Source organism: Myxocyprinus asiaticus, chromosome 29 (genome assembly GCF_019703515.2).
Source record: "Myxocyprinus asiaticus isolate MX2 ecotype Aquarium Trade chromosome 29, UBuf_Myxa_2, whole genome shotgun sequence".
Lineage (NCBI taxonomy): Eukaryota > Metazoa > Chordata > Actinopteri > Cypriniformes > Catostomidae > Myxocyprinus > Myxocyprinus asiaticus.
Window position 1 is genome coordinate 27,914,577 of NC_059372.1, and position 72,089 is coordinate 27,986,665.

Sequence of the window (72,089 nt, forward strand, 5' to 3'; positions counted from 1 at the left end):
ATTCAGCATGTAATTTGCACTCATTGCCTTCATGATTTTGAGATTCAATGGGCTTATATACACAATATAGAACTTTAAACTCTATATTTTGAAATGTTGCTACCTACAATATTAAGATTGGAAATATACTTACATATTGATATTCATTTTGCATATTTACATACCTTCAATATGATTGATAATATAATTTACCATTACCCTTTTTCTTCCTTCTGTGAAAGGTTATTTCTCACCCAAAGACTGAAAATGCATAAAAAATAATAATAATAATTAAAAAAAAAAAATCACCTGGTTTTGCAAAGGTTTTTACAAGGATTCCTTAGCACTTTACTGTCAGTATATGCGCCTAGTATTGGGTGTACTGAAATGTCAAACACAATCAGCAGCTTCTTCACAAAATCCTAGCTCTCTATTTTGGTACATGAACCACTAAAATGACGTCTGAAAACACAGTTGATGGGATTTAATGACATCCACTCAGCTTTTGCATCAAAGTCCAGTTGTGTAACATTGTAATCAAATGGAGATTTCCGCCCACTGTACAACCTTTCTTTTTAAACTGCCAGGACTTCTAATGATTTGGCCTAATAGCCAATATTCAAATACCTTAGACAATTCAATCCAATTCACAGTGTCTTCTACACACAATTTATCTGATCTGTGTACCGGGAAAACACAGCTGTCTGTCCTTCTGGTTTGTGTACGATTCTCTCTCAGTCTAGAGTGTGTACCCCCATAACTAAGCTGCCACTACTATATTCCCACACTCATAGCCCAATGGATGATCCATTTCTCAAATTTGACATTCTGATGTGCAGCATCTTGCCGCCGGTCTTCTGCAGCTGTCCAAAGTGCAGCCAGATGACCATTTGTCCATTCTTCATGCATTGTTCATATGCTTTTTTTCTGTTCCCATTCACGTTTTCCGCATATACTTTGTACTGTAAAATCTGATATAATCCTGTCATGCTAATCTTTGAGAACATTGAGAGACATAAAAGAAACATGTTGAAGAATGGAGGTCTTCCTCAGTATGATTCAGACAGATACAGTATGGCCACTCCATGATTTCATGTGACAGACTAAACTAAATGGACAGCTATAAGTAAAATCCACTGGTCTTGGCACTGTAATGTTGTCTTAGTAACTGAGTGCTTTTTTAGCAGTGTGGTGTCATTGTTGACATATTAGCAACTTCAGACTGTGTAATTGCCATTAATGTACCTGAATGTGGTAAAGAATTTGAATTTGAATTTGTTGTCTTTGAACTGGAGCCTGCACACTAGGACATGTGTGGACATTACCATGTGTGTTGTCCAGCCAACACGTCAGTCGATGAAGCTGCATTGGCCTTTGGCTGTGTCCTGTATGTATGGTGGATTCTGGGAAAAGGTCAATAAATAGAGTCCTTGGCAGTGGTGGATGTGTGAGTGGTGGTGGAATCATCTGGTAGGGAACCTCGGCGTGGTGACCCGGTGTGGCAGCCTAGCAGGGCGACCAGTTCTCTGGACACACTGCTGGAGAAGGCGGTGTAAATCCATGGGTTAGTGCAGGAGTTTAGACTGGCCAATAGCATCAGAATAGTGAAAGCTGCTCCTGCATGAGAGATAAAGGCAAATTTAAACACAGGAATCAACAGAATACCTGTGGCCTTAGCACATACCTATGTATTTATTGCATAAGGTTTGTAGCATCTTTGTTAAATATTATGAGCAAAAGCATGGATAAGGTATATATAGAATTAAGCCTTCAGGAACATTACTGTATATGGCCCTATCATATTACATGTTCATTATATGCTTCAGGGTTAATTAATGCTCATTCGGGGATGGAAACATACATTCACACCAGTGTTAATTTTTTCTAATGAAAGCTATGATGAAAACTATTTGTGAATATTGTGAACTTCTTTCTATTAGAAAAAACTATTTACCTATACAAAATCCACTTTTCATCGCAAATTTAGGATTAAATGTTTCCAATAGCTAAGGAAAATGCTTTAGTAGTAGGTAGGCTACATTGTAATTACATCGCAGCTCTGTAGCTCCATACAATGCAAGTGAATGGATATCAGGCTTTTGAAGCACCAAAAAGGAGATCAAGGAGATTTTCCACTGTGCATCTTGCCATTGCAGTCTCTATGCACGATCATGATTTCAAGCTCAATTACACTTCCTAGTGCTTGACACATAGGCAAAGGGCTAGATGGCGCTGTAGGAAGTGTAATCGAGCTTGAAATCATGATCGCCAAGGAGAATGCTGTCAAGATGTACAGTGAAAAGGAGTTACATTTTGGTAGCATACCAACTGGAACGCTTTAGAAGATATTGATTAAACCATTGGAGAAAAATGGATTACTTTTATGCTGACTTTATTTCCTCAAAGGGTGAGTAAATGATGAGAGAATTTTTATTTTTGGGTGAACAAACCCTTTAAGACTGTTATTACTGAACAACTCACATGTACATTTTAGTCCAATAAAACTACACTAAATGGCCACTTTATTAGGTAGGTCTACACCCACCTAAGATGTTCCTCCAGAAAAGCCTGAATTCTTTCTAACATAGATTCAATACGGTGCTTGAAACATTTGCTAGATATTCTGGTCATAAAGGGTCAGCATGCTCATGGTTAGCAACAATACTCAGGGTGGCAGTGGAATTAAAACAATCCTCAGTTGGTATCAAAGGGCCTAATGTGTGCAAAGAACAACGTGGTCTCATTTGCAAAATTATTTTTACTTGGCTTTTTATATGTATCATTGCAGTTTCCAGGTGAATTTAATACTAGAGGTGTTAAAACAATGACTTTTATTTCCTTTTCACACAAATCACAATTAAAACATCAGATTATCAGTTCATAAACTCTTCACTTCGCCCTGTTCCTTACACGTTCCTTAACAATCTTCTGACACCAAAACATTTATGTATAGCGCATGACATGTAAGGCAATCATGATCCTGTCCAACCCATCTGTTGAACACAACCTCACCATTAATCTTGGTTCAACTACACTAATGCCAACCAGGACAGCTCGGAACCTGGGAGTGGTGGTAGATGACCAACTAAACTTCAATGCCCATATCTCATCAACCTCACGGCCTTGCAGCTCCTGGTCCATGCTCTAGTCATTTCAAGATTGGACTACTGTAATACTCTGTTGGCCGGCCTCCCAGCTAGTATGATTAAGCCATTGCAGATGGTCAGAACGCAGCAGCGTGTCTGGTCTTCAATCAGCCAAAGAGGGCTCATTTCACCCACTCTTGATTTCAGTCCACTGGTTACCTGTAGCTTCCCGCATCAAATTCAAGGCTTTGACTCTGGCCTTCAGGACAGCCTGTGGAACAGCACCCTTTTCCTTCAATTCACACCTCCAGGTCTATGTCCCATCTTGCTCTCTGCAGTCAATGAATGAGCGGCGCCTGGTGGTCCCGCTGCATAGAGGCACAAAGTCTATTTCACGATCATTCACTTTCTCTGTTCCTCTGTGGTGGATTGAGCTTCCAACCTCCACACAATCTGTTGAAACCATCTCAACATTCAAGAACCAGCTGAAAACATCTGTTCTGAGAGCACTTAACCAATCCACACTAAGGGTTTTATTTTCATGAATGTGCAAAGCACAGTGCTACGCGCTATGACCGTGTGCAACGTCTTATCCAATGTTCCTGAGAGCGCTAATTCTAAGTGCAATTTTTGTGCCAGCGCAAAGCGCAAATGGGCATGGGTGGGAGTGTTTGCGCTTCTGTGGGTGTAGGCGCGCAAACTGTGGGTGTTTTGTATGCAAATGAAGTGGCGCAAAGCGCAATTTGCTATTTTCCTAAGAATTTGGTCATTGCGCTAAAGGGTTTCTCAAACTTTTTTGAACCAAGGACCCCTTTCATAACCCCAAATTCTTTGCGGACCCCCGCCCCACCACCACCACCACCATCACAACAAATATTATATTATTTACTAGAAGTATAAAAATGATCTCAGTGAGTTCCAATAAGAACGGCCAGGCACTGCTGTCCTTTTGTGTCAGGCTTCTGTGTGCAAAGTGTTTCAATTACATTTACATCCAGCGATTGTACGGCAATTTACAAGTGAGATATACAACAATACAAAGGATTCAAATCAAAGACAGCAGAAACAAACACCATAAAATGAAGTTAGGGAGACAGTCTGTTGCTCAGCTGAGGTTTTAGTGCCATCTGCAGGATTAAACATCACAGAGAACACCATAAATTATTATAATTTCCCCCTATGGTCAAAGCATGAGTTTAAAGATGAGTAAAGGACCATATTCTTATGAAGAAAAATAAACAGTTGAGGACTGATTATTTTGTTTTTATTTGTTATATCTCATTATTGTTGATAATTAAATAACAGTAACGATACAATAACACAATCTAATCATTATTTAATGTTTCAAATTATGTCAAATTATTGCTTTTCTGCAAATAAAAGGAAGGAAGGAAGAATAAAAAGTTTTCATAAGTAGGCCTATTCCTACATCTCTTCCGTTCGGCAGCGGACGGGACGATTTATATTCACATAAATGACAGTTATACTGAAGTGAAAAAAATATATATTGTATACTGCATAAATACAATGAAATTACTTAATATTGACCACTATTAGACAGATGGTATGGTTAAAATAAGGGACACTGTGTGAGAAAATATATGATCGCTTTTGACGTGAAGCTGGATCGTCAATTGTCATATTATACTAACTTATAATATGACAGTAGTATACTTTATCTAGCAAGATTAACCAAAATAAGTATATATGGTCAGAAATTAGCATTTGCTAAGCCAGTGCTGGTCTATGGCTTGTGAATATTCACCCTCCCTGTGGTTGATAACTTAAAATACATGTTGTTAAATCCCTTCTTCTTTTTAATGGATGGAAAACTCGATATATCGAGTAGTTTTTTTTAAAAATTTGCTTACAACACTGCAACACAATGTTCACAATTCCGGGATTTCCCACAGATCCCCTGGCTATTTGAAAAGGACCCCCGGGGGTCCGTGGACCCCAGTTTGAGAAACGATACGCTAAGATGTTTCAATACCACCTCTTAATTCTGCGCAAAGTCCAAATTCAGTTTCTGCATTTGCATTTTGGAGATTTCACCAGCAGATGGTGATAAAGTTTGTGTCCAAATTCAAAAAATATAGAACATCAAATAACTTCTTAACCATCGCTTTTGAAGCCATTTGTTGAAACAAAAAAAGATTTTTGTTACATTTCCTAGAGGTCATGGTTTATTTTTTTTTAATGATTATTATTATTTTTATTGTTATGTTTATGTCACTGCAAAAGAGTAAAATGTTTGGATTTGGTATGATTTTTTTTTTTTTTTAAACACTTCGTTATTTTGATAATATATTGTCATTTTGTTTGAAGTGTAATTTTAATTTAGAAATATTTTAGTTTTTTCGTGTTTCAATAAATGTATTACATTTTTCAAAATCAATGTCAGACAACCGGTAGAAGTGAAGTGCGTGCCGATACAATCACTGTTAAGACTAGCCATGATTTGTGTGTCAGTAGATGAAAATGATTAATAATATTTACATTCTCTGCAATTTAACAGAGCCTATATCCATATCCTGAACCACATTTTCCATGCATATAAAACAAACGTGTCCCATTTAACAAGGAAATAATATAAATCCATATTTTTAGTTTTCCAATTCAGTGCATACAGTCCATTTACACTGCCAACTTCTTATGAATGTACTGTCTTTGTTTATATCACTGATACTTGACAGGGAATGGAATGTATAATAGGACGGAGACGGTGCCGGAGACCCGATTAGCGCCTTGCGTGCACGATTTCACCAAACCCACTTGCGCAAAGACCTAGTTCACGCTTGCACGAAAATACCAACACTTCATGGCCATGCTCATTGACTTTGCACTTATGAGTTAAGGCATTGTGCTGTGCTTAATGCTTGCACACTTAAAATAGGGCCCTATATGCACTTACTTAATATTAAACAATGTTTAAAAAAGCTTCTAAGCTAACTTCACTACTCCAGCCACTTTGAGAACCTAGCAGTGCGATACTGCAGATATTGTACAACAAATTGCTTGCTATGTTCCTCATTTGTAAGTCGCTTTTGATAAAAGTGTCTGGTAAATGACTAAATATAATGTAAAAATGTAATGATACAATTTAATGGTTTCATTACATAACCAACTACATTTACAAGCTTTTTTGGGCACAATCAAACTGCACAGTAGCTCAAGAGATAGAGCATTGCGTTTGCGATGCAAAGGACCAGGGTACAAGTCCTGAAGTACGTACGTGTCCTGAAGTGCACAAAAGTCGACACGTGCCAAAAGTGTCATAAAAGCACAACAAAATGAAGTGGCTGCTTCAGCTATTGCATTTTTCATCTCACATTTGCTTTTATGACACTATTGGTTAAGTTTAGGTTTAAGGTTTAGGGTAGGGAGGTAGGATTTGTTGTTTCTCGCTTTCACCACACAGTGAACATTCCACCTCAGAACTGATGTGACATGTATAAGGAACCACCTAACATAATTTAGCAAAACTGTCACCACAGTCAATTTTCAGGAGATCAAGCTGGCCAAAAAAAAAAAAAAAGAAAATACCCACAGCATGACACCACCACAACATGCCTGAACCATTGACGAGGCACGATGGATCCATGGTTTCATGTAGTTTATGCCAATTTGTAACCCTACCATCTGTATTGGAAATGTGTGAATCACAGGAGATCAGCAGTTACAGAAAAACTTGAACCACCCCATCTGGCACCAACAATCATTCCACGGTCAAAGTCAATTAGATCACATTTCTTCCCTATTCTCATGTTTGGTTTAAACAATAGCTGAACCTCTTGACCATGTCTGCATGCTTTTATGCATTAGGTTGTTGTCACATGATTGGCTGATTAGATATTTGCATTAATTAGCAGGTGTACAGAAGTACCTAATAAAGTGGCCACTGAGTGTAGACTAAAACCAAGAATTTTCAAAAGACTGAGAGCTGAGCCTATTTCTAAAACTAAATAAAAATATATATTACAATTTTAATGATTCACAGTATTAAAGGATGTACATTTTCATATTTCTCTTAAGTGAAAATTGTGGTGATTTTTCATAGTGCTTTGGTTACCAGGTGAGTCACTAGTCAAACTGTGCAGAAAGTCCAGTCTAACACAGAGGTGTTAATACCAGTGAGATTACACAACCCTTAGGCGGGTGTGCAGGTGTTTGACTGTTTACATGTTAAAAGGAAAGAGAGAGGGTGGAAAATAATAAGGAACACTTTTCAAACATATTTGATAATTCCCGCTCAAGGAGTTCCAACCTTGCTCCAAACACCTCCCTGCAATTTTCGAGCAAACCTGAATAATTTGAACTCATTCATGTGTTTTTGATTAGAGCTAGAACTAACCTCTGTTGGATGTTAGATTTCTGAGAACAGGCACCTCTGTTTTGGGAAACTGGGAATATATTTGGGAATTTATTGCTTGTCTAGTTATCTACCACTACCACAAAGAGAGCATTGATTAAATGCATAAGTGTTGCCTGTTTTTGAAGCACTCAACAGAACTAAAACAAACAGTGGGAATATAAGAAGGCCACTTATTCCATATTATTGCAATAGTGACTGCACACATTTTCAGCTGCATTGGTTTTAGGAGGAAACTTTCCCATTAATTTTCCTAATAAGGATTTAATTAAATTCTTCAATAAAGACATTCTAAGACTTGAACCAAACTAACCAGCTCCGAGATGAATGACAACATTACAAACTTCGATATGAAGTGAAAAAGTATGTGAAATTGAAAAAAGACTGGGTACATGACTTTGTATTTAATGTATTTTGAGGCAATGAACTATGCATCACAATGAAGCATTGTGAATAGCATTATTGAATTAGAAAAGACTGTAAAATACAAAACTATTGACTTATAGTCATTGATTATCAAAACAATTAGTATACACTGATGAACCAAAACATTATGACCACCTGACTAATATGCAGTTGGTCCTCTGCATGCCGCCAAATCAGCGCTGACCCGCCGAGGCATGGACCCTACAAGACCCCTGAAGGTGTCCTGTGGTATCTGGCACCAAGACATTAGCAGCAGATCCTTCAAGTCCAGTAAGTTGCGAGGTGGAGCCGGGGTGGATTGGGCTTGTTGGTCCGGCACATCCCACAGATGCTCAATCGGACTGAGATCTGGGGAATTTGGAGGCCAGGGCAACACCTTGAACTCTTCATCATGTTCCTCAAACCGTTCCCGAACAATGTGTGCAGTGTGGCAGGGTCACTGCCATCAGGGAACACCATTGCCATGAAGGGGTGTACCTGGTCTGCAACAATGTTTAGGTAGGTGGCACATGTCAAGTTGACACCGTCATGAATAGCCGGACCCAGGGTTTCCCAGCAGAACATTACCCAGTGCATCACACTCCCTCCATCGGCTTGTTGTCCCCCACAGAGCATCATAGTGCCATCACTTCCCCAGGTAAATGGTTTACACATACACAGCCGTCCACGTGATGTAAAAGAAAATGGGACTCATCAGACCAGGTGACCTTCTTCCACTGGAGGAAGGGTGGTGGAGGGATGCTGGAAGAATCGTCACAGGAGTGAGGTAAGTTGCTGCTCATATGTGTTTGCTTGATTATTTGACGGGACTAGCTTGACAAGCTCCTCCCAAACTTTTGTTTAGAACTCCATAAACATTTTCTGTGACTTGTGCCACAGTAGACCTGTTGGTTCAGACCAGACAGAATAGCCTTTTGGGTGCCCAACACCCTGTCGCCGGTTTGTGGTTTGTCCCTCCTTGGACCACTGTCAGTAGGTACTCACCACTGCTGACCGGGAGCACACCACAAGCCTTGCCATTTCAGAGATGCTCTGACCCAGTCGTCTGGCCATAACAATTTGGCCCTTGTCAAAGTCGCTCAGGTCTTTACTCCTTCCCATTTCTCGTGCATTCAACGCATTGACTACGAGAACTGACTGTTCACTTACCATCTAATCTACCCAGACCTTGACATATGGCCTTGTTAGGAGATGATCAGCGTTATTCACTTCACCAGTGAGTGGTCATAATGTTTTGGCTCATCGGTGTATATATTGAGTATTATAACTAGATCTCTTTTACTGTGGTTTATACTTCCATGGTAACAGTGTATTCTCTGATTGGTTGATCTCTCTTCAGGATTATGGGTTGTGTAGTTCTTCACCGGGAATTTGCTATTAAACATGATTCTTTAAAAAGAAAGCTGAAATCACATTGACTGATATTGTTAAGCATATATCATCACTTAACAATATTGGAGCTCATGCAAGGTCAGTCTTAAAAGGTTTATAGTATACGTTATCAGTTTCAAAAAATATTAATTTCTCTGTAGAGGAAATTAATGGGATTAAACTGTTGTGCTCTATATGAACCTGTTTACAAACCCAGTATAATTTTGTTAGCACCCAAGAAGCCCTATTGTGTTACTGTGTAATATATGAATATTATCTGTTTGCTTGAACTCTGACCTTGGTCTGGTGGGTTGGGGTCCCAGGCTGCCCATAACTGAACAATAAAGAAAGGAGACCAGCAGATGGTGTAGACTAGCACAATGACAAGAGTCATCCTCACCGTCTTAGACATGGCCTTACTCACACCTGGGAAAGGTGGCGGGTGCGAGTGCTCAGTGGGTAGGGGAAAGTCTGCAGCATCTGGAAGCACATCTGGCCACAGCTCAGAAGCTCCAGAGATGTTTGATTGTCCAGCCAATGAAAAGGTGGCACTAGGTCTTGCACACACGGTATTGTCTGACAGTAATTGAGAGTGGGAGGAGTCAGAGAGATAGCTGGGGGTGTTGACTGGAGTGGTGTTTTGCAAGTGAGGTGTGATGGATGGGGAAAGGCTATCTGAAGATGGGAGTGGTCTAAAGCAGGGCTCGCACATAGAGGTACTGCAAGGCAAAGTCTGAGAGAAGTCATCATATAAGCTTTGGAGGTCTGCAGGAGAGGAAGAGGGATGAGAAGGGCTACAGAGAGCTTGGCTGAGACTGTTGTCATCATGGTGGTTGTGTCTGCTCTGTCTGTCTCTCTCTCTGCCCATTCCCCTACTGCATCCATCCCGTTGAGGAAATTTGAAGAAGACAGAGTTCCTCTTAAATTCTGCTGTCACCACCCGCTCTGACTTCAGGTAGATGTTGTCATGGATCTCTCTGAAGATGCGAATCTGAGCAGAAAATGATATATAGTACATAAAGCAATCTTCAAATAATTATTCCAGCATTGGCATCATGTTGTTCCTTGTGGTAGATCTAATTGTGGTAAATCTAATTCCCATAAAAAATGCAAAATCACTGACTCTCACATAGTAGACAACCGTCTGTTGCTGAGTCACGTTAACTTAAAAGAAAGCCCTGTGGTAAAAAAAAATGGGGGGTTCGGGGGGAGTGAGGAGAAGAATGGGGTGGAGATACCTGACAGACAGTGATGATTAAGGCTGGCAGTATAAACACAGCCACAGTCATCCAGGTGACATATGCTTTAAGGCCCCATGGCTCAGCAAAGTGGCCCCAGCATTCAAACTCCCCAGGGGCAACCTCTGATTGTGAGAAAATAAAAACCTATGTGCAGAGGAGAAGAGAGCATGACATGAAAACCACTTTAAAAAGCTAGAAAACACTGGTTAACTGTTTACATTCCAAACAAAAATGTATTATAGACCATAAAGCAAATATCTATCAATCTGTGTCTGTTCCCCAAACTAACAAACCCCTCCCTAATCATTTAGAAAGAATTTGATTACGGTAAAACTTGAAAATAACAAATAAATTGAAGATAAACATCATATAAAGGTATGGCTACTAAACATTAGATCTCTTTCAACCAAAGCACTAATTGTATGTTGCTGCAATTTACAGTGAAGTTTTTGGTGTAGGACAGGATATACTGTAAGTTTAAGTTTTTGAAACTAATAATAATTAATGTGACACTGTCAGATACAATTAAAAAATCTATGTCGTCTTTTGCGCTTGCTACAGTATCCAGGCCATATTCTGATTTCCTTGGTGAATTAGCAAATTTTCTATCAGATCTAGTAGTTACTGTGGATAGAGCTTTAATTGTTGGTGATTTCAACATTCACATAGCTAATGAAAATGACACATTGGGATTAGCATTTATCGATATTCTAAACTCTCTTTGAGTCAGACAAAATGTGACAAGACCAACTCATCGCCATAATCATAAACTAGATTTAATTCTGTCATATGGAGTTGATATTGATACTATAGAAATTCTGCCGCAGAGCGATGACATCTCAGATCATTACCTTGTTTCTTGTATGCTGCGATCAGCTAATCTCACTCAATATACACCATGCTATTGTTCAGGTAGAACTATTCATTCGACCACTAAAGACAGCTTCACTAATAAGCTTCCAGATTTATTTAATATATTCAGTAAGCCAAAAAGTCTAAAAGAACTTAACATAATATAAGAAAATATAAATACAGACTTCTCTAGCACTCTTGATAGTGTCGCCCCTCTTCGATTAAAGAAAATTCAAGAAAAAAGCCCCACACCATGGTACAATGATCACACTCATGCTCTCAAGAGAGCAGCTTGGAAAATGGAGCACAAGTGGAAGAATACAAAATTAGAGGTATTTTGCGGTGCATGGAAGGATAGTGTCTGTAGCTACAGACAGACACTAAAAGCTGCCAGGTCAGCATATTTTAGCAAACTCATAGAAAATAACCACATCAATCCTAGATGTTATTCAGTACTATGGCTAAATTGGTTAGGAATAAAGCCTCGACTGAACCAGATGTTCCGTCGCAGCACAATAGTAATGACTTCATTAATTTCTTTATTGATAAAATTGAAATAATCAGAAATAAAATTGGAATTATGCAATCATCTGTCACAGTACCACAGAAAACAGTATTTAATAATTTTCCTCATGAGCATCTTCAATCCTTCACTGTCATAGGTCATGAAGAGCTAACCAAACTTATTGAAACATCAAAAGTCACAACATGTACAGTACTGTGCAAAAGTCTTAGGCACATAAGATGTTTCACAAAAGCATTTGTCTTAAGATGGTTATTTATATCTTCAGCTTTAGTGTGTCAATAGGAAATAAAAATGTTAGAGTCCCAAACATTACTTTTGCAAATAGAAAAGATTAGAATAAAAGAACAGGGAGCCCTGCAACAGATGTCATGGCCCCCAAAAAGCCCCCCACTGAACATCGAGTCAGTATGAGATTACATGAAGAGACAGAAGCAACTGAGACAGCCTAAATAGATAGAAGAACTGTGGTGAATTCTCCAAGAAGCTTGGAACATCCTATCTGCCAACAACCAAGAAAAACTGTGTCCAGGTGTACCTAGGAGAATTGGTGCTGTTCCCTATCTGTCACTCACTCGACGTTGTGTCGATGCAGTGACACTAGGGGTCACTCTTGGGAGCCCGAGACACCTCTGGTCTTTGATGAAAGGCCAATGAAAATTGGCGAGTGGTATTTGCATGCCACTCCCCCGGACATACAGGTATAAAAGGAGCTGGTATGCAACCACTCATTCAGATTTTCTCTTCGGAGCCGAACGGTCATGCTCATTGAACTGAATATTACTGTTCCCGGAAGTGCATGAGGAGCTGACGAAGTTGTGGGAGGCACCTTTCACTGCCCGGCCCCGACTCCGCAGTTCCCCCGCTCTCACTACCCTCGATGGCAGGGTGGCCAAGGGCTATACGGCGATTCCCCTGGTGGATAAGGCGCTCCACCTGGTGTGGACGCCCTAAGCTCCCATCCAAGCCCTGTAGGCTCACATCTTCCCTGACGGCTAAAGCCTACAGTGCTGCTGGACAAGCCATGGCTCTCCTGCAGGTCCACCAAGCCAAGGCGCTGAAAGAACTGCACAAGGGTATTTCCACCCCAGATTTGATGCAGGAACTGCGCTCGGCAACCGACCTCACCCTCTGGGCGACGAAGGTCATGGCGCGCTCTCTCGGGCGGATGATGGCCACACTAGTGGTCCAGGAGTGCCACCTTTGGCTCAACCTGGTCGAGATGGGCAAGGCTGACAAGACACGGTTCCTTGCTGCCCCCATTTCCCAGGCGGGCCTATTCAGCGACACGTCAATCCGGCACATCCTGCCCCGGCGCAGCTCAAGCTCCCGCACCCCATCTGCTCGTCACCAAGGGCATCCCCCTGCGGTGACTGCACCGGCTCTGCCACAGCCCGCCCCTTCGGCGCGGTCCTGGCGTGGAGTCCACCGCAGGAAGCCGACGCCACCCGTCTCACAGCCGGCGCCGAAGAACCCACGGAGGTCCTCGAAGCGCCCCTGAGACAGGCAACCCAGGGACGAGGGAACCCACTCACGTGGAGCTGGTAGGAAGACCACTCCATCCCCCGGTGGAGGGCTGGGTGGAAAATCTTTTGTTGCCTTTTTGTTTGATTTTGCTGCACACTCAAGTGGCTGCAGTACCCAACAGTTCAGCAAAAGAGCGGCTCCCTTCCTCCCTGGGTCACATACCCGGTGTGTACGGTCGTCACCACGACTACCATCCACGGGCTTTTTCTTGCAGGATTGGCACTCCAGAGGTGCCCTTTCCGCCCCTGAGCGCCCAGCTGTGGCACACAGCCGCCCCCGATGTGGCAGTCTCCACGGGTTACGAGGACAGGCCTCTTCCTCCCCATCCCAGGCTGTTACGGGAGTGGTCACAAGGAGCCAGGTAAGTGCTTCGATGTCCCTTGACTCAGCACGGCCACGACGTGCTGTGGCACCTCGCGCTCCGCCCCACCTGCCAGTACGTCCGATGACGTTGTCCCCTTGGTCCCCCTCGCGCGGAATTTGGACGCGTGGCTCGCGCTTTCCAATCCGTCGCAGTGGCTGATCCGGACCGTCCGACTCGGCTACGCAATTCAGTTCGCCAGGCGCCCGCCCAGGTTCAGCGGTATTCACTTCACCTTGGTCAAGGGCGAAAACACCAACACCCTGCGCGCGGAGATTGCTACCCTCCTACGGAAGGATGCGATAGAACCTGTCCCTCTAGCCGAGATGAAGAAAGGGTTTAACAGCCCCTACTTCATCATACCAAAAAAAGGCAGTGGGTTGCGGCCAATCTTGGACCTGCGAGTACTGAAACGGGCTTTACAAAGAATCCCGTTCAAGATGCTGACGCAAAGACGCATTCTGGCGAGTGTCCGGCATCAAGATTGGTTAGCAGCAGTAAACCTGAAGGATGCGTACTTCCACGTCTCGATCCTTCCTCGACACAGGCCCTTCCTGTGGTTCGCGTTCGAGGGTCAGGTCCCTGTCCCTGTCTCCTCGCGTCTTTACGAAGATCGCAGAGGCTGCCCTTGCCCCGCTAAGGGAGGTGGGCATTCGCATTCTCAACTATCTTGACGACTGGCTAATTCTAGCTCACTCTCGAGACGTGTTGTGCACACACAGGGACCTGGTGCTCTCACACCTCAGCCGACTAGGGCTTCGGGTCAACTGGGAAAAGAGCAAGCTCCTCCCAGTTCAGAGCATCTCTTTTCTCGGTTTGGAGTTGGACTCAGTCTCCTTGACGGCACGCCTTACGAACGAGCATGGCCTGTTGGTGCTGGCCTGTTTGAAGGCGTTCAACAGGGAACAGCGGTTCCACTGAAACTTTTTCAGAGGCCCCTGGGGCATATGGCGTCCTCGGCGGTGGCCACCCCGCTCGGGTTGATGCATATGAGGCCGCTTGAGCACTGGCTCCAGACTCGAGTCCAGAGACGGGCATGGCACCACGGGACACACCGTGTGGCCATCACGTCGGTCTGTCACCGTCTTTTCAGCCCTTGGACCGACCTCTCATTTCTATGAGCAGGCGTTCCTCTAGAACTGGTCTCCAGGCGTGTCGTGGTCACGACAGACGCCTTCAAAACGGGCTGGGGCACTGTTTGCAATGGGCACGCGACTGCATTGGCACATCAACTGCCTCGAGTTGGCAATTCTGCTCGTTCTGCGGAGGTTCCGGCCGTTGATCCAGGGCAAGCATGTGTTAGTTCGGACAGACAGCACAGCAGCGGTAGCATATGTCAACCACCAAGGCAGTCTGCGCTCTCGTTGTATGTCACAACTCGCCTGCCGTCTCCTCCTCTGGAGTCAGCAGCACTTCAAGTCGCTGCGAGCCACTCACATCCCGGGCAACCTCAACACTACAGCGGACGTGCTGTCACGGCAGGTTTCCCTCAGGGGAGAGTGGAGACTCCACCCTCAGGTGGTCCAGCTGATTTGGAGTTGATTTGGACGGGCACAGGTGGACCTGTTTGCCTCCCAAGAATCCTCCCACTGCCTGCTCTGGTACGCCCTCACTGAGGCTCCCCTCGGCATAGATGCGCTGGCACACAGCTGGCCCCCTGGCTTATGCAAATATGCGTTTCCCCCAGTGTGCCTGCTTGCACAGACCCTGTGCAAGGTCAGGGAGGACGAGGAGCAGATCATCCTGGTAGCACCCTACTGGCCCACCCAGACGTGGTTCTCGGACCTCACGCTCCTCGCAACAGCTCCTCCCTGGCGAATTCCCCTGAGGAAGGACCTTCTTTCTCAGGGACGGGGCACCCTCTGGCACCCGCGCCCAGACCTCTGGAATCTCCATGTCTGGCCCCTGGATGGGATGCAGAAGACCTAAGCGGTCTACCACCCGTGGTGGTAGACACGATCACTCAGGCTAGGGTCCCCTCTACGAGGTGCCTGTATGCCTTTAAGTGTCGTCTATTCGCTAAGTGGTGTTCTTCCCGATGCGAAGACCCCCAGAGATGCGCAGTCGGATCAGTGCTTTCCTTTCTGCAGGAGAGGCTGGAAGGGAGGCTGTCCCCTTCCACCTTGAAGGTGTACGTTGCCGCCATAGCAGCACACCACGACGGAGTCGACAGTAAGTCCTCAGGGAAGCACGACCTGATCATCAGGTTCCTAAGAGGTGCCAGGAGGCTGAATCCCTCCAGACCGTGCCTCGTTCCCTCATGGGATCTCTCCGTAGTTCTTCAGAGTCTACAGAGAGCCCCCTTTAAGCATTTGCAGTCAGCTGAGCTTAAGGCACTCTCCTTGAAGACTGCCCTCCTGACTGCGCTCACTTCCGTCAAGAGGGTAGGTGACCTGCAAGCATTCTCTGTCAGCGAAACGTGCCTGGAGTTCGGTCCAGGTTACTCTAACATGATCCTGAGACCCCGACCAGGCTATGTGCCCAAGGTTCCCACCACCCTTTTTAAAGACCAGGTGGCAAACCTGCAAGTGCTGCCCCAGGAGGAGGCAGACCCAGCCCTGTCGTTGCTGTGTCCGGTGCACGCTTTACGCATCTATTTGGACGGACGCAGAGCTTTAGAATCTCTGAGCAGCTCTTTGTCTGCTATGGTGCATAGCGGAAAGGAAGCGCTGTCTTCAAGCAGAGGATCGCCCACTGGCTCACTGACGCCATAACTATGGCATATCTCGCCCAGAACATGCCGCCCCCGGTAGGGCTACAAGCCCATTCTACCAGAGATGTAGTGGCTTCCTGGGCCCTGGCCAGAGGTGCCTTTCTAACAGACATTTGCAGAGCAGCAGGCTGGGCAACACCTAACACCTTTGCAAGGTTCTACAACCTCTGGGTGGAACCGGTTTCGTCCCAGGTAGTGGCACGCAACACAAGCGGATAAGCCCAGGATAGCCGGGTGTATCGCTTGCACATAGCGCCTTCCACCTCCCTTGGAGCTGAAGACGTGCGCCATTAATTCCCAGTAGTGTTCACAAACTTTGTTCCCTGGTAGACTTCCTCCGAGCTCTGTGGCAGTCGAGTTTTCGGAGAGACTCGCTGCCGGCCCAGTACACGCGCTAAGAGCCCTGTTCTGGGGTAGGTGCTCCGCATGTGGCGGTTCCCTGTAAGGCTAACCCCATGTGATATATATCTTCCGCTAGTTCATTTCCCTTCTGGCAAACTGCGTCTTCCTTGGGCAGAGCCCCTCTGCCCCAGTCTCCATGTTTGTAGTAACTCCTCCCCCATTGGGCAGGATCTACCTTGAAGGCTCTCCACATGGTTGGAAAGACCATGTGACGTATTCTTCCACTTAAATATCCCCCCCTCTCTTTGGGCGAGGTGTGGTCTCCGCGGTGTCTTCCCCTTGGGAGGGACACCCACCGACTAGACCTGGCGGCCCAGTCGGATAATCCCCCTTCTTTTTTAGGGAGTGGAAAAAGAGAAGGGGGAAAGAGGCCATGACTGGGTTAAGCCTGTCTCTATCTTTGGGTAGTCGACTTGTCCCCAAAAAGGGCCGTTCGACACTAATAATGTTGGGGGAGGTTACGTGTCGACCTGGTGTGCTGGCTATGAGGCACACAGCAGTCTGCCCACCACACAACGCCAGTTCACATAACACAGTTCAGCCAGTTGTGGCGTTTCGTATAGGGACCCCTAGTGTCACTACATCGACAGAACGTCGAGTGAGTGACAGATAGGGAACGTCATGCTTACTTGTGTAACCTCCGTTCCCTGATGGAGGGAACGAGACGTTGTGTCCCTCCTGCCACAACACTGAACTACCTGCTGAAATGGCCGGACCTTATATCGGCTCCTCAGCATAAAACCTGAATGAGTGGTTGCATACCAGCTCCTTTTATACCCGTATGTCCAGGGGAGTGGCATGCAAATACCACTCGCCAATTTTCATTGGCCTTTTATCAAAGACCAGAGGCGTCTCGGGCTCCCAAGAGTGACCCCTTGTGTCACTACATCGACACAACGTCTCATTCCCTCCATCAGGGAATGGAGGTTACACAAGTAACCTTGACGTTTTAAAGGCAAAGGTGGTCACACCGAATATTGATTTAGCTTTTTTATGTTTACTGGACTTTGTATGACATTAAGTGATAAATGAAAACTATTTATGTCATTATTTTTGAAGACATCCTCACTATGCAACATTTTTCACAAGTGCCTAAAACATTTGCACAGTACTGTATGTTAGATACAATACCAACTAAACTCTTAAAAGAAATATTCCCTGTAATCTCAGAACCTCTTATTTTTTTCTCTCTCCCTTTTTCTCCCCAATTTGGAATGCTCAATTCCAAATGCACTCTAAGTCCTTGCGGTGGCGTAGTGACTCGCCTCAATCCAGGAGGTGTAGGACAAATCTCAGTTGCCTCTGCGTCTGAGACCGTCAACCCTTGCATCTTATCAATGGCTTGTTGAGTGCATTACCGCAGAGACATAGCATGTGTGGAGGCTTCACACCATCCACCACGGCATCCACGCACAACTCACCACGTACCTCACCGAGAGTGAACCACATTATAGTGACCACGAGGAGGTTACCCCATGTGACTCTACCCTCCCTAGCAACCGGGTCAATTTGGTTGCTTATGAGACCTGGCTGGAGTCACTCAGCACACCTTGGGATTCGAGCTTGCGAACTCCAGGGGTGGTAGTCAGTGTCTTTCCTCACTGAGCTACCCAGGCCCCCTTCAGAACCTCTTCTTAATATTATTAACTCCTCGCACTGCTCGGGATGCAGACACACTCACTCAGTTTAAGTCTAGACTAAAGACTAATTTATCCATCAACTCACAATTAGGCTGCTTTAGTTAGGTCTGCTGGAGCCAGAAACATTTATCATGCTCTATAACTCTGCAAAAAATTGAATGGCATCTATGCTAGTATTATTCTATTTGTTTCCCTGTCCTAACCTCGGGATTCATGTCCCGAGGTTACCAGAGCCGACCGGATTCACCTCTGTTCCTGCTTGGTGTTGGACTCCACTGCTATGTGTCTCTGAGTGATGACGACTAAATGCAGCTGGTGCCAGTCAGACATTCCTTCAGTCTATTATGATGGACTTCAGGGGATGAACTGATGCCAACCCTACCATAAGACATGGGATACTTCATATGCCACTGCCTGAACCTTGGACGTGAGATAGACCTCACCGAAATGACCTGCTGGTTGAACTGCGATGTACCTCACTGATCTCTGCCTGCATCACCTTGGTCTAATGATGGACTACACTCTTAAAGTGGAATACATAGACTATCAGTTAATTGCCATCAAAAGCCTTCACCAGCCAACTAACAAAGGACAATACATCTGTGTGAACTTCTGCAGTTATTCCAGGATGAACTTCAAAGAACTTAGTCATTAATCTTACAGTTCATACAAAATCTTTGTATAAACACTGGCCCTAAACACTTACTTAGTTTACTCATTTAAACCATGGCACATAAATAATTAATATTGGCATTATATTCATGCTGGTTAGTCAGAGAGGAACTGGCCCCCACAGTGAGCCTGGTTTCTCCCAAGGTTATTTTTCTCCATTAACCAACATCTTATGGAGTTTTGTGTTCCTTGCCACAATCGCCTTCGGCTTGCTCACTGGGGTTCTAAATACAATTATGATTTAATTATTAATTTTTACACAAAATTTACGATCATATTTAATCAAACTACACAATGATGACTTTATAGATATTACAGTTTCATTTTCTGTTAAAGCATGATTTTCTGTAAAGCTGCTTTGAAACGATGTGTGTTGTGAAATGCGCTATACAAATAAAAATGACTATCCATCCATCCATCCATCCATTTATCCATCCATCTGGGTGGGTCTGAGATAATTTGTTCCTCACCTGTGGTAAACTGAGCACAAGGGCTAGGCCCCATGCAACCATGATGGGGGTGTTCCAATGAGAGGGCGTGCTCCCTCGATATGCCTGCAAGGGGCAGCAGATGGCATAATGCCGATCCACAGTCATAGCAACGATCATGTAGGAGGACGCAAACATTCCAACAATTTGCAAATATTTGACTGAGCGACAAAGTGCATCAGGGCCCTGAAAGCGCTCTGTAATGTCCCACACCAACTGTGGCAACACCTGGGGGCACAATAAAAAGATCTGGTAATATTTCAACCTCACATTGCATTTTGTTTGTCAATTTCATATCATGTCCTAACCAGACAAAATACGACAAGATTCTAGCGACAAGCAATTTGTCTGATCACACTGAGTGCAAAACTGAGGTGCAACGCGACACAATCACAGACAGTCAGAACATATTTGATGTTTAATATACAGTAATGATGATTGACATTTAGGACCAATGAGAATTCACTGTGGGCGGGGCTACCTGGCAGAATGCCACAGAAATATAAACCAAGCAATCCACAAAATATCTGTTGCTCGTTGCTTGTCACATTTAATTAAGACAAAAACTGTTAACATGGAAGAGATTTATTTTATTGCTTGTTGCTTTATCACGTCACGTCTGTTTAGGACCAGGTTTGGAATATACAACCCCAATTCCAAAAAAAGTTGGGACAGTATGGAAAATCCTAATAAAAACAAAATGTAGTGATTTGTAAATTATATTCACCCTTTGCTAAATTGAAAACCCTACAACTACACATTATATGATGTTTTACCTAGAAAATGTCATTGTTTTTTTATGTACAGTAATTTCAAATCAGATGATTGCAACACGCTCCACAAAGTTGAGACAGGGGCAATTAAAAACTAATAACAAATTGACGAGTTAAAATTACAAGGCAATGTGCAACAGGAGATGTTAAACAGGTGAGGCAATTGTGTCATAGTATATAGGGAGCCTCCAAAAACAACCTAGTCCTTCAACAACAAGGATTCGAGACTTGTCAGTTTGCCAACATATGCTTCAGCAAATAATCCAGCACTTTGAGAACAATTTTCCCCAAAGACAAACTGGAAGGATTTGGGGCATTTCACCCTCTACAGTGCACAATACAGTTAAAAGATTCAAGGAATATGTTCAAATCTCGGTGCGTAAAGGACAAGACGAAAACCACTTCTGAATGTGCGTGATCTCTGATCCCTCAGACGTCACTGTCTTAAAAAACATCATTCATCTGTAATGGATATCATGAACATGGGCTTGGGATTACTTTAGTAAACCTTTGTTAGTCAAAACCATTCACCGCTGCATCCACAGATGCAAGTGAAAACTTTACTATGCAAAGCAGGAGCCATACATCAACACTGTCCAGAAGTGCTGCCGACTTCTCTGGGCTCTGTCTCATCTTAGAAGGGAAGTAGAACAGTGGAACCATGTTTTTTGGCCCAGTTAGTCCACATTTCAAATAGTTTTTGAAAAACACAGCCGTTGTGTTCTCCGGGCCAAAGAGGAAATGGACCATCCAAGATTTTATCAGTGTCAGGTCCAAAAGCCAGTTTCTGTATGGGCCAGGGGTGTGTCAGTGCCAATGACATGGGTAACTCGCACATCTGTGAGGGCACCATTAATACAAACAGATATGTACAAATTTTGGAGCAGCATATACTAACATCCAGCACCATCCCGGAATTGTCTGCAGAACAACTTCAAACCACATACTGGCCAAATAAGCAGAGAGTGCTGGTGCTAGATTGGCCTGCCTGCAGTCCTGACCATCTCCAATAGAGAATGTGTGGTGCATTATGAAGCGCACAATACGGCAACAAAGACCCTGTACAATTGTGCAGCTGAAGACCTGCATAATGGACGAATGGGGGAAAATTCCACTTTTTAAACTTAACTAACTTGTGTCTTCAGTGCCCAAATGCTTAATAAGTGTTATTAGAAGAAATGGTTATGTTTCACAGTGGTAAACACTCGAATGTCCCAACTTTTTTGGAGTATGTTGCAATCATCTGATTTGAAATTACTGTACATTTAAAAAAAAAAAATAAATAAAAAAAACAAACAAAGTTTGTAGTGTAAAGAGTGAATATAATTTACAAATCATTCTGTAACAAGTTCTTAGATCGGGGCAATGGAGGAGTCAGAAGACAGCGAAGCAGATTCAAGGTCAGTCTTTTTAATTGTCAGCTTCACACACACAATCGATGGTAAACGTCGGAACAGACTAAATAATAAACAAAAGCACTCGTGGCTGTCTGTGCTTGTAGGTCACTCTCTCCCCCTCTCTGATGCTCTTGCGTGCCTTTTAAGTCTCCCTCCGCCATCACTATAATGAGAGACAGGTGTTAGAGATAATTATGAGCCAGGTGATGAGCCTTACCGCTCTCCTGCAGACCGACACATGACCATGCCCCCCATGCCACATGCCCCCACCGCTGACTCAGGCCGGGGCAACATCCGGCCTGCCCACTCCCCCCCCATCCCTGGAGAGAAAGTCAGCCACAACCATCTGCGCCCCCAGTCTGTGGATCACCTTGAACTTAAAGGGCTGGAGAGCCAAATACCATCAGGTGATCCGCGCGTTAGTATCCTTCATGCGGTGGAGCCACTGCAGAGAAGCGTGAGCAGAACAGAGGGCAAAGGCCCGCCCCAGCAGGTAGTAGCGGAGGGTCAGAACAGCCCACTTAATCGCAAGACACTCCTTCTCGATGGTACTATATTTTGTCTCCCTGTAGGAGAGCTTGCGACTGATAAACAGCACTGGCCGTCCCCCCCCCCCACCTCCTGCGAGAGCACCGCGCCCAGCCCCCGTCAGATGCATCAGTCTGCAAAATAAAGGGGAGAGAGAAGTCAGGTGCATATAAAAGCGGCCCCCCACACAGTGCGGATTTGACCTTAAGGAAGGCCTGTTGGCATGACTCTGTTCACTGGACCAGATCGGGAGCCCCCATTTTAGTAAGGTCAGTCAGCAGGCTGGTGACATCAGAATAACTAGGCACAAACCTTCGGTAGTAGCCAGCCAGCCCCAAAAACTGCCTTACCCCCTTTTTGGTCTTGGGTGCCGGACAGGCTGCGATCGCTGTAGTTTTATCAACCTGTGGATGCACCTGCCCATGACCCAAGTGGAACCCCAGATACCTAACTTCCACCCACCCAGTTGCACAATTCTTCGGGTTGGCCGTGAATCCCGCCTGTCTCAGCGTTCTCAGGACAGCCCTCAGATGTTGCATATGCCGCTGCCAAACATTACTGTAAATGATGATGTCATCCAGATATGCAGTGGCATATGCCTTATGCGGTCTGAGGATCTTGTCCATAAGGTGCTGAAACGTGGCTGGGGCTCCGAACAAACCGAACGGAAGAGTCACAAATTGGTGTAATCCAAACGGTGTGGAAAAAGCCGTCTTTTCTCGGGACATTGGAGTTAAAGGGATCTGCCAATAACCCTTTGTTAAGTCCAGCGTCGAGTAAAATTGACGAGTAACTCGTCAATTTGCAGCATTGGATAAGCGTCAAAATTGGACACCTCATTAACTTTCCGGTAATCTACACAGAAGCAGACTGAGCCGTCGCACTGCGGTACCAGAACTACCGGGCTGACCCAATCGCTGTGCGACTCTTGTATTACACCCATTTCGAGCATTGCCTCTAATTCTTCCTGAACAATCTTTTTCTTGTGTTCAGGAAGACGACGGGGTGGCTACGAACCACCACCCCCGGGGTGGTCTCGATATGGTGCTCTATGAGGTTTGTGCGACTGAGTAGGAGTGAAAACACATCCGTGAATTCCACTTGCAACCTGGCAATCTCTGTACGCTGCGACAGTGAGAGGTGGTCTCCGCAAGGGACCGGAGTGAATGAACTTGATTTGGGAAATACCTCCGGCCCGAGTTCCGCCCTCTCCGGAACTACCATCGCCAAGGCTACAGGTACCGCCTCCCTCCATGATTTGAGGAGGTTGAGGTGGTAGATTTGATGTGCCCCTCCCCTATCCTTCGCCTAACCTCATAATCAAGATCTCTGACTCGTCGTGTGACCTCAAAGGGTCCTTGCCACTTGGCGAGTAATTTGGAGCTTGAGGTGGGCAGCAATACAAGCACCTTATCTCCCTGTGCGAATTCCCGTAGTCGAGTGCCCCTGTCGTACAGTCGGCGTTGCCGTTCTTGTGCTTGGAGCAAATTCTCCTGTGTTACCCGCTCCAAAGTGTGGAGATTTGCTCTAAGATCAAGAACGTATTGAATTTGTTTTTTGCTATTCGAAGGTTCTTCATCCCAAGCTTCCCGTATGACGTGAAGCATGTTGCGTGGCCGGCGCCCATACAGTAGCTCAAACAGGGAAAACCCAGTGGCGGCTTGCGGGACCTCTCGTACTGCAAACAGCAGGGGTTCAAGCCACTTATCCCAGTTTTTAGCATCTTTGTGTACGAACTTACGAATCATATTTTTTAAGGTCTTACTAAATCGTTCGACCAACCCATCGGTTTGCGGGTGATAAACGCTGGTGTGAATCGAGTTAATACCTAATAATTCATGGAGTTTGCGAAGTATACATGACATGAATGTTGTGCCTTGGTCAGTGAGGATTTCCTTTGGAATCCCCACTTGGGAGATAATTTTGAAGATTGCCTCCGCAACACTACGTGCTGAGATGTTGCTTAGAGGCACTGCTTCCGGATATCGCGTTGCATAGTCCACCAGAACTAATACAAAGCGATGGCCACATGCAGTCCATTCTAATGGCCCGATGAGATCCATGCCAATTCTCTCGAAGGGGATCTTGATCAGTGGCAGCGGGCGCAATGCCGCTTTTGGGTTGGCCGGTGGATTTACCAACTGACATTCACGGCACGCCGCACACCACTTGCGAACGTCCCGTGAATGTCCAGCAAAAAGAAATGGGCCATTATACGGTTCAACGTCTTTTCATGACCTAAGTGGCCAGCCATTGGATTATAGTGAACCGCCTGGAAAAGTGTTTCCCAACGGCTTTTTGGTATCAACATCTGAGTTGTATACTCTTTGGTTTGTGTGTCCTGCGTCGCTCTTTGATAATAGATAAGTACGGGTATGTGAGCGCAACACCAGGCTGGAGCTGTTGACTTTACTGTAAATGTCACCATGCACATACCTCACCCTCACCAGTTTATATTTATCCAATGCCCCGCCTTGCACCAAGCGTTGGTGGATCGAGGTTTGAGAACAACCTGTATCCACCAAAGCTTGATGTGTATCCCCTTTTACTCTTACCGGTATCCGATACACCCCTGTCCAATCGGGGGCAGCCTGTGGAGCGTCGGGGATCCAGACCAGTGTCCCCACCTCCATTACTGGACACTGCTCCTGGCTGTGTCCAGTTTCCCCGCAGCTCCAGCAGACCGGCCCAGGTCTTTCTTCCGCACTCGTGGGGGCGGTCTTACCAACCTGGGGGGGATAATGGAGGGAGACGGGGGGGGGTAGGAGAGACAGACAAGGGGAAGAGTCCTCTGGACCGGGGGCGGAGTCTGGGTGGGCCTCCACACCACCGCGGAGCCGGGACTTGGTGAGAGTGAGGAGAATGGGGGGAGGGGAGGGAACATGAGGCACAGGGGGTGGAGAGAGAAAAGAGAGAGAAGAGAAAGAGCCTGCTTCGCCGCCTCCTGGGAACGCCACCATGTAATCCTCTGCCAACTGCATGGCTCCCTCCAACGACACCGGGCAGTTGCACTGGACCCACTCGGACATGCCTCAGGGAAGTTGGGAGACAAACTGCTCCAGTACCACCAGATCGACCACTTCCCCGACGCCACGGGTTCCCCCCACCAGCAGCCATTTCCAGCAGGCATCACGGAGCTGCTGCGCAAAAGCGAACAGGCGGCCGTCCGTCCTTCCCGAAGCTCAACGAGCGGAAGAGCTGCTGACTCTGCTACGGGGTCCAACTGACCCATTGCTGGATGGCCTTTTTCAGGTGACTGTAGTCCAGGAGGCTGGCGACGGGGAGTTGTTGTGCCGCCAGCTGCGCCTCCCTGGAGAGCAGGGGCAACAGGCGGGCCGCCCACTGATCGGGAGGCCACCTCCAAACCTCCGCGGTTTTTTCAAAGAGGTCGAGGAAGGCCTCCAGATCATCGTTTGGCCCCATTTTCATGAGGGCCACCGGTGGGATGGGCTCCGAGGAGGTCGCAGCGCCAGCCCTCTCCCTGGCGATCAAGCTCAGGAGCACCTACCAGTCCTCCGCTTGTGCCTGGAGCAGGACTTGAAAACATTGTTCCTGCTCCCGGGATACTTCCATGAGGGCATGGTGTTGTGACTGCTGGATACTGGTGAGGGTCTTGAAGACTTCGCCCAGCGGTGAGGACTCCATAACAGCGCTCTCCTCCAAAGCCGGGTTCTCGGCACCACTGTAACATGTTCTTAGTTCGGGGCAATGGAGGAGTCAGGAGACAGCGAAGCAGATTCAAGGTCAGTCTTTTTAATTGTCAGCTTCACACACACAATCGACGGTAACCGTCGGAACAGACTAAATAATAAACAAAAGCACTCGTGGCTGTCTGTGCTTGTAGGTCACTCTCTCCCCCTCTCTGATGCTCTGGCGTGCCTTTTAAGTCTCCATCCGCCATCACTATAATGAGAGACAGGTGTTAGAGATAATTATGAGCCAGGTGACGAGCCTTACCGCTCTCCCTCTCCCTCAGACCGACACATGACCACGCCCCACATGCCACACACTCCTTTTTGTTTTTATAAGCATTTTTCATACTGTCCCAACTTTTTCGGAATTGGGGTTGTATGCACAACCCATTGACACGCTAAAACTGCAACTCCCACATGCAATACTTCAACGTAATTTTTTTATATGTATAGTTGCGCTTTATGATTCTACACAGTTCAGTGATCACTTAACCAGCCCACTCATTTATTTTGCCTCACTTATCATTTTAATTGCCTAAAGAGGCAGTTACCTGAAAGAAGGCCACTACCAGGTCAGCCACACACAGATTGACCATGAAGAGATGCATAGGTGCGTTATGTTTCTTCCTACGCAGCAGTACCCACAGCACGAAGCCATTACCCAGAGCTGTGAGGGCAAGCACCAGTCCCAGCACCCCGATCTCTGCCTGGGCCAAGGCCTGGTCCCGCATTCGCGGAGGGTCTATGGGCTGCATTGTGGACCTTGTGGTGGAGAATGTGACGTTCTCTGATGGAAACAGCCAGAGAAAAGCTCCTGGACCCCCATAACTGCTGCTGAGATTGAAGAGGGAACTGGACAAGTGTGATGCCCCCTCCATACCCAACACAGAATAATTGGGCTGACCCAAATTCTCTTCCCAAGAGGCCATCATCATGCCTATGACCTACAAAGAGAAGGACGGACAGTAAGATGCGAAAAGTAAGCAACACTGATCACTTACTGACTTTGGTATATAAATTGGTATAACAAACAGTCCTAATTAATTTGAAATAAGGATAAATTAATTGAATTTTGTTTATTATTTTTGTAGCTAAAAAGTTCCTCAGTAAATGAATGGTGAAAAAAAAATGCTTAAATCAAATTAGGATATTAGGAGTATGTCTCCAATATCATCTCAAATTAAATTGCAGTCTTAGTTTTTTTGTGTGGAGACATTATGCAGAAAGGCTCTTTAACCAGCCAATAAAACCTTTGTGTTTTTAGCCAAAACAGAAATCAATTAACTACAAATGTACTCAATAGACTGTTGAGGGTAGCTTTGAGGTTTGGGAGGAAGAGGAGAGCAAATGGAAAGAAAGAGAGAGCACAAATATCTTGTTTTTAAGATTGCTTTGAAAAAGTGTCTTTGGATCTTTATATCTCTATCAATTTGTGACCTTTTATGTATTTACATAAAACATAGCTCTATCATAACTTTCTCTGAAGCTATCTCTCACTGACTTCACAATGTAGCCTCTATTCTTTCCTGTCATCTTTGTTTTCCCAACATATCTCACTTTCCCATAATCAAAAAACATCTTTTGCCTCTCTAAGATAACACACTCCATTTCCCAGTAAAGCATTTAGAATCACATTTAACTCTCCAATCTGTATCGGCAGCCATCCTTCCCATTAAGATGGCACATGAATTATTGTCCCCAGCTGCTAAAACAGATTTAAGTGTAATGAAAGCAAATTTATTTAACAAATATCTGATGGGCAAATGTTGTCTCTTCGGGATTGAGTCGTCATTTGTCTCCAGAAACAGGAAAACATACTTGCGTTTAGACTGAGAGATAATGAGTGAGATATGCAAACAATTATGGTTTAAATCCCTCCATAGGGAATACAGCGTATGACAAGGCATGATACAGGAAGTTCTATTTACTACTGTAAATAGAGAAGAATGCAAAGGGAACACTTTTAAGCAGGTGTTTATAATTATTAAGTCCAGATATACATAACTGAAATGGTATAGGCACAAGTTTTGTAAGAGTAAGTCCATGATTTTAAACACATTATTTTATTGAATATGCTCACAAAATTTTTACTTTACCATACATCATCTATGCATACTGGTTTTAAGGAAATGTAAAATCAAATTGAACTAAAAGAGTAAAAGTGCTTTAAGAACACAGAAGAATAATAAACCTAAAACTTTGTTGGTTTTTACAAAACACTCTGCCACTATAAATGTGGAGAAAATGTACTGAGAGTGTCTGTATCACATTCCCTCTCTCAAAGATATATGAAATGTCTGTTCTTTGTTAAATTCTGTAAATGTTTAGGCCACATTATATTATTTTTTAATTTCGAGAACTTAGTGTTTATTTTTATTTATTTATGTTAAAGTACTTTCCCCTATTCCAGCTCAAACTGCAGTCAACTATACAGTAAGTAAGCCATTTGTAGGTTGATTTGCCTGAAAAGTTTAAACACTGTGCCGTTATCAGAACATTGTTCTTTTTGCTTGAGCATCCTGACCATCCTGACCCAGCAACATTGGCTCAACCACTGGGATGTGTTTGTTGCAGGTCTATCTGTTAGACTCAGAGGCGCAAAAACCTTATATAAAATGTATGCAACACATAGGGGTGCCATATAAAGGGGGGCACTGGCAGCACACTAAGGCACAATGGGGGATCCCCCCTCATGGAAGGCAATCCAAGAAAAAACTATATTCACTATAGAAATTCCCATGACTAGAATCCTAAGATCACAATTTTAAAATTCCCTAATATTTCTAGTTTTTCCATGACTGTGGGAACACAGTATTAAAATTAGCTCTTGATGCAAGCCCAACTCTAAGACCTGCAGTATTTTATTCACTTTCATTCATGTCAAGCATGTCCTCTTTGCATGTCCCGACTGATATCCATTACCTAAGAGCCTCCACTTACAGTATATTCTTGTTCTTTAAATGTGACTGATGCACACATGACTGCTGCTGCCTATTCATCAGGAAGCTTAAAGCAGATCTAAGATGTGATGTGTGCCCTTTTTTTTGTGACAGGAAGTGATGAATTTATGGCACACTCAGCCGAGTCTGTCTGTAGGAAAGTAAAATCACAACTGAGATCTCTTTTATAACTCAGTTGTTACCCTGAGCCAGCAATAAGATTAAACTCAAAGCAAATGAGAAATTTTGCTTAAGTATCTACTAAGTAATTTTAGGAAAAACATGGTTCATAATTAAAGGTGAAGTAAATATTTTCTCTGCCATTATTATAAAGTGGAATTGCAAACATAATCAAACAGGTTTCCGAGATTTCCATTGTTTGGAGAAACTCAAGCCATGAGTTGAGCCAGTGTTGCAATGTCAGACCACTCAGACAAACAGAACAAGTTTTTTTTTCAGTGCCAGAAAGTCATAATTTTTACACTTTTCTAGACTTACTTAAAGTTGTCTCTTCACATTAAACTGGGATCGAGAACGTATTGTAAAATAATAATAAAATAAAAATAAACAGCAGTTTTAAATCAGCTTTAAATGGAATAAACATAAAAACTCCTTAAAGTCTCCTGAGCTTTGAAAGAGCAACCTCTGAGCAATAAGATTCCTCTGGGTGTTCTTTATATGAAGTTGAACATGGAGGATCAACTCCCTAATATAGAGCTCTACAGATCTAAAACTCAAAGCTAATAAAGATGTGTTAACTCTCAAACCTCCATCTGCTGATGATCAGACAAACACTAAAAATATTCCTGTTGTGCTCTGCTTGGACGCCAAGGGGGAAGAAAAAAAAGGAGGAGAGTGGAGTGGAGGATGCGAGAAACTACTGTGGAGAGCAGCAGTGCTCTCATCTGCCACTCATCCTCTCTCTCTCTCTCTCTCTCTCATTTGCTCCTCACCTAAACCACCTTCCCCCCTTTCATTAGAATCTGTCCTTGGTTGCTCCTTATCTACTCCAGGTCTTATGCATCAGTACACCCTGCTGAAAAAAGAACAGCTCACACCAGCCAGAATGTCCATGCTCGTCCAGGCTGGTTTATACTAGTCAGTGCTGGTTCTGAACAGGTCTAGCTGGTGGACCGCATAGTAATGAAAGGAAGTCTTTCTGGCTAAGAACACTGGTGGGGACACCACAAAACACAACATATGATGGTGAACAGTTATGCTGGGTGTATTCGTATTTATATTGTGGATATGAATGAATTCTTAAATACTGTAATGCAACAAAGTATACAGTTAATAAAGTTAATGTGTATGTAAGTACTACTTATACTACTTTTTTCAGTGCCCTCTTATTCTGGGCACAGGGTATGTGTGTATATGTATGTGATGAAGTGCTGATTAGGAATTTATCTATGTATGTCAGTACATCAGAGGAGCATAAAGCATACAACTGCGCATTATATGTACTCAGTGGCTACAGAGGAATCAGTGTGTGTGTGTGTGTGTGTGTGTGTCTGGTGAACTAGGTGTAGACGACATGAATGGAAAGTAATCCCTAACTTAAAAACAACTCAGGAATGCACAGCAGCAGGGAGAAGCTACTGTATTGTGCATCAACCTTATGTGGAATTTTGAGTGGAAGAAAAGCAGCACTTAACAAATGTGGCTCACTTATGTGTCTCGTTTCTAATATAAGTAACTGTCTGCTAGTCATAGAATCCAAACGTTTGAGACCACATTGAAAGTCTGGATCTGAAAAAATCTAAGTTTTATGAGTTTTTATTATGGAGAATGAATAAGAAATATTTAAGATTCTGCATTATTTCTAGGTAACTAATCAAGTCCTTTTTTTACAAAAGGTCAAATTTCCTTGGTTCCACTATAAAAGTATATAATAATTCCACTATATTAGTTGCTTCCACTATATAGTAAGTAGGCTATATGAGATGCTCTTTGGAACTTTCTCAAATCATGCTGGAATAACATGGATCATCGCGTTTTGCAGAGTTTATACAGTTTATATACATTTATAGAGTGCATACCAAATTCAGAACATGCTGTCCTTAAGGCAAATGGGGAGCATAACATATACTATGAAGTGCTGTAATTCATGTACATATAACAGTTCAACTTCCCTCTCAAATTGTTATGTTGATAATGGAATTTTAAATGAAAATTTTTAACTTAGCGAATTAACTAAATTAAGATGTCCTGGCTGTTTCTAAGATAAAAAAGAACACTTGCACAAATGGGACACAGACAGCCAACCACTCGATCCAACTCCTTTGTATATGTCTCTACATCTTTGTCAATCAAAGGAACACAGCCATACCATGGGAAGGATGACTGAGTGGTCCACCTATTTTCATTTGTTAGCTCTTTTGTTTATCTAACCTACTTCCACACTCTTTTTGTCTTTTAATTTTCAACCTTTGCTCTGTGCTCAGGTAAGAACACACTCGAATTCCTCATAAACTCAGGGACACACGGTATAGTATAATATAGTAGTATAGTATTTTTGCTAGCTGTCTGCAGACTCGTAATGTTATTGTTTTTCAGGTATAAATGAATTTATGATGTACAAATGTGTGTGACTGAGAGTGAGGACATGGAGGTTCTTGGAAACAGGTTTATGTGCTGTACTTCATGCTACTGAATACATGCTTCACATATAGCCTACTCATTAACTCTGCACATACATTACTGTTTAAACAGACCACAGTAGGACACTTTAAATTCACATTGAACTTTCTTGGAAAACTAAAATGACACAACAGAAACTACAAAAAGAAAACGAGCAAAAAGCCCATTTTATCCTACTTTATTGTCCATGGTCTAAACCATATACAAAGTGAACCATAACTGAATACAAGGCAACAGTGGACTTTGAAACCTCTCAAACTCTCAAGAGAAACTGTGTTTGTTTATATATAACGGGATTTCACAGTTCTTTGTGAAGCACATTAACTTTTGAGGCATGAACTCAACCTAGTAGGCTATAACTCTATTAAATATAATTTTGTGATATACATGTAGACTACATGGAATTATACAGAAGGATATGGCACAAACTGTCACGCTGTTTTTATACTAATGTAGTTCATGATACATGTGAGATTGGGGATATTTAATACAGTAGCCCTATCCTGCATCCTAAATTTGATTGACGCATTTTCCAAATAATCGCAAATATTTTCTACCTTTAAGAAAAGCAAAGTTATTTTTCCTATAATTTACTTTAACTTAAATTTAGAGGGGAAAAGCTGTGGGGATGGCAGCACGTGCAAGTACTTTCTAATATTTTTTGTCTGTCCACAGACCCATTATGCTTTGTGAGGTTTCAACAAAAGCAGGTCATCCATGTTGACTCAGAACGCCGGAGATTCCAGTTTTGCCGAATTAACAGGTTCTATTGCATAGCTACCTTTTAAAAAATAATGAACAATAATCTACAATGCTCTACAGAAATGTTGAATTAATGTAATGAAAAGTTGTTGTTTTTTAAATATATTGATTAATGCACATTATTAGCCTACATGAATATATATATACAGGTGCATCTCAAACAATTAGAATATCATGAAAAAGTTCTTGAAATATTTCAAGCCTTTTTTTTGTTGTAATCTTGATGATTACGGCTTACAGCTCATGGAAATCAAAAAAACAAAATTCTAGAATATTAGAATAAAGAATTTATAATACAGAAATGTCGACCTTCTGAAAAGTATGTTAATTTATGCACTCAATACTTGGTCAGGGCTCCTTTTGCACGAATTACTGCAAATAATTATTGCTCAGTGGTCCAAAGTCCTCTTTTCAGATGAAAGTAAATTTTGCATTTCATTTGGAAATCAAGGTCCCAGAGTCTGGAGGAAGAGTGGAGAGGCACAGAATCCAAGTTGCTTGAAGTCCAGTATGAAGTTTCCACAGTCAGTGATGATTTGGGGTGCCATGTCATCTGCTGGTGTTGGTCCACTGTGTTTTCTCAAGTCGAGAGTCAATGCAGCCATCTACTAGGAGATTTTAGAGCACTTCATACTTCCATCTGCTGACAAGCTTAATGGAGATGCTGATTTCCATTTCCAGCAGGACTTGGTACCTGCCCACAGTGCCAAAACTAATAGTAACTGGTTTGCTGACCATAGTATTACTGTGCTTGATTGGCCAGCCAACTCGCTTGACCTGAACCCCATAGATTCGTCAAGAGGAAAATGAGAGACACCAGACCCAATAATACAGATGAGCTGAAGGCCGCTATCAAAGCAACCTGGGCTTCCATAACACCTCAGCAGTGCCACAGGCTGATTGCCAAAGGAGCCCCGACCAAGTATTGAGTGCATAAATTAACATACTTTTCAGAAGGTCGACATTTCTGTATTATACATTCTTTATTCTAATATTTTGAGATACTAGATTTTTGATTTCCATGAACCATTCCACGATATTTTTTAGATGCACCTGTATATATTATCCCAAAGACATCCAGTCATGAATGTGGTAGCAACGAGTAATCACAATAACAAAATGTTCAGCGACTCCTAATGGGTAAAGCTTTCCATGGAGGATTATGAAGCAGTTTAGAGTCCTAATTAAAAGAACATTTTAACGCATGGCGCGCAATTAGCGCCGCTCTGACACACACGAGGCGCTTATGTGTGTACAAGAAATAGTGGATGACTGGATGTACAGCGACCTTTCCGGCTGACCTCAGTCATTAAAATCATCTATTGTGCATGTGTTTACCTCAAAATGCGATGAAACGCAGTAATTTCATGAATACTCTATAGATCACTTTGTTTTCAACAAGTTAATTATTTTAACATTGTGCTGAACTGTGATTTAACCTTTAATCCGACGTACAACTAGCCTACTTAGTGCACCACATAAACTTTAACTTTTTGCCTTAAGAGAAAACCGAAATTAATTGAACTTTTCCGTGGTTTACACTGAACAGTTATTTATTATTATTATTATTATTTATTTTACTAACTGAGATAAGGTATTGGGGTTAACCTACATCAGGGTCGATGAGTTGAGTAGGGTATGTGTGATTCACTTAAAAAAGACATTTGAGCCCAAACTAGATAACTCACAAACATACAAATGATGAAAAAGTTCGACTATTTCTCATTTGTATAGCCTATGTCCTCTGTAATTCTAGCGAACCTCACAGTAGACAATTGTTTTTTTTTTTTTTTTTTTTTTTTTGTTGAACATTATATGACATAAGACTTATCCTATAATATTTTAATTTACTGGAAAATAAAATATCTGATGCGTGCACGTGATTTGCGTGACAGTTTTATATCGTGCGATCGAATCCCGCGCCAACAGAAACCTCTGCGTATTTGAACGCTGATTGATTAGCAGCACTTACCGTCAGTCAGGTCCGTATTTTCACTGTTTTACTTTGCGATATAATCCACAGTTTCCTTGGAGAACTAACACAAATATTGCTCTGTCCATGCCACGTCCACGCCTTCTATCTTGACACTGAATCTGTTTTTTGTAACTTTGTTTGAGAATGATGTCAAATATATTGGAGTGTTGCCAAACCATTCTGACAGTTCATTAGTGTCCCATTCAAAATTTCATCTCCTTTTACCAATAGAGTTAATTTTCCTTACAGCTTAGAAACAACAATAATAAAAGACTAATGTGCGTTAATAAGCCATTCTCATCCTCTCTGTCTGCTACATCTCAGTGCTGTGATCTGACCGGCTCACTAAACATGATTTGCTCGGGCTATTTGTGTTCCTCCTACTATACCCCCTCCTTCCCCAGAAACTCCTCCCCTGTAGTCTCCATTAGCCTTCATCCCAACTCCAAAACCTTGTTCCAGATGTCGTCAACAAAGTAAAGATTTAATGGCCATATACACTGAACTAAATGTTAACCTAAACATATGGTGACCAGATTTCTGAAATGAAAAACGGGGACATTTCAAGTTCAGTGGTCAATAGGTCATTGAAATTTCATGTTACTTATGAAAAAGGGGGACAAACCGGATTTTATGTATTTTGACCACGGTGAATGTGGCAATGTGCTGAACTATTCACTGTAAGAAATTATTTTGGTTCAACTTAAAAAAGTAAGTAAACTGGTTGCCTTAAAATTTTGAGTTCATTTAAAATAAAAGTTGATAATAAAATAAATAAAGAAATAAATAATTTGAATAAAAAGGTATAGTGAATAACAATTAATTTTTTACATGATACCAGTGCATTGCAATTGTGCCATTAGTTTACTCAATAAAAACACAAATTCTAATGTTATCTGAACAAATTAGTGAATCTAAGTTGATCTGGCAAAAAATATAAAGTTAACAAATCATGGAAATAATTTTTACGGTGTGGTGTATCATGCTCTATTGAATACTGTAGCCTTTGTCTCAATCAAATTCAAACACGGAGGTAAAGTTGATCATTTTTAGTGCTCTTCTGTTTCATCTTTACTGAGTTCATTCTTTTCAGTGCTGTACAGATGACATGTGGCATACAAGTGAACTAAACAAACACGTATAAACAATGAGGAACTATTGCAGCTGACTCTACAGCACAGGGGTCATGCCCTTTGAGCATCTTAATAATTTCATGGAATACAGTGAAGAATGTTAACGTGAAGCATCTAAAACATATTTTATCATACCACACAAAGATAGTCAATATTGTATAATAATGATAATAATAATAATAATTATAATGCTATTATACCTAACTGTTTGTGTATCTCATGTGGATTTGTTTTTCTTAATTACTACCTTTCATTTTGATCAAGTCTTATGCATTATGGTACTCCGTTTTAGTTACTTGTTTCCCTGCAAGATGTGGTGCAATCTATGCTTTAATGTACTGAATTACTGTACATTTCTTTGCAGATATTTTATTATACATTTTTATTTGTTTTTCCATGTTATTAATGTCATATTCTTATTTGACATTTATTTCGGGTAATAATAATAATAATAATAATAATAATAATAAATTATATTTATATAGCGCTTTTCCACAAGCTCAAGGACACTTTACACACCATATGCAGGACAAAGTACATTAATATACATTTCAAAAGAAGTTACAATCTCAATTACAAAGGGGGAAAGAAAATATCAATCAGTAATAGACAGATAACGTGCTGAGGGTATATGTTAAAACAACAAATGAGCAAATATGTGAGAAGGTGCTTCCTTTAGTGAGTGAATATTACACTGATCACACTGAGAGATTATCACACTGATTGGGTTTACAGTCCAATACAAAGATAAAATTGTTGATTTTTTTCAGGATCAATTTGACTACTTTTCACCAGCATGTTATAGTTTGGATGGTCTGTGCAGGAATTCCCTCATTATGAAGGCCAAACTTTCAATACAATCCCGTGCCAAATTCAGAACCTGTTATAAAATACATAACAATATAACTTTATAACATAAATAGCTAGTATGTGCCTTAACTAGAAGTTTATAACAATGATGACATTCTCTTCATCATGGTCCAGTTCTTACTGGCAAAACTGGCCTGACCAAATAGTCAGTAATGGAAGACGAATTAATTGAAGCTGCTATAGCGAGCAGCCCCCTCTGCTGGTCAAAATAAACAGCACATGGTAGGTTTTGCTGCTCTGGTTTTCTTGCCATGTAATATAATTCACAATGCAGGCTGTTTAGAACGCTCAGGAAAAACAGGGACATTTCCGGGGAGATCTCCAGTTGGGGACAGACCACCAAAAACTGGAAAATGGAGACGTCTGGTCACCCTACTAAACATTATTGTTCTTCACGTAACATCTAAAATAACTGATTTTATTTAAGTCAGAAAATATGATTTAACTCACTGAATCAAACTGAATACAGTAAGCTAAAACACCAAGAAAAATATTAAGGGTTAATTCAGGTAGAAATAGCTCCTTAATATATTACAGTGTAGATAATTTCAGCTTCTTTATGGTTTCCAATTTCAGGTAATATTTCTATTGGTTAGTGTGTGAATTAATTACACTTTTATGAATTAATATATCCATTGAAAGATAATATGATTATGCAAGGAGATATATTTCTTACCAATGAGTCCCCAACTCAGTTTATAGAAAAATAAATAAATACCTTGTCCTCACCATGTTAGATAAAAATATAATACAAATCTGGTAATATTGCATTTGCGACTGACTTGAAAGTTCAAAAGGCATTACATTTCAATTTGCAACACATACGTAACTAGAGGACTTGCTCATGTAGTTAAGTGCTTTTAGAGACTGTCAATAACCAGTTTGGAATCTATTTCTGAAGTAACACAAGCAAAACACTCAAGCTGTTTTATAGACATTAGTCTCATCATAATCCCATGTCTTTGGTGCATCTTATTTCTTGGAATTGCATAACTCGGGGTGGAATGTGGGAAGGAAGCTTTATTCCAGCATTGCAGTAGTGAAATATGACTATGAAACACAAAACTCTGTGCACACAGAACAAGAAATCCCATGTTTTTATTTTCACCGAAGGAGGATGAAATTAGACCTGACAGGCTCATTATACAATGAAATTAATCACATTAAGGGAATGATTAAAACATGGAAGAGATTACACCCTTACACTGAATACATAAACATGACCGTGCGCAGCCTGCGAACATGTTTGGAACACCTGCTCCTCTGAAAGGAATTAAATGTAAGTTTGAGCAAATGACCATGTCTAGTTTCTCTGTAATTTAAACAGGCTTAAAACTCCATCCTCCGCAGTCTCTGTGCTTGTGTCAGCCAAAAAATAATCAAATTTAATAAATCCCTTCCCCCAACATACACTTCATGGTTTCCCTCAGTTCTGCCAACTCATTTTTTCCCCTGATGAAGGAACAAAGGATAGATAGATTCTATAGATGGTTGCCTTGTGATAGGGAAGAAGTAAGAGTGAGACTGATTTCAGTGTTTAAAAATTATTCATGGTTAACGTAATAGGTCAACAAAGCTGATTTGTAGTTTTTACGTTAGTGGTGGCCCTCCGTGCAATTGTTTTGCTGCCACAGAGATACAGATGTCATTGACCCGGTGCACACAGCCTTTTTTCTTTAGTCAATGTGAAATTATCTGTTTATTCACACTGCTGATGCAACATGATTGTGTGTGCATACTCTATCAGCTGGACTTACTCTTCACTGCTGCAAAGCCTGTTCCATTGACTCACCCGACTGTTCAAGAAAGAGAGGAAAAACTCCTTGCTGATTGCAGAGTGTGTGTGTGTGTGTGTGTGTGTGTGTATACAGTAAGAGAGAGATTCTCATCTATTCTTCAGACCAAACTTTTCTCCCTTTATGTCTTATCGGGCACAAGCACAAGTGAAGTTTACTTTGAAAAGAAATATTTTTGTCCTCGCTGAAAGTGAAAATGCTGCATGACAATCACAGACAATCACAGAAAATTAGAACATTTTGATGGTGATGCTGCCTTTACGTGTTTTTTGAATTATCGTTAATATGAGGTTCGTACTTGGAAGTTACACATAAACGGCCCCCTAAGTTGTAATTATGACTGGAAAACTCTGAGATAAGGCCAGGTTTTTTAGACGGTGAGTGTAATTAAAAAAAAAAAATACATAGAAATAAAAAAAAAAAATCTTCGCCCAGCAATGAAATGCCCTGACAAATAAAATATGAGCTTTGATTGTCAAGAGCTGCTGCAGTTACCAAAACCAACGCAACTAGTGGCGCTAAAGCACAGAAGGCTGTTTTGACCACCAACATTAAACACTGAAGTAACGCGAGGAAGAAATCCTGAACCAGCAGTTAAGATGTATTCATTTGAATCAAATGAAACTAACATACAGTATATTATGGTTTCTAATAATGTATGTGGAAATCTACAAGCATGATGTCACGCAAGTGTGTCGGCTTTTTAAAATACTACTTTTAACTTGACAGCATCCAAAAAACAGGCGTTTATGAAGCTCCAAGTGCATCCATCTGATGCGTATGTACTACATAGACTGACAATATAGTAAAAAATTGTGCAAATGGAATAAAAGAACATGTCCTGGACAGGATTGCAGGATTGCAAAATGGATTGCTGTCAACTTTATGGATTGGTGTCTTCTGTTCAATGATATGGGAAATATATATATACAAGTATATTTACATATAGTATCTGTGACCCAGACCCTGTCCTCTCCCCAGCAGCTGCCACTGACACTGTCCTCAACCCAGTTGCCGTCGTCGACCTTTCCCTCTCCCCAGTGGTCTCCATCGACACTGTTCTTAATTCAGCTTCCGCCAAAGTGCAAACTACCCATTTTTTTTCCTGGGGCAGCTAATAACCCTATCCTTTCCCCTTTCATCGTCGACTCTGTCCCTTCTCCAGCAGCAGCCAACAACTCTTCCCTTTCCTCTGTGGCTGTTGCCGCCTCATTCCCTTCCCTTGTCACCACCGCTGACCTCATCCCTGCTCTGGAGCCGCATGACCCTCTACCTGCTCTGGTTCTGCTGGACCTTATCCCCTCTCTGGAACCACACTACCTTGCCCATGTTCCCTATATTCCTAGACTTATGCCCGACCCTGAGCCACCTGATCCCGCTCCTCCAGAATAGAGGTCTGCATGGGCCATATATTGAAACCCGTACCAGTGACCATGTGACCCAGCTCTACCCGACCCATACGGTACTGCCAGATTTTAACCCCGAACCCAACCCGAACCTGAAATAGCTCACTCTCTTTATAATTTCTTCTCGAAGCAAGTATTGTTGCAATAGGCTGTATTTATATAAGCATCATAGGCAGCATTTACAGTTTTGTAACATAAACATAAACAGTTTTTACAAGGCAAGGCGGACCCTCAGCACACTATAGCAGAAGGGGAAAAAAACATTGGCTAACCGTTTATGACGCACCAAAACTTTGCTTGGTGCAGAACAATTTGGAATCATGTGTAACAATGTAACAGTCACATGAAGTCTTCTTTGCAGACAGAACTCTTTCAGAACGTCACATTTTTGTGACATCAACAGGTACACTAAAAACAAGCTAGATGCAGCGCAAAGAATGAAACAGAACACAGGTGTCTTGACATGCATTTTTGAAACTTGATTTTTTTTTTTTTTTTTGACAGTTTTTGACAGGTTGGGATGCCAGGTGGCGTCTCTTAGAGAGGGGGTAGTTTCAGGATCCTGCCATCTCTGTCTAGTCTTGTCTTACTCTTTAGTGGGAGGATCCTGACACTCCTGTTATATTATGTAATATGGTATATGATATATTATATTATGGTATGTCTTCTTTTCTTTTGTAATGTCTATCCATGTTCTCTGCCATGCTTGTTTTTGTCCTTGTCGTTCCCTGCCCCCCCCCATAATCTGTTCATTTACCACACCTGCCCTCCTTGTTTGCCTCCTGATTTCTCACACTTTATATTCCTCTTGTGTTTCTTGTCCTTTGATGGATCATTCCTTGTGGTTTCCTTTTGTTGGATTGTGTTTTCCCATCGCTCTGGTTTGTTCCTGTTTTTTCTGTTTATCTTGTATTTTTGTCTATGCCAGTTTCTTTTTTTTTTTTTAGTTTTTTTATTGCCCTCTCATGTTTTTTTTTTTTCTGCCCTATTATTTTGCCTTTAATATAGTCTTTGAGTTTTGAAACTGTCTGCATTTGGGTTCTTCTGTACTAAAACCTGACAATCTGAGATTAGAGATATCAAGTTGGAATATCCCGACTTTGAATGGAACGTAGCATTAATATAGAGCTTAGTGGAGTGGGATTTTGGACTAATGAGATTTCACTGTGGACAGAGCTACCCAGTCGGGCGCAACAGATATAGCCACCAACAAAATGGCCTGTCGGTCCTTGATTGTTGCGGTAACAGCTGGTTAGGACAAAAACTGAAGTAGAAGTTTAAATTTTTGCTTTGTCGGGTTACGCCTTGTAGGGTTTGGTGTTTTACAGATTATTCAGTGGTCACATTTTTGATTGTCTGAAAGTACTCATACCCTATTTTGCAGATATGATCTTGGTTTCCATTTTTGTTTCATATTGGCCTGCAAACCGGTATTCCATCCACCTTCTCTCTGCAGTCTCACCATGTAATCAGAATTTCAAGAGAGTGTGGTCAGAGGTGAGACTGAGATATAACAGTTCCTTCTGACGAATTGGCTCAAATACTGCTGCTCTCTGCAAAGAATAAGACAGCACATATTATGACACTTTGAGCAGGGTATTCACTATTATGGACCATTTGGTGCACACATGGAGTGAGTATGTATGAATGAGCTGATACTCCCAAGCTGAATATTGTGCTGGCAGTGTTAAGACTCTTTCAGGAGGGGGCCCTGTCTGTATTTGCAATGGTCTGGGGACAAACCTCAAAACCTCCTTTTATTTTAGAATTTATCCAAAACTGCCTTTTGTCCTTGTAGACACTTTGCAGTAGACAGCCTTTGGCTCTTTCTAGAAGTTTCAGATTCCCACCCCGTTGTCCAAAGTTGTGCTATTAATATACATGATGAATTTTACAAGGGGGACTGCTGTTAAAATTGGTTGGGAGATAAAGTGTTCTTTTGGGTGTTGTGGTTAAGGGACTGTTCGTATGGAAGCCCAGAGGCTCACCAAGGACCCAAGGAGATCGAATGGGCCAGATGTGTTTCACATCTTCAGGGTCTTATTAGGAGAACCTACGGAGCTAAAATGCAAGCAACAAAGACTCAGTTGGTCAGCAACACATAGATGAGCTGAGGTGAAAGAAAGGTGTGGAACACTAGAAAATCTCTTCTTGTTTTTCATACCTTCTAAATCTTCTGTTTTTTCTTTCTCTCCCTCTTGCTCTTTGTCCCTCAATGTTTTCCATAAAACAATGCCTTTCAGCGGTTATATTTTGACATCCATTTTTTTTTTTTTATCACCACAGTCTCACATTTATTTTTCTCCACTGAGCAATATTTTTGAAAGAAATAAGTCATTTGGACTATTGGAATGGCCAGAGGATGCAGCATTAACAATTTACTTAAGCTTTTCTACTAAGTGAAAGCTTTCACATTGAGAAGAATACAAAAACATAAGAGACCCCTTTAATACCTCAGTTGCTTTTCCAAGACAGCAATGATATTAAATGGAGAGTACATGGAGACTTTTGCTTTAGTCTCATGTTTTTACTTTTTTTTTTTTTTTTATCAACAAGAGATCACAACAATGTCTCAAACTGTGCTCAGATTTGCCAAGATACCAAAGTCCGCAATCAAAAGTTAAATCATTCAATGAGAACTCAAACATTTCTCATTACATTTTTCCATATCTATGCTATACATTTTAATTGTATAGCTCTATACTCTTACTATATGTCACCAATTGTCACATTTATTTCTCATAAGGAATTTTATTAGAAACTCCAGAGACAACATTAATACTTAACTGAACTCCATGAGGCCTAGCTATAAAAGAGAAACCTCTTAGCAATAAAATACTCCTCTGCAGTCAATACAGATCCCAAACTCGAAAATGAATTTATACCACCCATGATTTAGCAGTATAGATATTGTGTGTATACAAGTGTGTTTAGGTTTGTGTGCTTTTGATCATAACATGACAGAGGGCCATTTCATAATCATTAATTTCTGAAACTGACCAAAGGAATACTCATAAAAAATTTGCTCTCATTAGGATCAATGATTGATCCTTACACAGGGGCCCTCAAACAGACATGAACAGCTGTCTTAAGAAGGGCCCAGACATGAACAGCTATCTAATCATGAGGACAAGATTGGTTATGAACGATAGACCTCTAATTTATACAGAGTATAAATTAGGGTGAAAGGTTCAGTTGTGTTAGAACCAGGGCTGGATTGGTAATCTGGCATACTGGGCATTTTCCCGGTGGTCCGACGCACTTTGGGGCCGATCAGGGGGCCATCGGAAGAACCGGGCCGGCCGCTAAACAGGCCGAATGGGCCGCGACAAGCTGAAATGAGCTGCTGTGTTATGCAGAACAGGCCACAAAATGGCACCGCGATATGCCGAAGGGGACAGCAATATGCTGAAAAGGCCAGTGACACCCCCCTTCCCCAGTCCACACCTTGTCAGAACATTAAATATTTTCCCTCACAGAGGCTGCATACATTGCTTGATGTAAATTAATTTAGATGAGGTCACACATGTAACTACTGACAGGGAAGATATGACTACATCTGGATCTAGACAGCAACAAGCGCATCTGGTTTAGATTTGAATCCTTTGAGGAAGGTATGAGTGAGAGAGAGAGAAAGCTTTGAAAGGGATTCCAATAAAGTTGGGTGCCAAGTTAAATGTCAATCTCAAATCCAGCTGCGGGCTACAGTGATTCAAGCTTTTATTGCACATCGAATGTAAAACAAACTATGTATATTGCCCACACTGTTGCAGATCATCAAAAGCTTTAAACTGATGCTTTAAGAAGGACTTCAAAGCTCAGGTTAACAGATGCAACCCAATATAAGAAACAAATTCATGAGACATTAATTGTGATCTGTGAAGAAAGTGTAAAACATTCTGTCCATTCTGTTCTGTATGTAGAAAAGCATAAGGGTTGTTGACATAAAATACTTGTTCTGCACTGTGACATACTATAATCCATCTAAAACTTTTTTTAAATGAAATACATTTCTTGATAATTATTATGCATGCAGCTTTTATGACCTCATATTAATTGAGAGATTATGTGGCATATTTCCACTATTTGCAGAAAATTTCATTTGTCACAGTGCAGGACCATTCAAAATTAACTAGGGAAGTAAAAAAGGTGATGAAAAATGAAAAAATTATAAGAAATGGTGACCAGCTACAGGACTTAAGATATACTGTTTCCTTTATACATTGATATAAATTTTAACCTAAAATCTTCGTTGACAAAAAAGAAAAAAAGGAAAATTTACACGTTATACGTCAAATACCCAAAAACATATGCAAACATATTATATATGAGTCATTGACAACACATACCCACCATCACTCTTGCAAGCTCACTCAATCACATTTCCTGTGGTGACAAAATCCACAGGAAATATTCCAGTCTTCAGCACACGGATTGATGTCCTTTCTGTCCTCTAGCTTCTCTCCCTCCCTTCCTCTCAAACCTGCTCACCCACTTTACACACATATTCACACCCACTACTCACACATGTTCTATTTCCTTTAATGAAAGACGGATTTATGCTTAATTAAACGAAACCGAGTTTAAGTGAGCAATTACATCAGACAATTCTTTCTTAAACTGTCATCTGCACCATTCTCTCACCACCTCACATTTGGCACATTACACTGATGCCGTGTTTGCGACTCTCCCATTTTCCTTCTCTCCCTAGATAACTTATTCTGTTTTCTGCCATCAGTGCTTTGGGAATTGCAGAAGCAGCTTTTACTCAGGCTTATCTGAGAGTACATCACTGCACGCTTTACATTCGAAGATGAAGAAGGGTTGGGTCATTTATCCAGACCCCTCAGCATGGGAGAGAGCTCCTAATTCTTGGCTGCTTGTCCGTTGTATCTCTAATAGTTATGTGTTGCGGTGCTTGACACACATGCCAACAAAAAGTAATATCAATAGAGATAAATTAAACCAAATACATTTACCAATATGCAGGGTTGGACAGAATATTTAAAGAAAGTATTCTGGGCTGAATACTAAATACTCTTTTTTAAATGTATTCAGTAATGTATTCCGATACATCACATGAAAAAATTATTCAGAGTACTAGAATGCTTTTAAAATACATATTTAGAAATGCAAGGCACAAATGGAAGAATTATGTGGGATATGTAATTATGATCTAATCTGAACCCCTACATCTGCACTATTAAAATCTAAGTGAGTCTAAATGGCCAGCTAGCTATTTGTCAGCAAATTTCAAAGATGTCTTTATATTCATTCAGACTCGAGTGATACAAATACAGGTATCTCCTGATCTCCTCACACACGCGCTCTTGATGTGCATATCCACTGTTGTTGTTTTACCTTCATCTCCTGATGTTTAGAGGCGATTACATCTTCTTCTAGCGCTTCTTCGTGACAGCAACGGCTCAAAATGTAAGTGTTGCCACCTTGTGGACCCACTAATTAGTGCAAATAACTAATTAGTGCAAATAACAGAATGCACAGGTGTATGTGTATTCTGCACGTTCAAAGATGTGCGGTTAGAAAAATCAGGCAGCGCGTTCAGTGCTCGCGCACTCTACTGTTGATGAGATTTGCGTCACGCGTCCTGTACGCGGATGCTCATATGTACATTTCTCAGTTTTACCATTCATTTGCATATGCAAATAAGGACATTTTTGAAACTTTAGTTCAGGAAAACCTACACTTCTATGAGTTAAAATGTGAAGAAAATATGAGAATGTGACATATATTGGACATATATTGGAGGCAGATTGCTGCCATCTGCTGAACAAAATATAAATAACATGACTTGAATATCATGTCATGACAATAGTAGCCAGTAGATGGCTGCAGTGTTCTATACAGCCACCTGCTATGTAGTCTGATTGCTAGGTTGTAAACTAATTTTATAGTTCATCACAAGTTATGTATTTGGAAATATATTTAGACATTATCAAACAATTATTTGTTAAAGTTTCAAATTTTTAAGTCAGTGAGGTGAACAGAAATAATGAACAACAATAAATGCACTAAAAATAACAAACAGTAAACAATAAAAACAGTAAGAACAGTTAAGAATGATGCAATGTCTTTGTGCATTCATTAATCTGTGGCAGTGTGTAGTTATAATGGCATGTACCTTGAAGATGGATTTTTTTTTTTTTTTTTTTTTTTTTTTTTTGCATTTTTTGCACACCATACTAGATTTAATGTCTCTTGGGAGACAGTCCACACACCTTTATTTCTGTGAGTGTGTGTGTTATGTTGTGTGTTTTGCCTCCTGGCTATTTTAGTCTTACCCATTTATTTCTCTCTCTCTCTCTCTCTCTCTCTCTCTGTGTGTGTGTGTGTGTGTGAATGTTCTGCATTGTGGGTGTGTTATTGACTCACCCCCTCATTTCTGAGTGTGTGTGTGTTTGGCATTGTGGCTGATTTATTGTTTTTATTTGACAAATACATTTTTTTTTTCTCTGTGTTATAGTCTCACCAGTTAATTTGTGTTTGTGTGTGTAAGTGTGTGTGTGTGTGTGAGTGAGTGTGTGTGTGTGTGTGTGAGTGTGTGTGTGTGTGTGTGTGTGTGTGTGTGTGTGTGTGTGTGTGGGGGGGGGGGTTTCAGGTTTTTACGAGGATTTGTTTTAGGTTAGAAACTGGTAATTACAAGGGTATTATGCTATAAATGTGGTTTATGAGGACATTTCTAGTGTCTCCATAAATCAAATCTCTTAAAAAACATACTAAACAATGTTTTTTTGAAAATGTTAAAATGTAGAAAGTTTTTTGTGAGGGTTAGGTTTAGGGGGAGGGTTAGGGTTAGGGGATAGATTCTATAGTTTGTACAGTATAAAAATTATTATGTCTATGGAGAGTCCTCATTATGATAGCTGCACCAACATGTGAGTGTGTGTGTGTGTGTGTGTGTATGTTTTGCACTCTGGATGTTTTATAGTCTCACCCTTTCATTTCTGTGTGTGTTTTTTTTCTTTCCTTTCTGCATTGTGTCTGATTTATTGACTGTATTTGAGAGACTTAAACACAGTTTCTCTGTGTTATGGTCTTTCCCATTCATTTTCAATGGCCGGTCAATTTTGACTGCGAAGACAAGAGGTGTCGCTTTTTTTTTTTTTTTTTTTTTTTTTGACCACCCAATTTATTTATTTTTGTATGTTCAGATGGCAAGTGGAGGAAAAGTCACCAAGTCTTGTATTTTTATTAAATCAGCAAAAGTGATTCCGGTCAAAAATGACCAAAGACCATAGGAGGGTTAGTCTTCTTCTTCTGAACCCATTATTTGATTAGACTGACAAAGATTAATATATTTTGATAAAATTGGATAAGAAACGCAAATTAACCATATTTTTCATATAACTTTCATATAACATATAACTGGATGCCACTTGCTGAAATTAAAACATAGTGAGGTCATGTGACAACAATGTAGTAAATGATTGATTTTAACTAGGCTTGCTTCCATATTTAAGCCTATTTATTCTTTGTATTTTCTACTTTTATTACTGACACTTATTTTTGGGGTACTTTTTATTCTTTTTCTCCTTTGATTTTAATTGTCAATTTTAAAAAACATTTTTTGTGATTCACGTAGTACAAAATATTGAATAAATATATTTACATAAAAATGTAATGGGCTTGAATGAAATATTTTTGTAAAAATGTGGCTGTATTGATTCTGGTGGACAGCTGATAGTGTGCTGATTAAGATAACAACAATCCGGTGTAGTTGCCAGATATTTGATCCCAGAATCATTATACATGACTAAAGCTGTGTCTCGTTTGGAAGGCTGCGTCCTACGGAGGTCGCATTTGTCGGCCGCATACGCTATGCACACGCACGGAAAACAGAAATGATTAGTTCACCTCTCGAGTCATCTGGTCCAAGTCGTATACGCTATAGGCTGTCACATGACAAAAGATCGAACGACTCGGACAAGAAGATTCCAGAGGAGAACTAATCTTTCTGTTTCCTGTGTGTGCAATGCATAGCGTATATGGCTGTCACGTGACAAAAGATCGAACGACTCGGACAAGAAGATTCCAGAGGAGAACTAATCTTTCTGTTTCCTGTGTGTGCAATGCATAGCGTATATGGCTGTCACGTGACAAAAGAACGAAAGACTCAGACCAAAAGTGTTGAAAGGTGAACTGATCCTTTCTGTTTCCTGTACAGCGCTTAAGCGGTTTTCACGTAACAAATGAACGGAGGTTGCGCAATGCGCGATCAACACAAAATGAACGAATCACTCTCTGAGACTACTCGTTCTTCTGAGTCACATAAAAGATGTGTTCAAAATGAACGAATCGTTCATGAACAAACCATCACTAGTAAATGGAAGGAATACAGAACCAGAAAATACTGCGTAGCTGTTTAAAATATAGTTATTCAGTGCAATATCATATAGGGAAGGAGTAATGATGGGTGGAATGTGCTTGTCCACAAGGACTTAGCGGAAATGAGTGGAAAAGTAAAAGAAGCAGATGGCTCACGCTGCATGTGCATTAACCGTGGAAAGCATAAAGGGTATCGTGGCAGAGAGAGAGGGAGAGGAGAGAGGAAGATGATTATGATGAATGGAGCGAGGCAGTAAAGGAGGACAGTCCTGAACACAGGAGAATCCATTCAGATGCATCTCAGGTCTCGTGACCACTTTTTTCACAAACACAGGTGAATTAAAAATGCTGAGGGGAAGGGAAACCAACATTTACAAGCATAGCACACAGGCTTTAGATAAGACATTTTTGGAGAAGTTGTGATAAAGACAGTTTCCCCTTTAGCTTTCTGGCTGGGCAGAGTGGAGCTCATATCAGCTGATAGGGCTAATTAATTGGCATTCAATTGGCATTATTAGCATGCATGTGGGTGAGAGCCCACGCTAATCATTCAGTTCCCTGCATATCTCGGTGGACTTAACCAAATGACTCTCTCCGTGAGATTTATTTTTTTTTTTTTTGCTACTAGGTCGTCACAAGCATTAAAAGTGTCTCATTTAGGCTGTCTGTTGTACTGTCTCCAATTTCCTTTGTCTTATCTCCATCTGTTGTGCACTATTTACTGCCAGTTTGAACCACAGATTTTCTATTTGTACTTGACAGCCAAGGCTGACATCAGAGAGTGTGTGTACATGGGGTGATCAAGGCCATGATGTATTTCTCAAGTAGACATTAAAAGCTTTATGAAGGACTTCGCGCAACATTTATCCTCATAATCTTCAATTATTTTGTCATGGCAACTGTTGTTGGGAAGTGGCACATTGGAGGGAACAAGTAGAGCAGTCCTGTCATGGGTCTGTCATAAGAAAGGTCATTAGAGTGCACCTGTGGTGAAGCTAATGGATGTAAGACAGACAGACTTAGAGGCAACATGCTAATTACTAAAGCAAAATTAAATCTTGGAGATGATGGAGAGGAATTATGAATATGGATAAATGGACAGATAGATAGACGGATGGACGGATCCATGGATGGATGGACAGACGGACAAATGGATGGATAGATAGACCGACGGACAGATAGATAGATAGAATAATGAATAAAACCAGTTAATTTAGATGTTGCCACATCAAGATGTTCTGAGAACACTGTTGTCCAGAGTCATGTGAACAGCAATATCTTGTAACACTCAGTCCTACATCTGTAGCTTTTTGAATCATCTGATTTTTATGTTGGAAATAGCTGCTCACCACGTGTACCACAGTGCTTTAGGCAGTCATTATAGAAAGTAAAGAAACATGCACTCAAGATGATCTGAAAAATAATTTGTCTAACTGGGCTTTAATATTTGTCTTAATTCTAAAAATACATTACCATGGCACAATGTAATAATCAAAACAAAACATAAATAAGGTTAGATTCTTGTGCAAAACTTTCACTGGACTTCGTTAAATTCCCTTCCCATTATCTTTAAAATCCTTGTACTCTTAATTAAAAAAACCACATTGTTCTTGCACATAAGTAAGGCATCCAAAAAGCCCAGTAATATGGTCTGCTTTATGATGCCTGTTTAACTAATGAAGACTCTAAAAGCAGACAATAAAAGAGCTACCCTAAGGCCTTGCAATCTTTTCAATATTACCCAACAAATACAAGCACAAGACAAGCATGAAGGAAAGGCTGATGCAATCCAAGGATCCCTTTTTGTTTTCTTGCTTAGTTAATTTATTTTACCTGGAAGAAAAAACCAAAAAGAATGTGTAGTGAAGGAGATGGAGAAAAGAAAAAAGACTAGGGGATAGAACACCTGTACACCTTCTTTTTCATGCAATTATCTAATCAGCCAATTGTGTGTCAGCAGTGCAATGCATAAAATCAGGCAGATACAGGTCAGGAGCTTCAGTTAATGTTCACATCAACATTATTGGGGGGGGGGGGGATTTGATCTCAGTGATTTCGATTGATTGTATGCTTGTTGGTGCCAGATGGGCTGGTTTGAGTATTCCTGTAACTGCTGATCTCCTGGGATTTTCACACACAACAGTCTCTAGAATTTACTCAGAATGGTGCCAAAAACAAACAACATCCAGTGAGCAGCAGTGCTGCGGACAGAAATGCTTTGTTGATGAGAGAGGTCAATGGAGAATGGCCAGACTCAGATAACCACTCTGTACAAAACGGGCTACAACAGCAGAAGACCACGTTGGGCATTTTATTAGAACCATAGTGTTCCTAATAAAGAGTGTATATTTTCTGTTCCATGTTAATCCATAACATTCCATTCCTTTTTAACAAACCGTTCTCTGAGGAATTTAAGAAAAGAATTAACTAAATATATTTTTTTTTAACCCTTGAGTGACTACATCAGCTATTAATGAATGACTTGTTTATTGCTCTGTTTGTCTGTTTTTGTGAAACTTGAAAATTACTCAAGCAGTTTGTATTCCTGCTCTTGGTGCCAGATACACATCCGTACAGGCAGCAAGAGGGAGCTCCTTTCATGTGCTGTCTGCAGGCTTATGAAAGAAGAGGCTGTCCAGGGTACAGCTAGGTCCTTTGATGTCAAGAGAGGGCCAGAATGAGGAATAAGACACCTTTGCGTGGGAATCCTTAAAGAGGGAATGGACTGCAAATGAAAACAGACAAATAGATAGAGGATAGAGGAATAAATAGATAGTGGAGAAATTGATGTGGGAAGTATTAAATGACGAGGAGCAAGATGAATGCAGGGCAAAGTCTGCGGGTGTACGTTAGTGAACATTTGATTGTTTATTAGGGTGCAGATAATCAAGGAAGTAACAACAGAAGTCTGTTATGGACAGAACGGGAAAGATGGAGAAAAAATGAAGATGAAATGAAGTTTTGACATATGGTAAGAGGTGTTTCATTTTAATGCTTGCACACGTGTTTGGCCAATATGTGGTAGTATGTAATGGTGCGGAAGTATTAACCCTAAAATGCAGGTGTCCAATTGTTTTTTTTTTTTTTTGGCTTTTTGTTTTTTACATGAAATGTTCTCTTAACCTGACATTCCAGGAAGGCCTCAATTATGGTCTTTCATCATGTGAACTATTTGTTTTCACATTAAGTTTTCAAGTTCTATTATTTGTACCAGTGTGTCTTAATCCTTTAGAGTACCACTAACACTACATATTTTGGATGTGTTCCTTTTTTGACACATTCAATTCAAATAATGGAGCATTCATCATGCTATGCATTTTAGGGTGTGCTATGAATTCATCAAATGTGAAATGAGAAGCAGCGCTTTACTCTGCTAAGACAGGCTCTAGGTTTGCTGTCCACTATAGTTTATAATAATAACTTCCCTATAACAGCCTCTTTTCAAAGCCTATCTTACATTATAACAGATTTTTTAAACAATCCACACTGAAATGTGCTACTAAACTGATAATGTCCGACTGAAATGATCTGGGAAGCTTTGTTTCAACAAATCAAGCATAGCATTAGTTCAGGCAGATCGTGTTAGTCAAGCTTGCAATCAGCTGACGCTCAGCTTATCATGACGTCTACCAATACAATTCAGTCTCCAATCAAAATGGTCCTTTTCAAGGCCTCCCTTCATTAATTCTATCAGCTGTCTTTCCATTGCATGGATGCAAGCTACACTTTACAGCAGCACCAAAGCTGTCTTTAACACCATCCTTACATTAAATGACATACTGTAAGAATACCGCTTTTGCACAAATTTACATTTTCGTCACTCACCATGGACACGCTGGATTGAAATGAAGAACATCTACTCACAGGTAACGCTGACATACTCATCCCCAACAACTGCCTCCGGAGAGGTTTGTGTCTGACTGGCCCGCAGAGAAAATCTTGTGATTACAGCTTTAACATCAGGTTTTGCACCTTTTTGGGTTAAATACTTGCTCGTCTAGCACCCCAAAATTCCTTCAATAACATCGACTCTATAATCATCTGGATTTAAAAGTTCAACCTCTGCACCATATCTGAACAAGTTGACCTTCCTGAACCTAACTTCTCCAAAACCTGCGCTTCTGCCATGGCCTCCTCTGTTGCGGGCCTCAAAGCAGAACCACTATAGACGCTCTCTCAGCTGCCATTCTACCCAGTTGCACGCTTAGAGCCTCACAGGTAATGTCAATTTTGTTAAAGGGATAGTTCACCCAAAAATGAAAATTCTCATTTACTCACACTCTTGCCATCCCAAATGTATATGACTTTATTTCTTCAGCAGAACACAAACAAAGATTTTTAGAAGAATATCTCAGCTCTGTTGGACCTTACAATGCAAGTGAAGAAGGGCCAGAAATCTGAAGGTCCAAAAAGCAGATAAAAGCAGCATAAAAGTAGTCTATTGTGAGTGAAAAACAGATAAATATTTAAGTGCTTTTTTTACTATACATCTCCACTTTAACTTTTACATCTGAAAGTCACATGTGGCGGCTGTTTAATTTCACTTTCACATCTGAGCGATTGCCGCAGCGAAGCGCAGGGCCTGGTATGACTGCACCATCTACACCACCACCCTGGCCCTAGAATAACTGTATTCTAGAATAGCCTGCATTCATGTGGTATACAGACTCCAGCAACTTTTTAATAGAGTGCAATATGAAGCGCTGTTCATATTACAAATAAGAGCTATTCAGTTCCTTCATTAATAGTTGGCATGACTCAAAGTCGTTTACTAATGGCAATTTACGTGTCGCACTGTTTGTTTCGATTAATTCCAGCAAACCTAGCTAAATCTGCATTAAGTGTAAGAGTTACTTGGCTCCACTTCTTTGCTTTGTTTTTGCAATTGCTAGTAGGCCCTGTTTGTTTTCATTATGCTTTGTAACCCATCTCATATAATGCAGCCTTCCTCCATAAGTCAAGTTCAAGCATTCAGTTCTATAGATACTTATTTTCATCCATCTATAGCATGCTTGGCATCTAACGTCTATGCGTAGACTGCATCAACAATAGGCTTCTCGCACTCCCCTCCATTTCAAGTCTAAGGTGTTTTTTAATTTTGTGGACTCAATATAGGAAGCGGCCTCTTCAAGTTTTTCTAAGATGTGAGATTTCATTTGACTAATCTGATCCTCATATAATCTGACTCTGTCAGATATCTCCTTTTGGACATTTATGGTAGATTAAATGTGTGTGGGTAGACTAAATATGTGGAATGTGTGTGTTGCTGTCACATACCGATTTTGTTTTTGGTTCCATGTCCTAATACCTGAGTTTACAACCTCAAGCCTGCCCTGATGATATTCATCACAGAGGAAAGACAGAGCTTCAGATCCTGGTTTGCTGCTCTTGGTTTTCCAGTTTTCTGTCCTCTCCCTGGTGCTGTATACTATTCACTCTTGCATCGTAGCAGCAACAACAACAGCAGCTGCTGCTGTAAAAAATGCCTTCAAGCTCTTGGCGGCAGATCTTTCCTTTAACAAACAGTTTGGTTTGCACACGTCACTTTATTTAACAAGGGTCAGATTATTTTACTCGCAGTTCAAAGTAAATCGTAACTGGTGAATTATTCCGTTTTGTTTAGTCGCCAAAAGAAATTTTTTAGTGCATTTGGCACGTGTTGAGTGTTAATTTTGGACCCTGTTTACATGGATATCTAACATATATTTACATAAGCAGCTATGACACGTATGACTGACCTCTTCTTTTAGAAAGGTCAAGAAACTCATAAATTGTCTGCTACCTCTCACTCTTTTCTCTTTTTTAAAAATTAGATTTCAGCTTCATTTCTGTAGTAATGTACAACATGACGTGTAATCAGTTTGCAGTGCACGCGCCACGCTGACTGAACTTGAGGATCAGTGGGATTCGATAGTGGTGGGGTGGGGGGGACACTAACACTTTTTATTGATGGAAAACAGAGTCATGCAATGTTTCATTCCTAGCATGTTATTACTATATATATGTATATATATAATGATTTCATGGTAACATCATGGAATATCAATATTGCCTTTCAGTGGGCCTCCCTCGAGCCCTGTTACTCAGGTCCATCATTACCCCTGGTCCGACGCACCTGTTTGTAATAGAAACATGCTGCTCATTTTTTGGCAGCATGCTTGTTGCTTAAAATTCTTATCCGGCTAATGGCAACATGTTTGTTGCTTTTAAGTTCAATTTCATGCTTGTTTCCTTAAGCTCCGTTTATGCTTCTGCTTAAAGCTGTATCGGAGTATGGGTACATAAGATCAAATGAGTATTTTAGTATGAATTGTGCAATTTCGGTACCACAGATGCCACCAAACAGTTTTCCTGAATACTTTGCCACTCAGTCTGCTGTTGTTTGCACAAACTAGTAAATTCACAGCTAAACAGCCTATTACGGGTAGTTCCGCCCCAAAGACAATCAACTGGCTGAGCCAGAAGTTGACATGTCACTCAAACTAAGGGAACTACATTTTGAAATCGCTAGTGTTTACATTCTTTGGGGGAAATCAACCAACAAATTACTTACTTTATAATTGTCTCTACAATAAGAAAAATCACACACTTTTAACACGGGGAGGTTAGTTCACATTATAAAAATATGTATTTATATGCATTACAGATCTGAAATGGCTCCTTACTCGTAGCACTTATAATTAAATTTACCCTTACTGTCTCAAAACTACCAGAGACAGTTTGTTTTCGGAGATCAGCCTAATCAAAATTAGCTGAGGACGTCAGTGAATTAAAACAGACTGAACTCTACGAGGATGTAGACAGAACACAACAACGACCCCCCCTGCTGTGTTTTACTTTTATTTATTTGAGGGCTTGCTTTCAAGAAGACCATGAAGAGAGCATTCTGAGTGGTTTGATGATAGTGGTGAGTGACATTCAATTCTATGTAGATCTCTGCTTGACTGGTTTAGTAGTTTTTACATGATTGCATGCTAAATGTATCTATCCTCAGTCTAAACAAAATTATTTGTCTTTTATTTGTACTAATGGCCATTCAATGGCTGATTTATTTACTATGTGTTCTTTATTGGACAAGCTTTTACATTTGTCATTGGTGAGTCTTCTGTGATTATATATGTTGCTAGTTTGTGACTCTCTTGGTAATGAGCAAGTGTATTGGGGTGTGGCTCATACATATTAATAAGTTTATTATGACATTGGTTAACCTGTGGAGAGCTGTAGATCATGTGACCTAGTTAATATTCATGAGCTAGTCCAGGGCCCCGGAGAGGCTTAACCCGTTCCTGCATGGATTGGTGGTGCTGGAGTGTTATAACTGGGGAATATAACCTGGGGGTATGGTTATATTCCCCAGTTATAACACTCCGACCCCACCAATCCATGCAGGAACGAGTTAAGCCTCTTCGGCCTTCAGATGTCTACAAGTCAATAATGTATTTAAATTAGTATTAATTTAATGGAAGTGGTCCTGACTGAATTGCTCTTTTTGGACTGTGGAGAAAGTTATGAGTTCTGAAATGTTTTCTGAATTCTGAGATGTTTTCATGGTACAGCAAGCTCAATTGTCTCAATAGATCAAGGAAAATTTTATTCCTCATGATATGCCCCCTTTAAAACTCTTTTGGGTTCAGGGACTCTCCCTTAAGGGCAATGCACCCTAAAACCCTCTGCTTACCCATTATACATGCATAGCCCACATAAAGTGGGTTGCGTTGCATTCACAATGACATACAGTAAGAGTGACTTGTGGGTGCCTGCCAAACATATGTTTAGAGATGATCATGGATTCTGTCTGTCTCTCTTTATCTCTCGCTCACTCTGTTACACTGCCATGCAGAAATGTGCTTCAACAGGTGTCAGCGCACAGCTGCCAGCATGAAACTACAGCCCCTGCTATCTGACCCAACTAGTAAGGCACACTGATCCAAAACATCTTTCAGCATGCTTAACACTCACGCACACATTTTCTGCTTTCTCCTTTGATATAGCCCAGTAATGCTAATTTCTGTAATAGGCAGGATCTTGAATAACTATTAAAGTCTGCACTCTGCATAAAAACATGAGCTGTCTTAATTAAAAAATGCTAAACAGAAGCCTTGTCAGGAGGATGCAGTCTTCAGTGAATGAGAGCGAGTGATTGAGTCATAGATGAGAGCACACTGCTTGTTCAGTGAGGTCCAGACCAGTTTTATTTTTGTTTAGGAAAGCTAAAATGAAAAGTAACTGTCAAAGGAAAATTCTGTCAATTATTTGTTTTTATTACTATTATTATTATTATTATTATTATTATTAAGTTTACTGTATTATTACTCACCCTCATGTGTTTGTCTTTCTAAAAGTAAAGTACTAAATTTGTTCCCCCACTTTTTGAGAAATTATAAATACATTTGAAAAAGTTTATTTTGCTTAGTCGTATTGTGAGGGAAAATTTTTTTAGCTGCTCCTGCAAAATAAAGTCTTAAAACTTAGCAGAAGCCTCTGCCAGCTGGCTGCTTCGGTAGATGGCGGAACTTTGCGCAAGCAGTGAGTGGTGAACGGTGAGCGCTCACCTATAACCGCCCACGTTTTGTTTTCAGCAAATTAGTTTGGCTGAAGGCAGACAACATGTTTAATATTCATGAGACCAAAAGCCTCCAGGCATTAGTGCAAAAGACACTGAGGGACTGACATTATGCAATCTACCTGTGGGAAGATGTAAGCTTCTGAAAGTGTTTAGGAAAGGTCATATTTGAATAACAGTGTTTTAAGCCTAAGAAAAAGTACACTTTAGGTAATTTGTTCTGATATTTTACAGATTAGAGTGCCTGATGACACAACTTAGTCAAGCAGAAAGCAGACTGTAATGAAGGTGATGACGAGGTGAGGATTGAAGATGACACTGCAGTGCAGGTTAGCCAGAATGAGGATGAAATGTATGACTTTAAAAAGCCATTTAAAACGGTGTGGTATTGTGAAAAGAGGCTGGCGAAATTTAAAGTGTTCCTACACCCCTGGTGAAAACCATATATGAACATATATTTTATATATGTGTTTTGCATATATTGCCATAGCAGATTTCTGTGTGGGATAATTTAAACATCCAAAACTATAATGACTCTGGTCCAAACCTGTTTGAAGTGGTAGGATTATAAGAGCAGTGCACCTGGTGAGGCTGATGAGGGGGACAGAGGAACGGTGTGGAAAAATGGACAGATGGTGGAAGAAATTCTTAGAGAGAGTGGGAAAGACAGGAAGCCTTGGAGGAGGGATTGGAAAAACACCAGCTGTTTAGGGATGAAGAAAATGGACAACATGAGATGCTAAAATGACATTGCACAGTATTTGCCTTGTTCTTATGTAGCTGATCTCACTCTTACAGTGAGATTGGAACGCTTGCACTCGCCCCCTAATGTTGCCATGGAAATAAGCAGTGGCCCTTGTAAATTCCTGCTGGGGTATTGAGCACCTCCTGGTGCTGTTTCCATCATGGCTGAATCTGTTTCCGCATGACTGCTGATGCTGATCTGGGATGACTGCATGTCTTAAGGAGGGCAGCGGATGTCTACATTAATTACTAAGGCCTAGGAGAACCTGAGCCAAGCAGCATGATGGACAGATTGAGAGGAAAAGAGGAGGTTTGGATGGGGAGGTAGATGGTTAGGGTGGAACAGAGGGAGAGAAAAAGAGGGATACAGTGTGGAAGGAAAGGAAAGAAGGATGACGTGACTATAGATTTGGAAGTCTAAAATGCAAAAATCAGAGTGGTTACATGAGCAGCTAGACAGTAGCCCCATTGCACTAACTGGTTTCACTGGGCTTTGAACTGCCCTGCATTTTGATGACATTTAGGCCAATATAGCTTCAATTTTTGATTACATTAAGTAGCTGCATCTGTGAAAATGGAAGCATAGAGAAGGGAAGGTAAAAGGGATAGCAAAAAAGAAAAGAAAACAGAAAACAAGGGAGAAGGAAGGGCAAGGTAGGATAACACAAACTTAATTGCCTCCCTTGACAGACAATGTAAACAGGGCCACCGATTCCTTTTGTGTCCACTATGAGAAAGAAAGGAATAGTTAAAGAGACTGGGGAGAAACAGAGTCCTTTTAGATTTTGTGTTGAAAGACAAGGAAATCTGTTTTAAAGCTATTTAAAAAGACTAAACATGCTCTATGAAAAAAAGAACAATATAAAATACTGAGTTAATGATACCAATGTTTAAAAACCCTTGTTAGTTCATTGTGGGGCTGTCGCTAACAAGTGCCCACACGATTGGCTGATTAGATAATCGCATGGATGATTGTTGGTGCCAGACGGGCTGGTTTGAGTATTTCTGTAACTGCTGATCTCCTGGGATTTTCACACACAACAGTCTCTAGAATTTACTCAGAATGGTGCCAAAAACAAAAAACACCCAGTGAGGGGCAGTTCTGAGGACAGAAATGCCTTGTTGATGAGAGAGGTCAACAGAGAATGGCCAGACTGGTTCGAACTGACAAAGTCTACGGTAACTCATAACTCAATAAATAAAGCAAAATATAAATGAACATTTCATTAGAACATTTCACATTTTGAACTGTCCTTAAAAATAAAATTTAAATGAACATTTCATCAGAATATTACACATTTTGAACTGTCCTATAAATACATATTTAATTACTTAGCACATGAAATTCTGAAGCCTTCGACAGGGAAGCTTAATGCATGCTAAGTATTCTATTAGACAACATCACCTTGCATTACAGGCAATTGAAACAAGAGACAGAGCTGTGCATGCAGACCTCAACACTTGGTGCACAAAACACAATGACGGCAACAATCAACCACTGATATATATACAGGGTTGGGAGGGTTACTTTTTAAATGTATTCCACAACAGATTACAGAATACATGCTGTAAAATGTCATTTGTAACGTATTCCGTTAGATTCCTCAAGGTCAGTAACATATTCTAAATATTTTGGATTACTTCTTCAGCACTGCTTCTTTTTGCCCTAATATCAAAGGTCTTACTAGAAAAAAGAAATTATGATCCAACATGAATTTTCTTGATAAAAAAATAATATCGTGCCTGGTAACGTGCATGTAAAATGGCTAGAAATAGCATTTTAGCTTAGCGTAAAGCTGACAATTTACACAAGGTTTATTTCTATTTCTTCTGCTCCAAACTTACTTCAAACTTACTTCTCTGTCTGCTCGTATGAATGTAACACATCATAAGAAAGTGTTTCACCGCTGTTCAAATGCACTTTGGATCGCATCATTTATATGTATAAATGTTTTCCATCTGAAAGGACTAAATATTAAATGAAACAAATAACAATAAAATGCAAAGTAATCTCTTCAGTAATCGAAATATTTGTATTCTAATTACCAATGATTAAAATTGTAACTGTAGTGGAATACAGTTACTTATATTTTGTATTTTAAATACGTAATCCCGTTACATGAATTACATTACCCCCAACCCTGTCTATAGTGTATCCCTTAACCCAAACCTAAACCTAACCATAAAGTCTAACCCCTTGCCCAAAGCCCATTATTTGAATAGGGAAATAACTTTTGTGTACAACAGAATAGAGAAGCTATAGGTTTGGAACGAGGCGATGGAAGCGTATTACATGTATTTGTCATACATCAGTCATTTGTATTGTACAAATATGGATGGAATGAGTAACAAAGTATGTTCACAAACATTTCCTTTCTTAAAATAAAGTGTTGGATAGGAGACCAGCTAAAATTTGATGCCTCTATGGTATCGATTTGAGATTCTGTTTGTTGGCTGGTTGGTCTCTATGGAAATAAAAGTTTTACCTTTTCGTACAAGCCATGTCACATGATATCTTGCGATTTCGACATCTCGTATAAATTATTAGGAGCTGTCATGAAACTATGTTGGTATTTTCTTTTCATTGGCTGATTGATAAACACCAAGGCACACAACAGTGCAAACAACTGAACAGACTGTGCATCTATCCCTCACAAACTTGTTTTTGTTTGCATACAATTAACATCTCTCCTGACCATAGAGGATGTTAGTGGGCACCCCTCATTACAGGGCCCTACAGAGGATGCTGTTTATGTCCAGGCCACAGATGAAAGGAGGAAAACAGAACAATCTAAAGGTGTCTCTTCTTGGAAATGTCATCATACTGCTCATTCATTCAACCAATTCTCTGAATACTGAACATTCTACAAAGCCTGTACCGCCTAAAACTTTGAGAACCACTGTCTCAAGAGCCTTCTCTTCTTGGAATACGTAGTGTTTTTGAAAGAAAAATTACAGACAAAAAAATACTTTTGGCACTTAGAGGATCTGATAGAGGATTGCCTCTCTTTCAAGCTGTTTTTCTCTGCTTTTCTGAAGCTGAGATGTTTTTCTCATTCTCGTTTCTCTGTTCTCTGGTTCTGTGGCACTTCATGGTGATGTTCATTACTGGCAAAGCAGCTGTACCCATCCATCCGTAACCCCCTCTCCCTCTCAAGAGTAAATTCACTTTGGCTAGAACAAGGAGGGCCAAATATTTTGCCAATAACTCAAATCACATGAGAAAGAATGTACAGTGGAACTCAAAAGTCAGAGTCCACTTGTGAAAATGCTTCTATTTGGCAATTTTTCTCATTTAAGACAATGTTTTACAAATTATAATGTCAGTATAACAATTTGACTGAAAACTAATTAAACACCAGTATGTGGTGTTTAAACAACACCCTGCAATTTGTTTTTAATTTCTGTACAATTCCTCCTTTTTCACTCTCTTTTTGACATTCCATTACTTTGTTTCACTGCCTTCTCCATGGCAATGGCAAAGTGTCTCTTTCCACTCAATTGCTCCCTCATTAGGAAAGCACTTTTACATTAATTTAATAACCACAGGGTGACATTAGTTCCTTTTGAAGCCTTTGTCTATTTTGATAAATCTCTCCTCTTATCCTAATTTTTGTTTCCCCTGCTTACAATTACTTACACTCCGGCAGGTCAAAAACAAGTGTTGCTGCCTGTCACAGCTTAGTTTAGTCAAACTTTTAGTGATTACCCTTTTTGGAGTCATTCATAAAAATGGATAGTATATATACAACTGTAGAACCAAATAATAATAATAATAATAAAAAACAATCAACCTAAAAAAAAAACTATTATTCTTTATTATGCAGCATAGACTGCCAAAATCCTTGTAACGAGAACATGCATAGGCCTTTGAACCCACAATCCACTGGTATGAATTAACCAAATTTAGTCAATTTCCAGATGTACTCCATTCCTACAGGATTCATAATGCAAAATATCTAATTGGTGTCCACAAAAACTTGAAACCATTGGGAAATTCAACACATTTATACCACATAAAAAACAAATGTTATAGACTAATTAAATATAAAGCAAAGATTTATTTATATAGGGGAGACTGGGGATAGTTGTCACATTTTTTTAATTTCCAATGAATATACCTCAGCATAAGTTTTTACTATAAAACAACTATTGAACATTTCCACTGTTATTGCCTAGGAAAAAAGATATAGATCACTGAATACACGTTGACCATTTTGAGACATGTTGTCACACTATATGGGGTAATTTGTCACAATGGAAACCCTCAGCAAGACTGAAACCGTAAACGAATTATGAAACAAAACCAAATTCATGAAACAGAAAAAAATAACAAAAATATCAAACAATAGTTTTGTCCAACAGAAATTGTAATTAATCAATTCTATACATTTGAACAAATGTAAAATACATGAGAACTTGCCCCAATAAAAATGTGACAACATGTTCCAACATTTCTAAAAAAATAAAAAATAAAAAATTAAAAAAAAATCCTTGTTAAGAGCACGGTTAAATTTGTTTGAGTAAAATTTACCTTCATTGTTGACCCTTGTGTAAATGAATACTAAATGCAGTGTTATTTTGTGTCCTTGTTTACCCAAGCACTATTACAAAAACATAATATTGGAATTTTAGTTTGAGTCCTTCTGATCAAGGTATTTAAAAAGCAGCATACAAAACCACTGCAAGAGAAAACAAGCATTTTAGTACTTGGACTTTTGACCCCAGCATTTTTTTTATTTCTACACTAAAACCAAAGTAACAATAAAATGTTACTCTTAAGTTCACACCATTCATTTGTTCCAAAAAAAAAAAAAAAAGAAAAAAAAACAAAGAAACACCCAAATTAATTTCAGCTGCAGTGCAGCATTTTAGTGCCACCTATTGGAAGATGTTCCATCCATAAAACCATGACTTTATTTGACTACACAAAATTGTAGGTTATTGAAAACATGAACAAGAACAGAACAAAATTGGGTGAGGTAATAAGTAGGAATTTATTAATAAAAGTGCTTGGTGCATTGTCAGTTTACCAGTAGACAACAAAGATCATCAGTAAATTCAGATGAAACTGAATGTCAGAGAAACCGATGTCACCCTTCATTCTGGTCCAGTTATAAGCATTTTGGGATCAATATTAGCATGTCATTCATAATCTTGTTCTGCATGTTACAGTGAGCTAGGTGCAGTCTTCATTCAAGCTGACCTAAAAAGATACCCAGAAGCTGGTCTCAGATTTATTGCAAATAATGTATTCTAGTAAACAAAATACATACTAAAGTAATTAGTGAAATTCTTCACCAACATTTCAGCATTATTGCCATCAAAGCTTATAGACTGCATGTGAAAAATAGATAATTTTCAACTTCCTCATTTGACAGTCAAAGAAGCTTTTACACACACCCTTCAACCTACATCTTAACAGTCTCAAAAGGCATGTTTTTGATTGAAGAATTCACCCTAAAAAGGTTATAGAAATGTCTTCAACTTCACTTTTAAAAACATTCAAATAATTCCTCTGTAATGCTTATGATTCTTGTGTTTTACCAAGGCATTAAGCTCTGTGTTATGCATTTAGATTGTTTCTCTGGTGTCCATTAGTAAGAGATTTGTGAAAGGATAAAGAACCTGTTGGCATGAAGTTCAGATCTGTTCTGACAAGCGGGGACCCCCTCTTTGGATCTCCTGCATAATGGATTGGACCACCTCAGAGGTCGTGCCCTGACCTCCCAAGTCAGTTGTGTGCAACTGCAGGGATATAGTGAGTTATTCAAACAAATGCCTACATAAACTGTATAATAAAAAATAGGTATATAATATAATACAAACGAATGCTTTAACACCATTTATAATGATGATGCATCATACCTGAGTTTCAGACAAAGTTTTCAGAACTGCATTTTGAATCATACTGGCATATGCATGAAGTCTAAAAAACAGGAAAGACAGGTCAGACATAAAAGCAAAACATGGATTTAACAAAACGAGCCATTTGGAGAGGATGTGTGCACTGTTCTGGTCCATTTAGAGTTGAAACTGTTTCCTGCAATGAAGTGAATGAAACAGAGTACAAACTTGTTATGTATGCATTATGTCCTACAATGCATTGGTGATACATTAATAAGTGGAATTTCATAAGAACATATGTGAAATATCTCTTATAAGAATATTTATACACGCACTTTAAGTGATCAAGCATCAGGCAGCTGGCCAGCAGTGTAGCAGTGGGGTTTGCAATATTTTTGTTCGTGGATGTGCTCTCTATTCACTCTATCAGCGGTCATATTGAATACCTAATTTCTGCTCTTACTTACAGTCTCAAAAACAGAATAGTCCTTGCCGTAATTTACTCCTAGTACCAAACCTGGACCTCCAACTAGTCCAGCACACACGTTGCTCACTATGTTTCCATAGAGATTAGGCATCACCATAACATTAAACTGCTGGGGCTTAGAGACCAGCTATACAAACAGAAACATATAATTTTTTTTGACAATGCATCACATTAGCATACAGGTCCAAAGATGTTCTGTGGGAGAGCAAATTAAAACCATCAGGGTTATGCACCATTCAGAATTTAAATGAGATTGCCTTTTAAATTCCAATTAAATTCCTATATTTGAATTGAACTGGAACTGAGGTAGCAAACAGAATGCAGAATACTAGAAGTAGAATTAAAATGGAATGAAATTTAAATACATTCATATAGTGTAGTAAATTTCAATTTTCAGTATGAATTACCCATAAACATGATATTGTACCCACAACAAATGAGATATTTCCAGACACATTAGTGTTAAATTAAGAATTTAGCCTTAATGACCATGTTCAGGCATGAAATTCTGAATGGCACAAGCTGATAAAATCTTTGAACTTGTTATCTGTTAGCCAATCAGCTCGCTCACATGTGATATGTCAAGCCAATAAGCTCACATGGTGTATGCTGATAGGTCCTTCATCAACTTGCTTTCTTTGAGTAATATTTAAATTGGCTTTGCTTGTAAGTTAGTTGCACAGCAGCACGCTGCAAATTTTCTCTGAAACCCTCCACATGTCTAGAACTGCTACATGGGGATTGTATTTACAATATGTTTAATTGTGCAGCAGCATGTCCACATGCTTAACTTAGTATGTCTGTGTATGTTCTAGCAGCAGCAGCATAGCAGATCTAGTCAGCCAAGACCAATATCCTATCAATATGCCATACCCACATTAACATGCTGAATCTTTCCGAAAGTTGTCATGACTGAACTCTGATTAATACAAATACACCATCTGGATTGACCACAGATAATCAAAGCATTTTACAATGGATTTATGAGATGGAGGAAGGTTGTGATTGGTCTTTATGTTACCTGTAAAAACAGAGCTAGACTAATACCACATACATAAACATTTCTGTTGTTAACACTGACACAAATGCACTGTATGCTCATGCCCACCCTTAAGTGCTACTCCATTCCGTTTGATTGCAATAATAGCATTCTTGATGTCATCCTCTGAAGTAGTAGCTGAAGCTACCTTGACAATCTCAAAATTCACTGGGACACAGCAGAATCTGTGAATATCATTACATTCAGAACATAAAGAACACTTTATTTTGACATTAAGGACAGAATACTTACAAAAGAGCTTTACAGAACACCTTATCTTCAAACCTGAAAAGCTCTCTAATGTGGTTCAGAAGTTCAGGCCCAATACCATCACCAGTGATCAAAGTCACAGCGTGTCTGCCTCCATATTTAGCAGGCGGCGGCTGATGAGAGGAAAGCAATTCAGATAATTTACAACAGAAAGCCAAAGCTCTGATATACTCTAGGATATATTTACATACTAGTGATTAGTTAATAGGGATTTCAATTCTCTGAACAAAGTTATAGATTATATATATATATATATATATATATATATATATATATATATATATATATATATATATATGTATATATATATATATAATCTATATGTCGGTGGTAAGTCTTCTTCCTGTATATGATTGACATACTTGATCATTTTTGTGCCCATAATGAAAGCGGTCAAATAACAAACAAACACAGTCCAATATTTAGGGTTAAATGACTATATCATTTATATATTCAAGTTACCAGACTGATCAGTGCATCAAAATGCATCTCTGCCATTTGATCTGACCCAAATACCTGAACATGACCTTGAATTTGCTTATTGCTTTGTTTTTTGTGACTGCTGATGACTTTACGTACATAAAACACCACAAAACACACCACAAATCTACCACACATGCTTTAAGCTCATATTTTGCAGCAGCAGTACTCACAATAGTCTGGGCTTGGTTGGTTGTTGAGGTATGGGAGAATCAGAGGGTGTAAACAGTAGTAGTAAGTCACACAGGTAAGAGTCAGTGAAAACCCATTCTGCTAGTGTAATGCTTACACAAATTAGCTTTTGTTTTTAAGCAAGCAAAAGTAGAGAAGTTGCTGTTAACACAATGCTGAAACAATGACATTACAAAAAACTGCTCGATAAGGAAATGTAGCCTTAATGCTAAACCTGTTAAACTACAATTTGATTGTGTTACACAATTTTCAGTTTACAGGAACACCAAAAGACAGTAATAGTCCTTAAATTTGAAGAATTTCAGTTAGATGGACAGTTAATTTTAAGATAAGATATAGGGTACAATGGCAAGAATATTCTAAAAGAGCAGAATATTTTTAAATATTCACAAAAGAAACAACTGTGTCAAGTTTTATGCCAAGTTTCATGCATGGACTCCACTGCATTAGCAGCAACAGTAGAGAGATGGGTTTTGTTTTGATATTGCTGCAAATTTTCAGTTGAACTATTGTGTTTCTTGTGGGCAGGACCCTTAGAGATGGCATCCACTAGATCCTTTGAAGTAATTAAGTTTAATATGTGAGCTGCACACCATTAGTGAGGTAGAAAGAAATAATATATCTAAAAAACATATCTAGTATCTTTAAGCACATAAAACATTAGAAACATTACATGAACAAACAGTAATGAACCTGCAATCAAAAGAAATGACATTGCTAGGTCAAAGCTAACAGCTCAAAACTCTGACACACTTATTTTTAACCCTTACTACTTAGTAATAGTCCATCACCTATTCCTTAGCTGAGGTGCATATCTTATTGCTGTAACGTAAAAGGAGCACATTAGGGCTGCAACTAACGATTATTTTGATAATCAATTAATCTAATGATTATTAGAATGATTATTCAGCGATTATTGCACCGATTAATCATTAGCTCTTAACCGATTATTCAGCTTGTGCCCCAACTTAAAAGGTTGTATTAAACATGCTTATGAACAATAAAGAGGACAAAAATACCTCTAAATGACATTCAATGAATTAAAGGGAAAAATACTTTTTATTAAGTTTAATTCAGTAAAGAAATTCACTGCAAACAAATCCTCTTATCAAGTGTTTGTCTTGTTTTCCATTTCAAATTGTCTAAAAATCTTTAAAATAAGATACATTTACTTGAAGTAACATATAAGATATTTAGACTTGCTTTAAGAGAATGTATCTTAAATATAAGTGTATTTTGTATATAAGTGTATTTTTTCACTTGGTTATACTTCTGAGAGTGAAGTAAAGACAAAATATACTTATATTCAAGATCTATTCTCTAAAAGCAAGTCTAAATATCTTATATGCTGCTTCTCAGGAGAATGCTTATTTTTTTTAAGGATTTTTAGATATTTTAAAATATATGTATTTTTAATATTATATTCAACATTCTCAGATTTAAAAAAAACCCCACATTTTTCTGCAGTATAGCTGCTAAAGTAAATGTACGTTGTTTTAAAGGAGTTTTGGATATTTATATTGGAAAACAAAATCAAATCAAAAATGTATTTTGTTGCAGTGTATATTGGGGTGAAGACTCTCTCACCTTTCTGTTCGCTTCAATCCACAAAAAAAACTCTCTCTTATTAATAAAGCTGCGTATTGCCAATTTTCTTCACGATAAGAAATGCACAGTGACATATATTATGATTCAATAAGTCAAGAGCCATCACGTTATAATCTAACTGCATTAACTGCATCAAGGGACGAGCATCCCCGCGACAGAGTGTGCATCAGTCGGGTGCAGTTTCAATCTCTCCCCCTTAGATTGGGACATTCGCACAACTCAGAGGAGGCACGGACCGCACATAGAAATGCCAGTTTCGGAGTTTGTAGTTATTTTACATGATCTGCTTCCATATGATTCTAACTTTAATAAAGCTATAACGCATTAAATATAACTGCATTTAAGATGTAATGCCGGGATGTTTCCTTTAAAGAGCTCTGGCTCTGATTATTCCACAATGAGAGTGCTTCTGTATTTACATATTTGTTATTTTTGTATAATTCCCTTATACTTTGCGATCTACATCACCTAATGCTGTGAAAATTTAGAGTGCATCTGGACTGTGAGCAGTAAAATTCTTCCTCTCCTCAGTCAGGCACGAGCTGCAGTGCTGCTCTCGTGCGCCATCATTAGTTTAATGTGATTTCATGTTACGTTAAATGAGATCAAACGACTATTCGACAAACAAAATGTTTCGACAATTTTTTATTATCGGTGTTGTCAATAACGTCGACTAATCATTTCAGCCCTAGAGCACATGCTCAAAATGTTCATCTGTGAGACTATTGCACTTCGGGGTAAGAATATGATGATATTGATATGAAAATGATCAATAAATTAACAATGTATTGCCATTGCCTTGTTAATATGTAATCATGTAATCTATAAAAAAAGTAACTAGTCAGATTCAGAGTATTTTAAAATGTTATTTAATCCAATTACAAGTACTTGATTTTTGTAATCTATTTACATAATCCAGATTACATGTAATCCGTTACTACCCAGCACTGTTAATATGTTTATAGAATACTTAATGTTATGAAATGCCAAATGTGATTGAAATTAACAAAAAAATGGTTAACACTTTTTTGATATGTTCTTTCAGAACATATTCTTTTTTTTATTTATTTTCATTATCTTAATTTATTACTCAAAACTGCAACCTGCTGTCTCAAAACTATTTGCCTAAATTTTGCCCTATAACTTTTGTCCCTATATTTACACAATATCACTTTAACCCCCCTGTGGGCCTTTAACCCCAAGTTATAAAAAAATAAATACATTGTTTTATTCATAAAAAAACTTCTGTTATTATTTCTTTTTAAACTAATTATGATGCTCCATCATTATTCAGTAAAAAGGATTTTTATTTTTTTTTCCAATCATGATATACTTTGACCAGAAAAAAAGCAGACTGATATTTAGATGTGCCATTAGCCCCAGTTTACCCTATTATAAAATGCTCTAAGCAGAGTGAAATGACAGTAAAGGGCTGCAAGGAAGTATGTTATGCTTTAATTGGTGTTTAAGTTAATTAATGTTGAAATGTCTGGAAATAAGAAACAAAATGATCATTAATGAAGAGACTCCACATGTGTACAATGGCTGACTTCAGTACAGACTTACAGTATATGAAGACTTCTCCCTCTGGCAGCAAACTGCTTTTCTCATGAGCTGTCATTGTAACCGCACTCTCGTCATTCACTAAATAACTAATTTTCAAAGTCCTACTCAACTTGCATTATATGTACAGGATATTTTAAACATTTCATTAAATGTATCAATGTAATAAGCAGCTGTTGCACGTTTAATGACACCTGTAGGCAGTGATGGGCACAAATACATGAAAATGTATTTAAAATAAAAATAAGAAATACCTCAGTTTAAATGTATCAAGATAAAATACCAAATACTGTGTGGGAAAAATGTATCAAAATAAAATACAGTATTTTGTATCTTGTAAATACACAAAATACATGTAAAATTGGCCATTCAATGAAGTATCACTATTAGGCTGAAATCTATCTGGACCTATTCTGAATGCAAAGAACATTTAGAACCTTTTGTTTTCTTTTTACCTACCTCTTCCCTTCCCCTGCCCAGTAGAAAATAAGAAATTACAAAAAAGTTTTTCAAACACCTTTTTTATAGTGCTCTTTTATTCCTTCATGTTAACAGCAGGCAAATCTGAATGATGTTCCATTTTAGCTTGCTAGCTAGTTAACTCGCTAAACATAGTTAGACTAGCTCACTAGATGGCTGTTGACTAGTTTTGATTTCCTCACTGTTTTGACACGCATTGCATTGGCTTGCGAAAAGTATCGTAGTTACATTAATATTTTAATGGAAATCAAATAACAGTTGCCAGCAATTATTATGTTTTTTGCAACAAGTAGAATCCACCATCACATCTTCACCTTATCCTAAGAACAGTGCACATTGATTTTGGCCATGATTCTGCCGTCTAAGACAAATTTCTGGAATCCTAAAGGATTTCTGTCATCATAGGGCAAAATCTGCAATCATTTAACGTTTAGTGTGACATGCTCACCGAAGGCCGATTAATAGCCTTTATGATGATCTTTAGCCTCCGACGAAGTTCAGGCAGTGTCAGAAATTTAGTATCGCGTTTGTATAGTGTGACTGCTATTACGATGGCCAGATAAGATAGTCCGCTCCTCTCTCGCACCCCAATTCACTGTTTTCAGCTACACACTCTGGCGAAATCGTCAGGATTCATACGACTTTTCTAAATTTGGCTAATTCGTATGATATTGTACTACTGGACTCGTATGACTTTGTACGACTTTCACTACAGCCAATGACGTCGCTGGACATCATTTCCATTTAATACGTGACAATTACTTGCTTCTGTCACACACAACAGCTTCCTATCATGTTTATACACTCTACTGATTGGTTAGGTTTAGATAAGGTTTGGGTATGGGCATAATATTAATAAGCATGGCCTTAACGCCTCGTGTGCGAAACTCGTGCTTACTTCCGCATTAGACATCCAGGCATATGCACTTGATGAAATCGTACAAATTTATAAGAACAAACTCATAAAATATGTACGAATTTTCATGAGACTGGGTTGGTTTTCAGACAAACCCCGCTGAGTATGCCTCTTGGAAAAAAACCTGCTCTGCATCTGCACCATAGCATCATTTGTGCCCAGTTATCACTCTACTCAAGCTTTTGCAATGTCTTTTTCTTCTTTTCATTTGATATAAAAAAGTTTTAATAAATAAATAAGCAGAAAATACTTGGAGAAAACTGTAACACTTCAGCAATATGAAAGCATTATTCCCAAATTAAATAAATACAGAGCTTTCAAAACGAGAATAAATAAATTATTGCATTTTCTTAACACATTTTTTTCTTTACATTTATCATGCAATTTCTTTACAACTTTATTTTAATTACTAATTTACTTTTAATAAATTTACTTTAAGCATCTGTAAACTTCTTTAGTTAAGATTCACACCACTCCACTTACAATTAAAAAAAAAAAAAAACAATTTATATTGGTAAGTATTTATGGGACGTTTTAATCCAAATCAGCAGATACTATTGGATACAATTAAAGAAATCTACAGTTGTGCTCAAAAGTTTGCATACCCTGATAGAAATTGTGAAATTTTGGCATTGATTTTGAAAATATGACTGATCATGCAAAAAAACTGTCTTTCATTTAAGGATAGTGATCATATGAAGCCATTTATTATCACATAGTTGTTTGGCTCCTTTTTAAATCATAATGATAACAGAAAACACCCAAATGGCCCTGATCAAAAATTTACATACCCTTGAATGTTTGGCCTTGTTACAGACACACAAGGTGACACACACAGGTTTAAATGGCAATTAAAAGTTAATTTCCCACACATGTGGCTTTTTAAATTGCAATTAGTGTCTGTGTATAAACAGTCAATGAGTTTGTTAGCTCTCACGTGGATGCACTGAGCAAGCTAGATACTGAGCCATGGGGAGCAGAAAAGAACTGTCAAAAGACCTGCGTAACAAGGTAATGGAACTTTATAAAGATGGAAAAGGATATAAAAAGATATCCAAAGCCTTGAAAATGCCAGTCAGTACTGTTCAATCACTTATTAAGAAGTGGAAAATTCAGGGATCTCTTGATACCAAGCCAAGGTCAGGTAGACCAAGAAAGATTTCAGCCACAACTGCCAGAAGAATTGTTCGGGATACAAAGAAAAACCCACTGGTAACCTCAGGAGAAATACAGGCTGCTCTGGAAAAAGATTGTTTCAAGGAGCACAATATGACGATACTTGAAGAAAAATGAGCTGCATGGTCGAGTTGCCAGAAAGAAGCCTTTACTGCGCCAATGCCACAAAAAAGCCCGGTTACAATATGCCCGACAACACCTTGACATGCCTCACAGCTTCTGGCACACTGTAATTTGGAGTGACGAGACCAAAATAGAGCTTTATGGTCACAACCATAAGCGTTATGTTTGGAGAGGGGTCAACAAGGCCTATAGTGAAAAGAATACCATCCCCACTGTGAAGCATGGTGGTGGCTCACTGAAGTTTTGGGGGTGTGTGAGCTCTAAAGGCACGGGGAATCTTGTGAAAATTGATGGCAAGATGAATGCAGCATGTTATCAGAAAATACTGGCAGACAATTTGCATTCTTCTGCATGAAAGCTGCGCATGGGACGCTCTCGGACTTTCCAGCAAGACAATGACCCTGAGCACAAGGCCAAGTTGACCCTCCAGTGGTTACAGCAGAAAAAGGTGAAGGTTCTGGAGTGGCCATCACAGTCTCCTGACCTTAATATCATCGAGCCACTCTGGGGAGATCTCAAACGTGCGGTTCATACAAGACAACCAAAGACTTTGCATGACCTGGAGGCATTTTGCCAAGACAAATGGGCAGCTATTCCACCTGCAAGAATTTGGGGCCTCATAGACAACTATTACAAAAGACAGCATACTGTCATTGATGCTAAAGGGGGCAATACACAGTATTAAGAACTA

General features: G+C 40.0%; 2 protein-coding genes across 2 annotated transcripts; both read right to left on the minus strand.

The window, feature by feature from the left end:
* Positions 1-1,368: 1,368 nt before the first annotated feature.
* Positions 1,369-34,482, minus strand: LOC127420058 (vasopressin V2 receptor-like). The gene is made up of 7 exons (XM_051662003.1): positions 34,357-34,482; positions 26,595-26,987; positions 19,636-19,881; positions 10,473-10,619; positions 10,114-10,225; positions 9,532-9,660; positions 1,369-1,596 (listed from the first exon to the last, which is right to left on the minus strand). The coding sequence occupies exons 2-7, from the start codon at positions 26,976-26,978 to the stop codon at positions 1,394-1,396; spliced, it is 1,221 nt and encodes a 406-aa protein (XP_051517963.1). The 5' UTR covers positions 26,979-26,987; positions 34,357-34,482; the 3' UTR covers positions 1,369-1,393.
* Positions 34,483-64,474: 29,992 nt separating this feature from the next.
* LOC127420244 (isocitrate dehydrogenase [NAD] subunit gamma, mitochondrial-like) lies at positions 64,475-65,358 on the minus strand. The gene is made up of 4 exons (XM_051662322.1): positions 65,323-65,358; positions 64,876-64,973; positions 64,660-64,775; positions 64,475-64,572 (listed from the first exon to the last, which is right to left on the minus strand). The coding sequence occupies exons 1-4, from the start codon at positions 65,356-65,358 to the stop codon at positions 64,475-64,477; spliced, it is 348 nt and encodes a 115-aa protein (XP_051518282.1).
* Positions 65,359-72,089: the final 6,731 nt, after the last annotated feature.

Bases quoted from the DNA above. Each gene is read 5' to 3' on its own strand.
- LOC127420058 (XM_051662003.1), bottom strand. From the start codon at position 26,978: ATGATGATGGCCTCTTGGGAAGAGAATTTGGGTCAGCCCAATTATTCT. The intron at 10,226-10,472 runs GTATCTCCACCC...TTTTCTGCTCAG, and splicing joins TAATCATCACTGTCTGTCAG to ATTCGCATCTTCAGAGAGAT. The intron at 1,597-9,531 runs GTCAGAGTTCAA...TCTCTCATGCAG, and splicing joins CCCCAACCCACCAGACCAAG to GAGCAGCTTTCACTATTCTG.
- LOC127420244 (XM_051662322.1), bottom strand. From the start codon at position 65,358: ATGGCAGAGATGCATTTTGATGCACTGATCAGTCTG. The intron at 64,776-64,875 runs GTTTGAAGATAA...TGATATTCACAG, and splicing joins CACATTAGAGAGCTTTTCAG to ATTCTGCTGTGTCCCAGTGA. The intron at 64,573-64,659 runs GTGGGCATGAGC...CTGTTTTTACAG, and splicing joins GAATGGAGTAGCACTTAAGG to GTAACATAAAGACCAATCAC.